General features: G+C 35.9%; 2 protein-coding genes, 1 long non-coding RNA gene, 1 other non-coding gene and 1 pseudogene across 31 annotated transcripts in view; 3 read left to right on the top strand and 2 right to left on the bottom strand.

Annotated features, from left to right (window-relative positions):
- LOC18434420 (phytyl ester synthase 1, chloroplastic) overlaps nucleotides 1-8,732 on the top strand; it is an 18,668-nt gene extending 9,936 nt beyond the window's left edge. For 4 of the 6 annotated variants that reach the window (XR_016058366.1, XM_020667294.2, XM_020667296.2 and 1 more), the window contains exons 10-14: nucleotides 22-391; nucleotides 4,591-4,704; nucleotides 6,406-6,491; nucleotides 8,104-8,213; nucleotides 8,384-8,732. Coding sequence is in view for 4 of the 6 variants with exons in the window: in XM_020667294.2 (XP_020522953.1) it covers nucleotides 22-391; nucleotides 4,591-4,704; nucleotides 6,406-6,491; nucleotides 8,104-8,213; nucleotides 8,384-8,574 (871 nt within the window). In the remaining 2 variants the exon portion in view is untranslated. Of the gene's footprint in view, nucleotides 1-21; nucleotides 392-4,590; nucleotides 4,705-6,405; nucleotides 6,574-8,103; nucleotides 8,214-8,383 lie in introns of all 6 variants that reach the window. The other 2 variants (XR_016058367.1, XM_088870540.1) reach the window with 1 other exon arrangement.
- Nucleotides 8,733-22,811: 14,079 nt separating this feature from the next.
- On the top strand, nucleotides 22,812-40,312 carry LOC18434421 (putative NOT transcription complex subunit VIP2). Of its 22 annotated transcripts, none has more exons than XR_016058364.1 (15): nucleotides 22,812-22,875; nucleotides 23,013-23,168; nucleotides 27,775-27,886; nucleotides 27,972-28,150; nucleotides 28,273-28,321; nucleotides 28,465-28,650; nucleotides 33,768-33,974; nucleotides 34,055-34,156; nucleotides 37,387-37,481; nucleotides 37,555-37,759; nucleotides 37,852-38,277; nucleotides 38,362-38,414; nucleotides 38,519-38,560; nucleotides 39,610-39,754; nucleotides 39,832-40,312. XR_016058364.1 is itself a non-coding variant. In XM_088870539.1 (15 exons), exons 2-15 carry the CDS (start codon nucleotides 23,115-23,117, stop codon nucleotides 39,889-39,891), a joined length of 1,890 nt encoding a protein of 629 aa, XP_088726665.1. In that variant the 5' UTR covers nucleotides 22,812-22,875; nucleotides 23,013-23,114; the 3' UTR covers nucleotides 39,892-40,312. The 22 variants fall into 22 exon arrangements, 6 of the variants coding, with proteins under 6 accessions (XP_088726665.1, XP_006844554.2, XP_088726664.1 ...); XR_016058363.1 differs by having other exon boundaries at nucleotides 28,438-28,635; XR_016058361.1 differs by having other exon boundaries at nucleotides 28,438-28,650.
- Nucleotides 27,803-27,886, bottom strand: LOC148781499 (small nucleolar RNA snoR35). The gene has a single exon (XR_016058682.1). It is a non-coding gene; the product is annotated as a small nucleolar RNA snoR35 (small nucleolar RNA).
- Nucleotides 40,313-42,391: 2,079 nt separating the features above from the next.
- LOC18434422 (lariat debranching enzyme-like) lies at nucleotides 42,392-50,556 on the top strand (annotated as a pseudogene). Its single transcript, XR_016057909.1, has 4 exons — nucleotides 42,392-42,459; nucleotides 47,220-47,329; nucleotides 47,598-47,791; nucleotides 49,944-50,556. The product of XR_016057909.1 is annotated as a lariat debranching enzyme-like (transcript).
- Nucleotides 50,557-50,782: 226 nt separating this feature from the next.
- Nucleotides 50,783-55,317, bottom strand: LOC110007295 (uncharacterized). The gene is made up of 4 exons (XR_002280982.2): nucleotides 54,785-55,317; nucleotides 54,518-54,608; nucleotides 51,344-53,701; nucleotides 50,783-51,225 (listed from the first exon to the last, which is right to left on the bottom strand). It is a non-coding gene; the product is annotated as an uncharacterized LOC110007295 (long non-coding RNA).
- Between the last annotated feature and the right edge of the window lie 16,772 nt (nucleotides 55,318-72,089).

The following is a 72,089-nucleotide window of genomic DNA, read 5'->3' as shown; positions in this document are numbered from 1 at the left end:
CTCTTGTTTTTTTGTATGCAGATGGGTTATTCATGCAACTGATCCTGTGGTATTTTCAACAATGGAAGATGGAAAGATAGTGAGGGGTCTCGCAGGGATACCTCAAGATGGCCCTGTTATACTTGTGGGGTATCACATGTTTATGGGATGGGACCTAGGTCCTTTTGTTGGAGAGCTCTTGATGGAGAGAGGTGTTTTTGTTCGAGGACTAGCACATCCTTTTATGTTTGACAAGCATGCAGAAACCCTTATGCCTGATCCAGCATCATTTGACTTTATGAGGATTATGGGTGCAGTTCCTGTGTCAGCAACCAACTTTTACAAACTTCTGTCTAGTAAGTCTTTTGTTCTATTATATCCTGGAGGCGCACGCGAGGCTCTTCATCGAAAGGTAATTTATTGGTACGCTGATTGTGTATGTGTTCTCTATATGATAGTTAACGTAAGATTTATTCCCAATTGATAGTTTATTCAACTCTATTTAATGACGTAATGCTGAATTTGTCTTCTAAATGATCTATGTTGACATTGTAAGAATGATTATCACTATATGTCCGTTAATGTCAGTACTTAAACTAAGAATTTGCAGCTGACATGCATTATGTGATCTTTATCATTTTTGGCATGTAAATATTTGAATTGAGTACCATAATGGATTCTATTATTATTATTTATCATCAAATTGTTTGATAACCGACACCATATGGACTTTAAATCTATGTTGCAGAACAGTTTGAAAATTTGGAAACTCTTTTGAATGTCTCTATGGTTGACAAAAGTGTCTCAAAACCAGCCGAGTCTGACATTGACTCGGCAACATGCCACCTCCTAGTGAAAAACCTTAGGAACCGACTGAGTCTCACCTTTTCCTGAGTTTTTTTTTTTCATTCACTTATTTATTTTAAAAACTAGTCCGTGTTGGACTTGGGCTCTGCTGAGTCTGACCTGCTGACTGGGACTAGGACCCTGCCCGGCTTAAGGCCTGATCCTAGTTTAGAGACATTTGTTGACACCATTAGAGTCAAAATTTTAAATATAGTTAGAATTTTTCCATAGCAGACAATTATTGTTATATATGTAGAGAGGTGGAGACGGTCTGGTGTTTTCTCTATCACTTTGAGCATGTGAAGAGAGTTGTGACTCATTTTTTGATCTACCACTTTGATCCTGTGAAGAGAGTTATGACTCATTTTCTTGACCTATTTGGCATCTTGTGGATTGCTCTCGAGTGTACACAGAGGCTTGCCGATCATTTCACCAGTCTTTAGGCCCTTTCCCATAGAGGTGCCAGATCTTGTATGTTGTCTATTTGTGATATTCCGGAGGATGAAGGAGTAAGAACAACTTTTATGGATTTTTTGACTTCGTGACGACAATAATGGTGAGAATCTCAAGAGGGTTCTCATGTTTTTGGTGAATTTTAAAGGCGTATGGTATGAGATTTTTATTTTTTTCCTAATATAGATATGATGTGGTATATGTTGAGTAACATGAAGTTTATGGTGAATTTTTCGAATTGTAGGGAAGGATAGTAGAGGATATGAAGGGGTACATGGGGATATGGGTTTGGTGAAAAAAATGAGATGGGTGAGGCTAATTTAGATTTTGCTATGGACTATGATCTAGCAATAACAAATACTTACATGAACATTTAATAACCTATAAAAGGGGATTATATAAAATGCTAGGTAGATTTCTTCCTATTAAGAAGATAGATCAACTATTGTGTAAAGACTGTAAGCTTATCCCAGGAGAGAGTTTGACTATTCAACATAGCCTTGTGGTTATGGATGTCTGCAAAAAGCCATGGAAGAGAAGGGGTAAAATTAATAGGTGTTCAAGAATTAGGTGGAATTTAAAAAATGAGAAAGTAAACTTATTTAAAGATGAATTAGTTAAAGAAGAAAAATAGAACTCTGAATATGAGGTCAATGTTATGTAGAATCAGATGGTTGACTGCATTAAAAAAGTGGCAACATAAGTTTTAAGAGAATCTAGAGGGAAAAGAAATTCCGATAAGGAAACTTAGTGGTGAATGAGGTTCAAAAGGCCATTAGCGAAAAACGATTATATTAGAAAAGTCGGCATTATAATGGGAATGATCAAAACTTTAGAAGAATATATAAAGGTCAAGAAAAAATCTGAACAAATAGTAAGGCTAAACTTAAGACATATGATAATCTGTATAGTAAATTGCGAATAAGAAAATACGTATTCAAATTAGCAAAAATGAGAGAAAAAGTGCAGGGATTTAAACCATATTAAATGCATTAAGAGTGAGGATCAAAGGGTCTTGGTGAAGGGTGCAGAGGTCAACAAAATGTGGAGAGTTTATTTTAAAAATTATTAAGGGTCGAACACAATGAGAACATAGTGGTCGAAAGAACTGTTGACATAAATGAGGGTGGAGGTTATATATACATTCGTAGGATTAGGATATCAGAAGTGAAAGAAGTTTTGAAGATGATGAAGATAGGAAAAGTTTAGGACCAGATGGTATTCCGATAGAGGTTTGGAAGTGCATGGAAGAGCTTGACATTGACTGCCCAACTAAGCTATTCAACAAGGTGTTTACAAAGAAATGCCAGACTAATGGAGGAAAAGTATTATGGTACCGATTTACAAGAATAAAGAGACATACAAAATTGTGCGAACTATTGAGGGATCAAACTTATGAGCCACACTATGAAGTTGTGGGATAGAGTAATTGAGCAATGACTAAAACATGAAACAAGTGCATTAGAAAACCAATTCGGTTTTGTGTCAGGGAGGTCAAACCGAGGCTATTTTCCTATATAGGCAACTAATTGAGAAGTTTAGGGTGAAGGGAAAAGACCTCCACCTGTTGTTTATTGATCTAGAGGAAGCTTATGATAGAGTACCTAGAGATTTAATTTGGTGGGTGTTGAAAGAGAAATGAGTCTTAATACGAGTGAGTTTTCAATAACAATAGGTCTACATCAGGGGTTAGGATTAAGCCCATACGTCTTTATCTTAGTTATAAATGACTTAATAGACACCTACAGGATGAGTTACCATGGTGTATGGCTTCGCGAAAACATACTTTTGATCGATGAGACCCAAAACAATGTCACCATAAAGTTAGAATTCTGGAGGGAATTAGCGGGACTAAGACAGAGTATATAAAATGCAAGTTTAGTAATAATAGGAGTAGAGACGAAGAAGTAGTTAAGATTAACGACCAAGAAATACCAAAAAAAGTGCACTTCCAATATTTTGGGTTGATAATCAAGGAAAATGGAGAGATTGAAGAAAATGTGACACATAGAATTAGAGTTGAGTGGGCGAAGTGGAGGTGTGCAACCGGAGTTTTATGTGACCGACGCATTCCAATGAAGATGAAGGGCAACGTCTATACGACAGTTGTAAGACCATTTACTTTATGAGGTGGAATGTTGGGCGGTCAAGAAACAATATACCTATAGAATGAGTATAGCTGAGATAATGATGTTGAGATGGATGAGTGGAAAGACAAGAAGAGATAAAATTTGAAATGAATACATTCAGGAGAATTTAGGCGTGACACCAATAGGTGATAAGACAAGAGAAAGTAGACTTAGGTGGGTTGGCTATGTGTGTCGCAAACCCTGTACAACACCTGTTAGGAGATGTGAGTTAGTTTAAGTGAAAGGCTCAAAAAGGGAAAGGGGAAAGCCCAAAGGACACGGTTGGAAGCAGTGAGAAAAGATCTGGGGATTTATGGCCTCATTGTGGGTATAGCTCTTAATAGAGCATACAGGCGGATCAGGATTTGTGTTGCCGACCCCAAGTAGTTGGGAAAAGGCTTCAATGATGATGATGATGGTAAATTTTGGAACTAGCATGAGTAGGGGTTGAGATGTCCTCCAAGGATTTAAAGCTTAATTTTGATCATAGTTCTTTTGCGTATCCTCAATCAGCAAGAATGTGTTATGACTTTGAATAGCATATTAGTACTTGTGGGCACATCACTACTGCTCATCTTATTGGGCTGATAATCTGTATGTTTTCCTTCTCTTACCCTTCTTATTGAAAGTTTTGGCCTTGTCAGTTGAGGAGTGTTGAAAGGAGAGGTTGGTCTCTTAAGACTTTAGGCGTTCCCCATTCTTATAATACAGCTTTTTATTGAACATATTGTGCTCATTTCAGAATTAGGGCAAGTTAGTTATTCTCAAAAGGGAAAGCAGGAATTAAGAGAGTTAATAAGTCATTCCATGAATCTTAGCGACTTTGGAAAACTGATACTTCTAGATGCCAAAATTTATCGGATAAAACTAGTTTAAAATTGTTCTTTCTTTTTGTGCAAACTGGTGCAATTTATTGCTTTCATTTGCACTAACTTTTTGTTCTTGTTTGTTTTATTTTTATAATTCATCTATTGGCAAATGACAGTCATGACGGATTAGTGATCTCTAAGCCAGGCCTTTTTGTTATGTGAAACTACCATCTGCACGTCTCCTTTGGTATATTAGGTCTCTTGTATATGATTTTAATTTATACCAATTGATAGTGTGGTGGTTCTATGCACTTTCCGCCTTTAAGGAGCTTTCTTTTGAAGATTTCTAATTTTCAACAAAATTAATGTTTCAGGGTGAAGAATACAAGCTTTTCTGGCCAGAGCATTCTGAGTTTATTAGAATGGCTGCCAGTTTTGGAGCCACAATCATACCTTTTGGTGCTGTTGGAGAAGATGATGTTGCTGAAGTATGGTTTTTTGCTGATATTGTTTATTAGCATCTGTTGTGGGCCTAGCATTCATCTCTATTTTGTCATTCAGGGAAGATTTTGTTTGTTTTGGAAAATGGCGCCTTTTGCTCTCCAGCCTGCCATTAAAAACATAAAACTCTATAGTTCATGGATGGAGACATTGACTTTCTTTTCCTATAACAAGAAATACATTGTTTATGAAGTCAGGAATCAACCTTAGCTCATAGAGAGCTGACGTAACAGATATGACTGCCCACAAACTTATACTGATCATCTCCAGTTCACTATGCTTTTAGTCAACTTTCCAAAAAGTTAAACTGTAGTTTAGAGTGTTCCTTTTAATGGTTCTCTTTGTGCGAATAAAATATTGCTGGTGAAGTACAGACACACGTACAGATGTGGTCTTAACAAATTTCCTGTGGAATCCCTACAGTAGATTAGACCAGGAATTTTCAGTATGATATCTAGAAGGACACGGTTTCTATGAGTCCATGTAGAAATGAGTCACCTCTTAAAAATGTATTTTTGAGATGGATTTTTGGACCTAATTTTTAAGGAGATGTAATCTCTAACATGGAGATCATGAATATAAAAAAGTAAATAAATTTTGAAAATTAAGAATAATAGTTCTATTAAGAAAACATTGGGACTGTTAGTTTCAATTCTTTTTAGATGGACCACCTATTTGCATCCATCGATGGATGCTTTAGACCTTGGGGACCGCAAATGTAGAAGTGCGGTCCCTGCCGCATGTAACAATTTTCCTATCTAAAATATTGGTCCTTTAAAAACATTGAAGGCTTAAAGTACTCTTAACTTGTCCAGTAAGTTATTCAATAAATGAACGAGCTTTGTTGTTGATAGAATGTGGATCTATTTGCTTAGGTATGCTAAACATTGTGAATGGAGAAACGGCTCAATCTAGGTTCCCAAGTCTCCAAGTGGGCCCTCAAGGCCACTCACCCCGCGACCTTCAAGGTGCTGAATCATAGGAGCCTATGGCATAAGCATCGAGGAGAGGACACTTATCGATTGTTTAGTTACTCGGTAATAGATGAGTACCCAGTTTTACTGAAAACAAACTCACCTATAAACATTCCGTACAACCTCTACAGCTTCACCACGACTTCTTGTGTCACTTCTCAAAATTGCCCAACTCCCCTTCCAAATATCTGCACACATCCAAGGATCAGTAATGGGGAAGATGTTGTAGCTACACCATCATGCAACTTGTTAAAGGATGGCTTCTAGTTTCAAAATTTTCCCTTCCTTTTCTGGTTGTAGACGGTTCATGTCAGGGGGTTGGGCTGAGAGGAAAATCTCTCTTCATCCTCTCTTGGCCCAGGGGGTTGGGCTGAGAGGAAAATCTCTCTTCATCCTCTCTTGGCCAATCTATATCTTTGTCATGCCACCAAACTTGTTCTCTCTCATACTCGAAAATATGTTAGACTTCTCTTACTTTCAGAAAAGGAAGGAATGGAAAGAGAACCCCACACTATATCTGTTATACTACATCTCTTATCCATTATGCCCATGTAGAAACATTGTATTTTTTTTTCTTGATGTAGCTATTGTGACTTGATGTGCATTAGTAACTTACTTTCCACTATTTAGTTAGTTATGTGCATTTGCTCACTGACATTCTACGATTTAACATTTGTTTTATGAATTACTCATTTGTGCTTATATTTTTGGCAGTTGCTCCTTGATTATGATGACCTGATTAAGATTCCGTATATAAGAGATCAAATTGAGGACCTAAATCGTGATGGCATACGGTTGAGGTGCTTGTCTTCTAGTATGATATATGGTCTTATATATAGCAATTTGCTCCTGCGTAAAACGTCGATTTTCGATATTATAAATGTTAGTGAGTTCATTTGGTAATTTTCAATTTGTGAAAAATTATTCTAGTATCATCACAAAGCACATACAACTTTATTGGACTGCTTTTACAAGTTCAAAAATTTTCACCATCTCTGGCTCAAGATTGTAGCTATTGTAGATTACACTGAGAAATCAAGATTAAGGAAAATGTCAGGCAAAAATATTACAAAAATGGCTATACTGTTGAGAGAATTATGCAAACAATCACATTAAAGTTTATAACTACTGCTGTGCTTCTATAAATACCTAATTCATATGGTTTGCACTACTCAACATTCCCATCAAATTAGAACCTCCAATGCTATGTACAACTAATTGTTTCCTAAGTATTCTTTCTATCTTATATTGATGATTTTGTAATAACTTGTTTTGCTAATAATTAATTGACTGCCAAATGAAATTGTTAAGTCTTTGACACGGTGGTAATGTATCTCGATGTGTGTGGTTTATGTCATTGAAAATAGAATTGGTAGTCATTGAATCAGCCCATTGAGTATTTACCCAGTTTCTAAGAAAAATAAAATGTCCAAAAAGGAATAAGAATCACCATTAAAAACAGAACAATGTTCTCAAAAACTTTTATTTTCTTTTGGAGCCTGCTGAAACATTTTTATGCTTATTATTTAATATATATAGTGGTATTGGAGCTTTAAAGTCTCCTAGAATTTGTTAAATTATGATTCAGATAGACAATTTCAATGTTCCATGATTCCATCAAACAAACAAAAATTAAACTATAAACCTTATATTGTTATCTGGATTCTGGAATTATGATTCTAGAATGCAATCAACAGTTCATGAACTTTCAGAAAAGGGGTGAGTCTAGTGACCAACACAATATCATTATTACATGTTAACAATTGAAAATTACATTATACAAACATTACAATATTTAATTATTTCTCAATCGTGGAGCTTTGTACTATGTAGTCAATGATCCTGGCCCTTCAGGTGCTGTTCCTGGCACTCCTCATTGTAATCATATTACCTGAACATTTGTCTCTGGCTGCCAAAATAACCAAGGTTACCTTATTAACTATCACTGCTCTTCATCATTGTTTCCCCAATCAATACTGTCACTGTCATATCCCTCACCACTATTATTGACTGATAATCGTGGAGGCCTAATTATATGTTCATTTCCGTAAGCCTTTATACTTGCATTGTCATCCTTGACATAATGTACTTCTAAGTGAGTGGATTGTAGTCTGTAATTCATTATTTATTTTCAGTCATCCATTTTTTGGGTAAAGAATAATCAAAACTTAACAACAATAAAAATTGTTATCAAAACAATTACAGATGTGATGACTTTGATATTCAACGGGCTTCACCACTTTTAGATAGTTTGATCCAAATTTGTCTTTGATTTTGCCTATTGTCCTTTTCTTTAGCCTGCATTAAAGTAAAACTTCTCATGGGCAATTTGATATTGTGAAAAGATTTAAAATGAGTTGGTTTATTCGCATATTCGAGTTAGTATATTAAATTGATACTCTTTGATCATAGGACTGGTGTTCCTGGGGAGGTGGGAAACCAAGACCTTTATCTTCCTGGAATGTTTCCAAAAATTCCAGGTCGCTTTTATTGCTTATTCGGAGGCCCAATTCAAACAAAAGGTATGGCCCAATCTATCTTTGGGATGCCACCGTGTCTCTCTATCTCTCTTCCTTCCCATATCAGTGCGTAGCTCTATCAAGGTACCAACAAAATAAGAGGTCCTACAGTTGTATAATTGATTCTTCTGTGCAACATTCCTCTCACTGAATTAATTATTTGCATTCTTTAGGCATGAAGAATGAGCTAAAAGATAAAGCGAAAGCACATGCGATGTATCTGCAGGTGAAATCCAAAGTCGAGAAACTAATTGCGTACCTAAAAGAGAAGAGAGAGTTGGATCCTTATAGAGGTCTATTACCAAGGCTCCTTTATCAGGCTACCCATGGATTCACATCTAAAGTTCCAACCTTTGAGCTTTGAAACTTGTAACAATAGTATATCTTGCTTTTGTTTATTCAACTTTTTTGTGATTGAAATAAAGGGTCATTATTGTGGTGCCCCTGGAGATGATATTAGCACTCTTATGAATAAATCACTAAGGCCCCATTCGGATGGGCTGTGTTTATGCTTGGGTACAATTTCCTAAGTAGAAAGGAGTGCTTTGGGTCTCAGTTTGGTCCACTCCAGCTTACTCTTGCTTAGCTTCCATTTCATAACCCCATTTATTGGGCCCATTTGGATACACTACACTCTCCCATTGAACAAATGGTCATGCTTACCTTTATGGACCATCTCAAAAATTGTAGCCTTTCTTACCTTTATGAACAATTTTCAAAAGAGCTTGTATACTATGCTACTGCAGGAGCACAACATCTACTCTCTCGCTCAAAATACCTGTTTAGGACTCTTTTAGTCTAAAATTTTGGGAACGACATATGAATTACTATTTGATTATTTTCAAAAGAAAATATTGGAATTTTGAGCTGTATAACCCTTAGATCTAAACCTTCAAAAATTAGACGGTCTCTATTCAATCTGGAGGCATTAGTTTGTTCTAGTATATTTTTGTTGAGACTATTATGTGGTTTATAGATATTACATCCCCAAAATTTGAGTTCTAAAAAGTATCTCTAACATATGTTTTCTCCAAGGGAGTAAATACATAATATATTCCTGTGGAAGTAGAAAGTCTTTTTACTTTTCAATAGTTGTAGTCATGCAGTGCTGAGCAGTGGTAGTCATATGTAATGTTTAGAAGATCATTGAGCCGGCCCCTGATTGGTTCTAGAGGGTCTAGATGTAGCAGAGGATCCTTACATGGACCCAGCTGTTGTTTATGTGTAAGACTTGGCTTATCCATGTGTCTTTGCCAAGTGAGCCAGGACTCATGGCACCCAACTATCCACTTTTTACCTATTATCTATATTAAAAAGAAAGAGGAAAAAAAAAACAGTTTGCTGGTAGCTTTTGGTAGTGCTTGGTTCCCACCTATTTTCTCTCTTTGTGTGTGTTCAATTTGTTGTACCTCCATAGCTTAGTTGCTTCGCTCAACCATTCAACAGTGTGTTGAGAACAGAGAAAATGTCAGACGAATGAAAAAAAAGTGTTGTGGTATCTATTCACAAGAACAATGAGATATCCATAATTTTATGAACTATCCAGGAATTAAACTTGTGAGCCACAAAATGAAGTTATAAGAGAGTGATTGAGCAATGGCAAAGGCATGAAAGGAGTATACCAAAAAATCAGTTCGATTTTATGCAAGGGAGGTCAACAACTGATTGAAAAGTTTATGGAGACGATAAAAGACACCCACGATGTCTTGATTAAGTTAGAGGAAGTACATGATAGGGTACCAAGAGACTTAATTTGGTGAGTGTTAGAAAATAAATGAGTCTCCATAGACTATATTGACATGGTTAGAGATATGTACGAATGAGTGTTAACTAGTTTGAGGAAAACTAGTGGAGAGACCGGTAAATTTTCTGTGTCAATAGGCTTACATCAAGGATCTGCTCTAAGCCTATATCTCTTTGTTTTGGTTATGGCTGAGTTAATTAAGCACATACAGGATGATGTATAGTTGTGCATGTTTTTGCTAATGATATAGTTTTGATTGATAAAACTAGAGGCATCGTTAACACAAAGTTAAAATATTTTGGAGGGATGCTCTAGAATCTAATGTTTTAAAATTAGCTGGGCTAAGACAGAATATATGGAATGCAAGTTTAGTAATAATATGAGTAAAAATGATGAAGTAGTTAAGATGGATGGCTAAGAAATATCTGAAAGTGATTATTTTGATATCTTGGGTCAACAATACAATCAAATAGAGAGATTAAAGAAGGTGTCATGCATAGAATTAGAGTTGGATGGATGAAGTGGAGATATGCATCCAGAGTTTTATGTGATCATTACAATACGAATGAAACTAAATGAAAAGTTTTATAGCATAGTTACAGAGCCAGCTATACTTTATAGAATAAAATGTTGGGTGTTCAAGAAACAATAGACCAATAGGATGAGTGCAGCTGAGATGATGTTGAGGTGGATGTATGGCAAGACAAGAAATGATAGATTTCATAATGAAAAAACATGTAATGGAATATAGGTGTGGCTTGAATAGACGATAAGATGAGAGAAAATAGATTTAAGTGGGCTGGTTATGTGTAATGTAGGCCTAATACAACACCGATTAGGAGGTATTATTTGGTTCAAGTGGAAAGCTTAAAATGGCAAAGGGAAAGCTCAAAAGGACATGGATGGAAGTAGTAAAAAAAACATGCTGACTTACGGTCTTATTGAGGAGTATGACCTTTGATAAAACAAAATAATAGAACATGATTCGTATAGCTAATCCCAAAAAATTGGGATAATTCTCAGTTGATGATAATGTATTTGTTTTGATCTTGTTGGGGGGTCATTCCCTAGGATTCACTCCGATTTGAGCTTTTGAATGTTTGCATGGATCAACTATGGACACTCAATTCAATTGCAGACTAACGGCTAGTGAATGTAAATACTAAATATTATCACAAAGTTGGTATGCATTGTGACCTATTTAAAAAAAATGAGAAAACTGTGTATGGAATACTTTATTAACTAGTGCACGTCTGATTTATCGCTACCACAAGGTGCCTTTTCTTTTCCAATTTGGAAAAGAAGCTGTTGTTTTCTAATGTTTTATTGTAAATTGATTATTGTGTACATTCTCTTTGACAAACTATAAAAAGTAGAGAATGGGGTAACAATTTCAAAAACCGGGCAGGGGTTTGTCATCTCCACTGAATTACCAAAAAAAGATAGCCTTTAAAAAGTAAGCACCCAAAAATAAAATTAATCTTTACTTTCGGAATTTCCACCCTAAAAATTTTACGACATAACGACCACAAATTTCCTTAAGATGCGGTTTGTAAAGGTTTCCAAGCATTATTCCTAAATAAAAAAATTGACCTTGAGTCTCTCGGCCCTATCAAACGTACGAAATACTGAGACGTGCATTCTAGAATTTCCACACGATTCTCAATAGGACTTCCAATTTCTAAAATGATTCCCTTAAGTCTCATATGAGAAAGTAAATTTAGGTGGGCGGATCTTGTGCAGCCGTAGACCTAGTACAATACTTGTTAGGAAGTGTGTGTTGGTTTAAATAGAAGGCTAAAAAAAAGAAGAGATAGGCTCAAAAGTACATGCTTAGAAGTAATAAAAAAAGATATGAGGACTTATGGTCTCAATGATGGTATGGCCTTTAACAGAGTATAATGACATATTAGGATTTATTTAATCGACTCCAAATAATTAAAAAAAGATTCTGATGATGATGATTCAAAACTTATTTGAAAGAACACAACTTAATAAACATGCATGTGATTTAGTAAAAAAAAGTCTCTTGATCCAAAGGTGAATAGCAATGATCCTCTTGACTTTAAAATATGTTCATCTCGTAACTAACAAAAATGAGGTCTTTTGGATTCAATGTTTCAATAATGAATTGATATTTTCGAGAGAACTTATCACAATTTGTGCGACAATATTCTGGCTTAGAACTTTGAACCAGTGTTTTAAAGTCGAACCGGACTCGCCCGGTTCGACTCGGAAATCGTAAAAGTGGATCGTATCGGCTAAAAAATCAGAAATCGTCCGGTTTTAGAGAGAACCGGACGATTCTATACAGTGACTCGCCGATTCACTGTACGGAATCGGCAAGTCCCGTACGGAATTTTTTTTTTTTTTTTTTTAGTAATCTATGATAGATTTTTTGTAATACTTGATCGATTTTTTTGTAATCCATGATTGAATTGTTTTTGTTTTTTTGTAATCCATTATTGAATTTTTTGTTTTTTTGTAACCCATGATAGAATTTTTTGTAATCCATGATCGAATTTTTTGTAATCCATGATCGAAATGTTTGTTTTTTTTTCTTGTAATCCATGATCGAATTTTTTGTTATTTTTGTTTTTTTTTGTAACTCATGATAGAATTTTTTGTAATCCATGATCGAATGTTTTGTAATACATGATCGAAATGTTTGTTCTTTTTTTTTGTAATCCATGATTGAATTTTTTGTTTTTTGCTTTTTTTGTAACCCATGATAGAGTTTTTTGTAATCCATGATTGAATTTTTTGTAATCCATGATCGAATTGTTTTTTTCTCTTTTTGTAATCCACGATTGAATTTTTTGTTTTTTTTTGTAATCCATGATCAAATTTTATGTAATCCATGATCGAATTTTATGTAATCCATGATCGAATTTTTTGTAATCCATGATTGAATTTTTTGAAAATTTGTGATTTTTTTTTTTTAATCAATGATCGAATTTTTTTTTGTAATCCATGATAGAATTTTTGGAAAATTTGTGATTTTTTTTTTTAATCCATGATCGAATTTTTTTTTGTAATCCATGATAGAATTTTTTGAAAATTTGTGATTTTTTTTTTTAATCCATGATCGATTTTTTTGAAAATTTGTTAATTTTTTTTTAATCCATATTATTTAAAGAGAAAATGAGAGAGATGATGATTCTGAGGCCACCCTATCCCAGCCATATTATTCACATATCGAGTCCCAATAGCAACAGTGTAGGGATGAGCACGACAGTGCAGGTGAGCATGAAGGATGGACAATCTTCGGGGATTTTAGATTGGAAACACAAAAAAACACTAACATTCAGGGATTTGAGAATAGTCAGACGCCTGCTAATATCGATGATTCGTTTTTAGATCGAATCAATGAATTGTTAAACGAATTCAATCAATGGCACCAGCGTGACCAAGAAGAACAATAACGTCGTCTATCATTTTATTTTTAGATCATATGTTACTAATTTTATGCTTTATTGTAGTCCATGTATGTTGATATACTTATTCCATGATAATTATATGTTTATCCTTTTGTGTGATGTAAATTAAATGCTGAATGGCGGTTCATGCAGGGAAAGAACATATCAATATTCGCATATTCATTCAAAAACATGAAAATTCTTAATGGAATACCCATATTTCTTATTGAATTCCTAAAAAACAATATTTATAATGAATTTTAATAATTTTTTCGGATTTTTTTTAAGCTTTATTCTAACCGATTCACTCGATTCCCGATCCGGATCGCCGATTCGCCTATCCGGATAGGTTTTTTGGAAGCTCGATCCGGGTCACCGATCCGTTTTTTAAACCATTGCTTTGAACCATAAAAATTTCGATAGCTAGACTCTTAAAGTGTTTCTAGGGTTTGAATGGCCCAGTGTTGATCGAAGTTCAAAGGTTTCCTTCTAGCCTAAGGGTTTTAAGTTAAAGTTATAGGGACATCTTCTAAAACGAGTTATATAAGCTTCAAATTGTGAAAAGATAGTATAAAATTTATACTACCTTTTCACACAAATGACTCCTAGATCTATTAAAACTAGAAGTCCCATAGTTTATTTCTAGAACATCTATGTTTGATCGAGAATTCAAAATTCTAGGGCTATAAGAACTCCTTGAATCCATCAAAATTTGTCCCTCGGAAGAAGAACCGGAGGGGGAGCCTTTAGAGAAAAAATTCTATCAGGATTGGACCCGGCTCTTCTAGGGCCCAAAAGGGATGGCAACACACTTGCCATTGTGGCCAGCGACGTACCTTGCTTCACTAAGCCAAGCCCACCTTTGGATGATTTTGGAGATCCAGAGCTCCACAGTTCTGGTGATCCAATTCGCTTTTGATGAACTGGGGGTTGGTTTCTACGTCATTACACATGCATTTTTTGATTAGCTCCTTGTTTCATGCCATAAGGATTCCCATACCCTTTTCCCATCGTTAATCCATTTCATGGATTGAAGATCCAGTCAAATGTCTTCCTATTTTGTGGCATGTTTCATAGACGAAAATCCGGTTCGGCCAACTGATACAATCTATTAGTGCAAGCCCTTGGTCTAAAATCGAGTCTGCCCAAACTAAGCCTCATATATGATGATTGAAAGTTCATTCTCATGCATCAGATGTTGCACTACATATTCCTTCGCTTGCAACTATTTACTTTGTAGTACTGAATGAAACTTAAAAAATAACCATATTAATGTTGATTGAGATGATTAGATTGAGATGATTAGATCATTTTACTAATGGTGCATGCTCATTTGACCATTTAATTATATTGCATTTTTTTAAGGGAGAAATTTATATAGAGCCGAGGGTCTAAACAATCAAATTTGAGCCTACCTAAAAAAAATAACTAGAAGAGGTTGTTTTGATGCCCAAATATCAAATTAATCATCTAGACATCAAGATGCATGGACACGACCAAAAAAATGGATTTCAAGTTTTGGAAATAGTGTATTTTGTAACGCATTTTTGGACCGTCATTTTGCAAGATTTTCAAGTTTTCATAGATATGTCGATCTACACTATTTTTGAATCGTTAAACTTTATAAATAAAGATGAAAATATATTTTAAGGCTATCATAAAGATTTCCAACATTGACACCACATTTCTCGACACTATTTGAAGGTAGACTCTAATTTGATTGTTTAGAGCCTAGGCTCTTTACAAACTGCACCCTTTTTTTAAGCTGGTGTTCTCTCTTTTTCATGTGATTACAATACCCATTTCTTTGTCTAAGTAGTGGTATGGGTGGAAACAGGAAGGGTTTGATCCGGGTCTGGCTGGACCCGAACCGCGACCCCAAATCAAAAAAATATTATGGGACTCGAACCCGATTGGACTTCAACCTGAAGTCATGGGACCCAAACCAGGAACCAGAGCTGAAAATATAATGTGGAACTCGAACCCAAACCCTATTGGACCTAACCCAAAAATTAAAATATTTATATATTTAAATATATTTCATACATTGAGACTCAATAATATAATGTAGGACCCAAACCCAAACTTGGATCCCTGCTCAAACCAATTTTTGGACCCATGTAGAGATGCGGTTCAGGTTTACCCGTTGCGTCTGGGTCCATTGCCACCCCTAAGTGGTTGGAACATAATGTTGTAATAGTTATAGGAAACATTACGTATGAAGGATTGCTTTCGTCTTTTGTCCCCATGTGGAGTTGAGAGACAAATTTAGCAATCACGGCAGTGAAACCCTAACCCAAATGTGTAGTGAGTTGTGTTACAAGTGAAGAAGTATTTTGACTTTAATTTTTCAGTTTCATTCAAAAAAGTTTGGATGATTTGATCTATATAGTATAAAATACTAAAGCAAATGGCTGGAATAGCATAGTTGGCTAGAGTATGTGACGATGTAATAGTTGAATATGTAATAGTATGATAATTCAACATTTTTTGTCTCATATCAAATATGTAATATATAAAGAAAATGGTTTATATAAGGTTGAAACCTTAAAATGTAGGATTAAAGATGCACCTAATAAATCTATAACAAAAGATTGTTCGGATGTTGGAAAACCCTCTAATTGATCATCTCAATATTTAAAAATGTAGGAATATGAAAAGGAAAAAAATGATCTTTGAGTCCACGAAATAGTGTGTTTTGCAACACATTATATGGACCATCCATTTTCAAGATTTTCATGTGTTTGTAAATCTACTTGATTTAAACTATTTTTAAAGTTTAAAATTTTCTAATTAGATATGAAAATAGATTCTCAAGCCATCATAATAATTTTTATATCAAATTACATTACGATAAAATTTAGGGGTACGCCTTAATTGGATTGTTTAAAGTTGGAACCTTATGCAAATAATATCCATATATAAATAGCCGGAGTGACTTAGGTCGCTAGGGCGTTGTTTGCCACTTAAATTCGAAGTTGGAACTTCGTGTAGTTCTCTAATGGTGCAACTTCAACATTTTATGTTGTTATTATTATTTTCCATTTGGGATCTACAAGTTGTCAATGCACCCGACTGATCTTGTTTTCGGAAGGTATCAATAGGTGGTGTCAACATGGTTGAAAATCACAACGTGGTAATTGGGTATGGGGTGCTGCTACCACCAAGACTCAGCCCCTTTTTTAAATTAAATTTTATTTTGATTGTTGTGCCCAAACAATTACACACCCTAAGTGACAAATTTCGTCTAAATCTAATGGTCAAGACTGACTTTGACCTTTTTATGATGCAAAATAACTCTCAATTTCGGCCGTGATTAGAATGATGCAAAGATAATTAGCATCAAACAGCAAAAGCATAATAGAGTGCTTAGCATTATAAAAAAAAAACCTGTGACATCCTATATTCCATTTAAACCAGGGTAGTGACTGCATGAACAAATGATTATGGGAGGAGTTAACCCTTGAGTACCATGAAAGAACTACCAACACAACGGATAAAGAAGGAACGGATGTATGAAAGGCCAACTGAATATGATGTTATTACAGATCTGAAATTCATATCGGCTCCAATGGGAGATGAAACTCGGATTCAAGAAACACCTTACGTCACCAAAATGGGAAAGACTCGCTAGTGGCCAAATAGAATAATAGAGGCCGTAAATAAATGAAGAAACCATAAAGGGCAATCATTTCATGCAACCGTTGTATAGTAATATGATGCAATAACTTTAAAAAAACAGTTTTATTGCTATTTGTTTGATCCAAATTTTGAAATATACACTCTTTTCATTCTAGTAAACAATAACAAAAAAAAGAAAATTTGAAAACACAAACCTAGAAAATATTTTTTTAGCTCAATTAACATAGGCTGTTCATTTTGGTGAGATGCTTAGATCTAGGCCTTAAAAGGATTCTTTCATTTCCAATTTTTTTTGGATGGCTTTATTATCATTAGATGAACAATGTTAAAAAAAAAAAAAAAATGATTTTGAGTTTATAAAGACTAAGTTCTTGAAATTCACAAAATGAATGGTCTAGATTCGTTTTTGGAGAGGACTCATTTTGACCATATCTAATATTCAAATTGAAATTTTTTTTTTTTAGAGGATTGATTATTGAGATGAAAAAAGTGTGTGTGCAAAACTTGGAGTCCAACAAATACCATAAATATGGTTTTCTAGAAGTGTTGTTGCATTATACTATGATACAACCATTACGTTGGATCATTGCTCAACCAGAAAATAAATAACTTAAAAGTGAAGTTCATGGGTGAGGGTTTGTCCCATAATAAAAAAAAATGAATATAGAGCCAAGAGAGGGTTAAAACCAAAACCTGAGAGGTGACACAGTCACAATGGTGGAATTGTAAGAAACCATCTCCTGCTCGGCAAAAGGACAAATGGCGTAGCCCAAAGTATCTCTTGTGCTACATTCCTACCCTCAGCCACTTTGCTCGTGCATAAGAAGAAGGTCGAGAAATGGAGAGCCAGGTTGAGAATCCGATCAGAACAAGCAGGATGTGGTGTCTAGCCAATACATGGACGAAATGCAACACTCGATCAAGACCTAACCTACTCCAAATATCCGGCGCCCAGGCGGGCACCTAAGCGGGTGCCTAGGCGGGTGCTTAGGTGGGCACACAAGCCGGTGCCTAGCAGGCACCCAGGTGGAGTGGATGTATTGGGGCAGGTGCCTAGGCAGGTAATTTTATAAATTTTTGGTAAATCAGATTATAAATGAGATGCTGGTTTACCTACCGTAGATGTAGGCACCATTGCCGAACCACGTATATGTCTTGTTGATCATTCTCTCCGGTCACTATTTGTTTTATTGCAAATTCGACAGTACCAAATTCAGTAAGTAGGATCTCGAAGCAGGCCTTCATCTAGAGGTAGAAGCTTTTTTCTTCTTGATGTCCATAACGATGTGCAGTAGGGATCAAGCTTGTAGCAAAGAGATTGATAATAAGGCATAATAGTCCCTTAGAGAGTGGCATCGTGAAGGCTGTTGTGCTTGTTTATGTCGATGTCCATCCACTCGGCCCTGGGTTGTTGGCAAGTGTTTGTTGAAGGCAAAGACGAGCATCTCCGACTCCTCCATTCGATTGAGAACAAAATAAAAAATTGTCGCATGCTATGCCATACATGCTCAAAGCCATGTCTATGTAGCATCCTTAGTGTAGGAAAAATTGAACCGAAATCATTACCGACATGCAACTAGAAGCGGTTCAAACGGCCCAACCGGTAAACATTCAACTGTCCTAATCAAGTAAGTCCCAAGTGGTAAAAAAAGTGTTAAAAAATAAAAAAACACAAAAAAAGAATCTAATAAAATATAAAAAATATGTTTACAGTATGATTAAACAAAACACATCCAAATGAAATTGAAAATTAATGAAAAAAAATAGATTTTAAAGAGTCGATTTTTTTCTAGAGAAATTTTTTATTTTTATTTTTAAATATGAGGAACTGTAAAAATAAATATTAATGGCAAAAACAATTCCAATCTTTACTAAAATGATGAAAAACATTAAAAAATGCATTATAAACAAAATCCCTTACTTTTTGGGATTGTTTATAATTTTTTTTGAAATTTTTTTAAAGTATCTAGCTAACTCTCCAAAACGAGCTAAAATGGGAACCGGCCAGTTCCAATCTAATCGGGAGATTAGGATGTGAACCACCCAATTTTTCCTACAGCGTTCCTCACGTCTCGCTTGAGTAGCACTTTCCAGGAATCATTGATGATTCATAATGGTTATCCTGCCCGAGCTTGTTGACTATGCAGCATGGTGAGAAAGTAGTCCTCAATTAAAAAACGTCTCTCTCTCTCTAAATGGATTCATATGTCTCTCTCTCTCTCTAAATGGATTCATATGTCTCTCTATAATACACAACTGACCATAGCTATAATATCTTCTCTAATTTTTTAAATCCGTTACTATGAATTTCATTCATCCATGAACGATTCTCTAATTTTTTAAATCCGTTACTATGAATTTCATTCATCCATGAACGATTACAAAGAGGTTCAAGTAGAAAGGATGTAACCACCAATGAATATTGGTGCACACCACCCTTTGTTAAAACATCAATTTCTATATTATCTTCCTTAAAACAATGACATAACTCAAAAGAACTATTACTTAAAATGAAAAAGATTTCGTCGAAAATACTACATAATCTCCAAGGTGGCTTCATTTTTTCCTTTTTCCAAGTAATGACATTTTTTGAATCACCTTCAATCATGTTTTAGCCCTCGTGATTCTTTATTATCTTTAAACCCTCCAAAAGAGCTCTTGCCTCAGCTTCGTTCACTGTTGTATGTCCACATGTTCCCGAGTAGGTGAATTTGTAATTATCCATATGATCTCTAATGGTACTGCCATCACCTGCTGGGCATGCGTTTCCAATCGAGCTTCAATCAAAGTTGAGTTTTAAGCAATTTTCATGAGAAGGCATCCAAATAGCATTTCAAATTTGTCTATCATTATTAAGCTTAGCAACTTCAGATGGGTTTTCAAAGATATGTGATTTTCGGATAAACTTACAATTCTTATTTGTTGAAAACCATTTAATTGTTGTTGCTAAGGTGTTGGACTCACGGTGGTCACAATTCCTTACAACCATTTGATGTGACAAGAATTTGATGTGAAATTTGAAATTTAACAGGCATTTCTTATCACAATTTGATGGAATTTGATGTGAAATTCCATTTGATATGAAATTCTTTAAATAGGTCCGAGTCCAAACTTTTTTCATGAGCCAAAAAGTTCGATGTGAGCCCGAGTGAGCCTGGCTGGCTAGGCCCAAACTTTAGATGGCATCGCATCCCATTTGATGTGAAATTCTTGTCACAATTCCTTACAACAATTCCTTACAACCATTTGATGGACTTACGCACTAAGGTGTTGGACTCAAGGTGGTCACAATTCCTTACAATCATTTGATGTAAAATTTGATAGTTTGGATGTGTCACAAAATTTGAAAAAATTTCTTTTGAAGTTTGAGTTTGATCTATGGAATAATTGCAGCCACACAACTTTACATCCAATGGTCAAGATTATTATGACCACCTTATATAAACGGTAAATGGTGTCATTCTATACTTTTCCTAATTTTATTTATTGTTTAATAAATTCGTAATTCCAATTTTAAGGGATTTGGAAAAAAATTGGTTTTTTTTTTTTTACATGTATGTATGAAAATAAATCCGAACTCAAAAGACTTCCAGATTTTTTAACTAGGACTTTGATTTGTTTTAACGACAATTGGGCTTCCTTAAGAGGGGAAAACATGGGCGTTTTTTATTAAAAACATAAGAGGTCACATACCCACCTCTCTTTTAGGGCTATTAACGGGCCTGGACAGCCATGGACTGAGCCCAGTCCCATACAGTTATAAGGTAGGCCCGAGTCCAAAAAATTTTGGGCTTAGCGAGCCAGGCTCAGCCCGATCTGGCCTGAGACGGATGCAGACAAAAAATTAGGCCCGTCTCAATATAAATATGAAAAGATTTAATAAATATAATATATACTTTAAAATTTTTTGTGCCGAGCTCAGGCTGAGCTAATGATGGCTCCAACCCAGCCTGAAAATATTTCAGGCCTACCAAGCGTACCCTGGACCTGGCATGCAGACCTTGCATGCAGTCATAACCCAGACCAAAATTGGGCTAGGTCTGAAAACCCAGGGCCTGCACAAGCCCAATATTAGCCCAACTCGTAATTTGTCCTCTGCCTAAGTTCACCTTAGGCTCCCATGCGGTCCAATTTTTGAACAATTAGATATAAGTCATACAAAACTGTGTTGTCAAACTAATTATAAAAGTCATATAACTAGTGCTTTAAAACTTGAATTGGGAACTTGGATCAATTACCCACTGGACCAATCCGGATTTCCAAACCAGGCTCGTTCCCACTTATTCTTTGGTGCAGGAATCAATCGAAAGGCTACAAAAATATTTAAATACTATTTTTAAATTTAGAAAATTTGGTGTAGGAATCAATCGAAAGACTCCAAAAATATTTAAATATTATTTTTACATTTATAAAATTTTACAAATAACAATAATAAAATCAATAGGTAGGAGGCGATTCGGCTAATTTGGATCACTTGGTTCCTGACACTAACATACTTCTGGGTGCGTCTGTCAAAATCAGATTGATTTTCCAAAAAAAAGAAGGAGAAAAAGACTGATTATCCCATTAAGAAAGTAGTCACTCCCCGTTAATTCCCAAATCGGATCAGCATTTCTTAATTATTTGGATATAACATGTGTTTTACGAGTTAGGGGACGCTCATCTTTAAGGTGCACCTCCACAACTAAAGATTCCTATCTATTGGATAGGGATTTTTTTAAAAAAAAAATGTATTAAAATTTTATGTTGATGATCACCGAAGTGTATGGATCTATACAAATTTGGATCCAAGAGCCATACAAAAAATGAGTGTAGGGAGCTTGCACGAGAATAGTATGAGTCGGGGGACTCATAAAAACTGAAACTTGTAACTAAATGAAGGAAAAATTACATCCATACTATTTTTTCTAAACGGTACTACAGTTTGGTCCAAAATATATGAAATTACACAGAGGTCCCATCGACTAGTTTTTTTTTTTTTGCTAGGATTTATCGAGAGTCTGATGTTCGTAACATCAGACTGCTCTTTAGGGTTTTTTTTAAAAAAATCCGGTAGATGGGGCTTAAAATCTCAATTTTTTTCCATCCTCTCTATCGCTCTCACTGTAACTCCTCTCTCTCTCTCTCAACCCATCGCCATGCCTTAGCTCACTATAAATCTCCCCTCGAGCAGTAGCCCATTTATCTTTTTGTTCAACATCAAACCACCTTACGTTATCATGTTGTACATGTAAGGTGGTCCGACTTTTGCAACAGTAGGCAAGGCCGGTAATAATTTGAAAACGGTTTCGACGCAACAATTATTATCATATATCAATTTATTGGATTTTTTATCCCAAATGCATTCACTCTTGGCCGTGTGATGTGTATGTAAGATGGTTCAATTTTTGCTATATTCAACCGTCTTTCCGATGTTTCAAACATAAAACCGCTTTGAAATAAAAAATGAGATGCTATCAAGTAATTTGATGATTGTTTGATGACTAAACAATCGGGGGTAAATTTTGAGGGCCGTCCTTCTAACTAATAATGACCTAGAGCCTTTTTGTTATAACGGTCTAATAAAACCAGTGCTAACGTAAATTTCTCCTAAATCAAACTCCACACCTTTTCTCAGGAAAACAATAAGTGATTTTTTGATGGATCCCATAATCTCAAAAGCAAAATGGCCCTTTGAGAGAGCGAGTAAATAAACAGCGTGATCCCGTCGGAACATACAGTACACGCTCGCTCACTTGAGACAAAAAATTGCCGAAGGTCTTCCAGTAAAGAGCCTTCGTTCTGTCTCTCTCGCTTGAGATCCACTGCTCTTTCGCTCTCTTCTTCTTGGTTTTAAAGTTCAGAATTCAGAACGACGAAGGTATGTATGTTTCTCTCTATGGATGCATGCATGTTTGTTTTAAACCCTAATTTCCCTTCCTGAAAGAATTGCAGTTGTGCTTTTGCATTTCTTCTTTATTATTTGTTCTCTCCAATAATGCTTGGTTTTATATACAGATTATTGATAGATGAATGAACGATTTCCTATCGCTGGATAACATGCAACAACGCATTGTCCTCCGGATTTTCACCTCCTAAGGACCAGAAGGATCTGCTTTTATGGACTCAAATCAACAGAGAGGCTTCATGATTCGCCAATTCAATGCAGAGCGGGTTAGTTTCTGTTTATTGTTTATATTTTGTCGTTCTGATTCGTTTTCTTTGCTTCAATAAATTTAATGATTTCGTTGGAAACACTCTGGGGATAACTGAGCAACTTACTTTCTGCAAACCTCATTTTACGTGCTACGATTTCGGAATTTATCGATTAATTTCGCTGTTTTGAGATATATGCTCTGCACTCAAGTCTTTTAGTGATTTTGTATGCATTTATTTTTAGGGTTGGGGAGGAGTTTGAGAAAACCTCATTGAAAGCTAATGTATGCCAATCTAAGAATAATACACTGTTCCAGTACAGTTAGTGTTATGGGAGTCGGCTTCTGGCAAGTAACTCGACCAGGAATGGGCCGAGTTACCCCTTACCCTGAGTTGTATGTACCACTCAGGGTACTTAAAAATTTCAAAAAAAAAAAAAAAACCCAAACATTGTTAAAAATATGGGATTGTCCTCTAAAGTTTTGTATATAATTTGGATGTTTTTGGCAAAGATTCGTGAGTCTTTTTCTTTTTTGGCATAATCCGTATTTTTATATAATTTGGATGTTTTTGGCAAAGATTCATGAGTCTTTTTCTTTTTTGGCATAATCCTTATTTTTAGATTTTTCTTTTCTTTTAGATTTTTTTAAATGTCTCCAATTATAAATCAATTCATTTAAATCCATTTCTCTATACTTTTTTAAGATTATTTGGAGTTTCTAAGGTTGTTTTTGGTTTTATTTAAACTTTAGAAGCCTCATTTTATTTTTTTCAAAATTTTGCCATTTTTCTAATTTATCACTCGGACTCAGCCAAGTAACGCTTCAGACAAGGGCCAAGTGCCTTGGCCGAGGCGAGTTCCTAATCATTGGTTCCTAAATAAAATTTTAATTGCTATGGATTTATAAAATGTAATGCAGGCTGTACACCCTATTTTCATAATATATTCTTTAAAAAAATAATATTCTGGTTGTGCACATTAACCATTGAAAAATCATACATTCCGTGTGTGACAATGCCTTTTAGGGTGTATAGTGCGGCTAATGTAACTCTCTGTCTTCCTCTGGTGAGTCTTTGTTGTTGAAAGATGTCCGTTGTGTACCTAGTACCTGTAGGAACCTGATTTTTTGTTACCGTTTGTTGTTACGCTTCCATTCTGGGAAGCTGTTTTTTGTTAGAGAATGACAAGTTTGTTGGGTCTGTAACTGGGGTGGTTAAGTTGTATAACTTGAATGGAAGATTTGTTAGTTATGATGTGTGTCTGGTAGAGTTGTCGGTTCTATGGAAGTCAAAACACTTCAAGTAGAGGTACAGTGATGCAGATTGGGGAGGAGGTAACTATAAAAGCTTATTTTCCTCCTGATGGCTTTTCACCTTTGCCGATGGGGCTATCACTTGGTGTAGTAAGAGCCAAGGCGTGATAACACAATCCACTATGGAGGGTGAGTATGTCGCCATGCACACGGCATTAGTTCGGTTACTGAAACTACTAGAGAGATCCCATATGAAGTTTATGGACACTCGGGGGTCACACTATTTTGTGATAAAGACACTTTGACATATATTATCACTCTATCAGAGAGCGTGTGAAGTAAGGAGTGCTGGCAATTGAGTATCTATCCACAAAATTAATGGTGGCCTACATTTTGATCAACACTGTCACCTTGGATCATTTGGAGAAACAAAGAGATGATGGGCATTGTACCCATGATGTAATGTTTATTTATTTTCTCTTAGGTTGTATAGTTATGTACATTTAAAATCATTAAAATATAGTGGAGTGATTATGAGGGAAAACTGGAAACCAACCCACTCGCACAGTGTGGACCATATACACCGTTTGTCATAGTTCAAAGGGATAACATTCTGATTGATGTTCATGTAGTGTGATGGTTCAAATGGATAGCTGGATCCTGGGCATTGCCTCAGCACGTGCTTATTATGCATGACACGTGGAAACACATGGAGCAGGTCCCACTTTTATCACTAATCCATGTCTTGGAATTTGGAAACTGCATTAGTGAGTACGAGGACGCACCCACTGGAGTACCTGTAATAAGTTATAATATCCATATCAGAACCTTGCTGATGAATCCAGTGGTTCAAAGAGATAACAAGCCTTTACAAGACGGATGGTCCATTGGCATGCTGCCTATGTCCAATGTTTGGAGCGTCCACGCATTTGGTCCAAGTAGGGGATTCATGGTGTGTTCCAAAGAATAGTCAGGGCTCTGCAAGACTGGACATATCTGAATCAGGGCTCATGCATGTTTTGATCTTAACTTTAAGGCACAGGATGAGAAAGACCTTGGGAAACCCTCGACAAAGCCCATGGTGAAAGTTCGACTGACTGAAAGTTGAGATCCATAAAAAGCAGACTGCTTTTCTGTGTGTAGGATACAATTTCCATGTGACTTGCTTTCACAAGCAATCGTGAAGTATTCAGATCGACAGCTGCCTTAGAAGCCATAACCGATAGAGAGGGACCATGTGTCTTTTGCCTCCAGGAGTGACAGAGGAGGACAGAGGACCTCCTAGAAGTTATATAGTAATGTGGTGAACTTACTTTATGATTTTAAAGACTCAGCCTAAGAAGGGTTGTATCACGCGACCTGCTCCGAAAACTCTTATGTCCACCAATATGGTTACCAATGGATAGACAGGGAGTAGTGAAATAAAGTCTATATAGGCTTTGCCGTGAACTGCCCCCCATGTGGGCTTGACACCCTGAAAGGATCCCAGGACTGCTGAGCGACAGAGTTTCAGTTTCTTTCTTTAGCCTTGAGATTATCTTCGGCGCTGCAGCCTTGCGCATTGCTAAAAACAGGGAACTTGAGCAAGCTGGTTCTTTATTATGTACATCGAATTGCCATGAAATTTTGAACACTGCAAGGAACTTGAGTCTAGTTGATGTGCACAAAATTTCAGCTTGAAATCATATGTAAATAGTAAGATATTAATGTATATGTGATTGATGCGGTGTATATGCTGTGTAACACTACCTTTCAGATGGCTCCCGTTCTCTTCAACTGTATCTAATGACTAAAATATATGCGTGCATAGTTATCATGGATATTCATTTATGCATATGAATGTACATTTACATTTCACCTCGCTTGAAGTATATTGAAATAAATATGTTTTGGCATGGTGATTGTTATCCCTTTATCTGCAGCTCTTCCATATACATAAGTACTTCAGAAAAATTATATCATGGGCACAACATTGAATTCAAGTAGTCATTATAGCTCAGTCTCCAGTCTCCACACAGTTTTTAAATGCTAATCAATAACACAACCAAATATGGCTTTGGGGATCATTGGAGAGATGCAATTTAGTATACTGAAGGGCTATGCAGGCATTGAAAGGGCAACAATCTAAGAGACACTTTGCACAAAGTTTGGCAGTTGTATCAGGTGAATTCTAATCGTGTGCCTTAACAATGTTTCAAAAAGCGCTAGGCGGCATCTAGGTGGTCGGGGGGGTCCGGGCCACTCAGTGCCTAGGCGGGCGCTCAGAACCTGGGCGGCCCAATAGAATATATTTCTTTTTGCGTTTTCTCTCTCTAAAATAGCCTATAATGGGTTTTAAGTTTCAAATGAGCCTAAAACCCACAATTTTGCCACTTTAGTATTAAAAAATGACCTAAAATACCTTCAAGGAGTTGTATTTCTGCCCCTGGGCGGCCGCCTAGGCGGGTTCAGGCGGACGGCCAAGGATATCCGCCTAGGCGCTGAGCGGTCCACTTTTTGAAACTATGGCCTTAAGTAGCGCTGGGCGGTCCACTTTTTGAAACTATGGCCTTAAGTAGTGTGGTGGATATGCTACTGTAGGAGCCATTATTCCTGTTTGGTTCTTTTGTTATTTTTTCTGTTTTCATATGAGTATTATATAACATAAAAACCAACATGAAGTTTCTAAAATGATATTCCTGATCATCTGTTTTCGAAAACGGCAAAGTGCGTTTGGATGTTTTGTTAATCAAATGCAAACGGCAGTAGTACATTACTCTGTTTTCTTAGGCCTTCTTGAGTAGTTGTTTTCAGAAGTAAAAGTGAAGAACTAGTCAGGTGGGCAAAGAAAACACAATCATATGCTTCTTCTGGCATAGCTTATCAGTTAGGTCTTACATGCCTGATACTCTATCCTGACACTTCCATCAATGCATTCGATTTGTCATGGTATTTTCCTTTCGTATTCCTAGTCTTCATTTTTAAATGGTTTGCTGAATTTTCTTGGAAGGGAAATTGTTCTTGTGGTGGCTTCAAATCCTTATGCAAATGGATAATCGTTTTTTCTTTGCAATGATTAAATATGTGGAGGATTCTACTTTGTTGGAATTCACCTATCGAGGATTTAATGTCAATTTAGAATTTTGCAATTTAGTCCATTTCTGTTATTTCTGTTTCTTCCATCAAGCTGCCACTATTTTTTTTTGAGGGAAGATAACTTATATCGAGCTACCACCGTTCTTTTTTAGTTTCTCAACAACTATTCCAATCTTACTAAACCTGTTTATTTAAATTGGCTTACTGTGGAGCTTTGTAAATATTCATGATTATGGAAGTGCTGTATGGCTTATCTGTTTTCTTTTGTTTTATCTATTGTGAATTGGTGGCTACAGTCCACCATCAGTGGCTCAACTTCAAATCTTCCAGACTCTTCAAGTACAGGCCGTTCTTTCACATCTTCATTTGCTGCTCAGTCTGGATCAGCTCCCGTTTTGCATCATTCTGGTGAGGAAAATCCTAGAGTTTTAGAACTTGCATGTTGCTTATGTGTGAATGGGACTATCGTGTGAGAAGAAATGCTTGTTAATAGGAACCATACAAGGATTACAGAACATTCATGGGAGCTTCAACCTTCCAAACAACCCAGGCTTACTCACTTCCCGCAACTCAGCAGTAGGTGGGGTTTCCACAAGTGGTGTTCAGCAGCCTTCAGGAGGCCTTTCTAGTGGACGATTTGTTTCAAACGGCCCTCCTGTGCCACTGTCTCAGGTATTCCCAGATAGTTTCTTAATGGTTCACTGTGACCATTATTAACTTAATGTTTAGCTTAAAAGTACGCGAAAGTCTCCTCCATTGTAAGCTCTCTTACCTCGTATAAGTCTTATATGCAGCTCTCACATGGAGGTTTGCATGGACATTCCGGAGTTACAAGTAGAGGAGGTATTTGCATTCTAATATTTTTATTTTATTTTGTGATATTTGCACAAATGGTGCTGGAGTTGCTGTTTCTTGGGTTTCACAATATATACTGCTGTTTCTAACTGAATTAGGGCTAGGAATGTCCACAATCTTGGGTATTGCAGGTCCCAGAATATCAAACTTGGGAGGTAATATTGTTGGTGGAGTTAACATTGGAAGGGGCATAAGTTCTGGTAGTGGGTTGGCTTGGCCCAGTCTAGCATCTCAGGTGAGTTTAGCTACTAACAATGGATCAGGAAGTCTAAGTGCACAAGGAGCGAGTAGACTGATAACAGGTGTTCTCCAACAAGGTTCTAGCTTCTTTCTTTAAACTTTCATTGTTGTTGCAAGAATATTCTTGAATACATGAATATTGTTCTGCTGTTTTGTTTCATTGTTTGAGTAGTAAGTCATCCTTGTATGAAGCTAGCTGTGAAAGATGCTTGATCAGGTAAATTTAAGTTTCTTATTTTTAATGGACGAGGGGTGAAACATGCAAACTTTGCGCTGCGCGTGATACAATTCTAAACCACATTCCTAGGTCCAGGGAAGTGTTGGGTTTGTGATTTGGTGAGTTGGAAATTCAATCTTTCGTCATATTTGTTTGATAGTCAATACGTTTATATTGATCTAAAATAACAAAGAAAGCACAAGCCATAGAATTCAAGAAAACCTATCAAAGTTGCATAAAGCAGTGTTTTATATTATGGGTGGTGCATTGGCCAAGTTACGCCAATCATATTAATTAACGATTGTATTGGGATTAGCTATAGCCATGGTTTAAAAACTTGGGGCTTCTACTTATGTTGGTCTATATATGTAAATATTGAGGTGCGCCAAAGCACAAAGTACCAATATATAAGTAAGAATAATGTGCTGGCTCTGCTATATTGGGGCCAAACTTCTATATGACTAGCTTTTACCTCAAGAAAAGCAGTAAGTCAAACAATGACAATATGCATCTTTTGGATTTTTTGGTTTTGATCTTTCTGTAGATAAGATCCCTGTCACCTGATCAAACAATTAGGAAGACTTGGTTATGATAATGCAGGATAGGTCCATCAGTTTGGGGTACCCAGGATCTTTCGCCCTGGTGCTTAGCTAAAGGCTCTCCCCAAAGGCCAGTTCCAATTATTACCTGTTTATACTAGATATGGATCCCAAGGGCAGAGGCTCCACACCCTTCTGGTTTGAAAATATGTGGTCAATTCATAGTTTCGGGAACCGTATGGGTAAGGCCAGAGCCCCACCATAGGAGCTTGATCCCGTGGTTCTTTTAAGGGATCTTAGAGGGAGTTAGGTTCAGAGAAATGGGGATCTCGCTTCCTACAAAATTAGATACTATTAATTAGTGTTTTAAAATGCAGGAGGCGGCCGATGCGTTGGGGGGGCCAATGTGGCGATACGGCTCAATGCGGTCCTGATGCAGGCAATAAACATTAAAAAATCAAAAAAATCCAAAAAAATAGGTTAATGCATAGGAAAAAATATGGAGGTGATTTGTGTGATAAATTGATAATAGATTTTTAATTTATTTATTAACTCTAAAGCTATAAGTTGTCAAAGATTCTATATCCACTATCTCTAATAGATCATAGAAGACATTAGAAAGTAGAAAGTAGAAACTTGAAACTAACTTCATAAAACATTCAACCATAATCACAAATTTGCAACTACAAACTTTAAAGTTACAAAATACAAACTAAAAGTTTATGAAGATTAAAGAGTTCAAAAGTCAAGACAAATCATCATAATTTCTCAAGTCTTGAGATTCTAAATTTCAAATCTTAATCAAACAAGTTATCTAGAGAGTCTCCATGTGCATCATTATCATCACTAAAATCCAAGAATTTCGAAAAATAAAATTTCTGCCACATTTTTTTTTTGATTGATTTAATCTCCTAGAGGCCACGAATGTGGCTGATTTAGGTGGTTTGGGGAGTTTAATATTCCCCAAAACCCTTCCCCCCTTTTTCGGGGCGTAAAACGACCAAACTACCCCTTTGCGAGGGGGTATTTTTCATTTCGCACACGGGCTGCTTATGCGCCCTATGCTGGCTATGCGCTATGCGGCCGCATATGAGGTGGGATGCGGCGCATCCCACCAAAGTGCATATGCGGTGCCAGGTGATGTGGTTGCCAGCACATCCCTCATGATGCGGCCGCATATGCTGCTGTGCGGCCACATTTTAAAACACGTCTATTAATTGAACTACTGCTCCTCTCCTTGGTATATTAGATTTAATTCTTTAGGGTATGTTAAACTGTGGTGCATATCACATTGTGGTATACTAGAATTATGGTATTAAAAAACCTTTATGATAAGTAAACTTGAGTACTATAACTATGGTATTGGTAAGAAGCTAAGTTGTATTGTAATGGATTGAGCAAGCAAAGGCTCGATCCTGATTTTATCATATAATATTAATTGGTCTCATTTTATGTATAGTGGAGCTTAGTTCCCTCCAAGTCAAAACCTCGATCACAGAGACATTGGGATCTCACTCCTAGATATCCTAGGATCTAGCTCCTTAACTTGCTGAATGTACGAACGTTGATTCTAACCCCAAACAGCGTCCACCGTATGGCGGTTCGGCATTGCTTGAACCACTCCCACTCCTGATCCGATCTCGTCTCCAACAACTATGGGTCGCTAAAGAGAAGGTGGAGTAATAGTGTGCCCGAGTGATAGATGGGCTTTACGGGGAGCAAATTCAATAGGTGAAAGAGAAGATTAAGAAATTGAATAAATTCACCTTTGGTCATCAAGGAGAAAGGAAAGCAAAAGTGTTTCAATTAGATTCCCTCAAAAAAAAAAGTGCTTCAATTAGATGATATTTTAGCAGTACTGATCTTAGGATAGAATATATGATTATTCTATCATGAGGTAAGATGACATGAGTTGGCAACTTAAATTAGGATGAAGTGGATCAAGGGGAAAATTGTAATTGCCTCTTTTGCTGAATGGCCATTGTGACAAGGGGCTAGGGATGAATGACACTAGAAATGTAGTTTCTGCTGTGGGAGAGATATGGCTTTGATACTTGTTACTTCTCTATGCCAGCCTTCCATGAATATCCATTGATCATAAAAGGTACCACCTCCTTTCATTATTGGGAGATCAAGAATGGGGATATCTTGGTAACATAAACATAGATTGATAAAGAGTCTTAGTGTGACCCATTTATCGTTTGTTATGGTTGCAACCAATGTTTTACAACTCGTCTCGGTTCTGGGCCTCGGCCCCTGGCATGGCTGAGAGCTACTTGGACGAGTTTGAGTGGACTCACCCGAGATCGCACTAAGCCACCCAAAGAGCCAAAAAACTCAAGAAAGTTGGGAAAAATCCCAAAAAATCGGTATGAATGGGACCCCAAAAAAAATGATAAACTACAGATAAGGTACATAAAAAGTAGATTTTTTCTTAAAAAGGATAAAAAAAATAGAAAATGGTTAAAGATAATTTTCTGAGAAAAATAGAAATATAGAAGAAAAAGAAAAATCCATAAAACCATGAATAATATATACAAAACTAATTATAAGTCCATCATGATTGATTTAGTCATGCTTTAAATCATTTACCCCTGCTGATGTAGCGAAAGAACATGGTTTAGATCATTTATTACTCTATAATTAATAATAAATCAATTACATATACTCCTGAGGTTGGGGGTACCGGGCTTTACACCCTATTGAGCCCGAGAAACTTGGGCAAGTCTGAGTTGGAGTCTCCAAGTTGTAAACACTGGTTGCAACCTTCATTCCCTTTTATTTCAAAGGTGCTACAATCCAAGATATGGAGGATTTTCGATGCAACCTGCTGGAAATTACCGTGATTTCTGTTGTAAACGCTGATAAATTACATATGAAGTTATTTCAGCTGTATAAAATTGCTAATGTTTATATGGGCATGTGACGTAAAAGACTGGAGAACAATGGAATTACAACCGTACCATCCAGTTGTTCAAGCTGCTGGAAATAAGATCGAGATATCTCATACCCTGTTAGCAGACTCATTCTCTCCACTGATATGTTTGCGCCATGGATTTTAATTTGCTCAACTGTGCTGATGTGGATAGTCACGTACAGCTACTAGTTGCGAAGAGAGAATGTTTTGGTTGTTTGGTCCTTCAAATTTTTGAAGTTCAGTACTCTTCTTTGCCTGTAATTGTCTTTAGAACAATTGTTTCATGCGGGCTGGATCGCATTTCTACAATATGCGGTCCACAGGTATAAAGCATTCATCTTAAAGATGGATGCAAATAGATGGTCCATCCAAAAACAATTGTAACTAACGGTCCAAATGTTTTCTTAATATAATTATTATTTATAGTTTTTAAAATTTATTTATTTTTTTCATATTCATGATCTCCATGTTAAAGATTATGTATTCTCTAAAAATTAGGATCAAATTATATTTAAAAAATATATTTATTGCCAAGCCCGCATTTCTACAATATGCGGGCTGGCCGCATGCTAATCGCGTCGTTGTCTTTATGAGTATTGTAGAGGTGTGATTTTTTACTCTAGGTTGTACAATTGAGATATCCATTTAATGATAGAGAGTGATTGTTTAGAAGTGCCTTTTATGTCCAATCCATGTATGGTAATGGATAGGGCATGACTTACCACTCTGGTCAGGACATGTTCTGGTGGGATCTACTCTCTATCCATAACCATACATCCTTTGGTTGGACAGTAGTGATGAATATGACCATTCCTTCTCTATGATCATATCCATCTTAGTATGCTTCCCCATGTTGAAATGCGTATACATTCTACTTTCTCAAACATAATCGTGTTTGTAATTGAGGCCATACAATTTTGTTGTGGCCATTTTCTACTAACCTGATGTTATCTCATGTCACAAACTTGTGAGCTTCATCAGAAAATGAATTTCACATACCTTTCCCTAGGAAATGACCCTGAAAATAATCCTTTTTATTGTGGCCATTCAGGAAGGCATTGCGGTCATACTTGTTTGGGAGTCTGCATGGCACTTCTTACTGCAAAGGGTTTCTTTTTTTCTGTTTACTGCCTTTGAAGTCCATAAAATATTATACGTGTGTGACGATTTAGCTTGTGTTTGAGCTTTTGACTATATTATTATGTCATTCCGTGTTCACCTATGTGGTGCCTAGCAATGTTTTCTTATAAAGTTTGAGTCATTGAAATCTGTTACTGAAATCATTCTGAGCAAGGAGAAAATCATGGTACTTTCAGCATATTGTCTCTTATTTTCTGGTAATAGTTATTGTCCATTCCTTTCCTTTTTTAGCTGTTTTTGGATGAATTTACTCATGGTTCATATGCAAGTGGAACTTTTTTTTAGTGCACGTCACTTTTTGAACTGTATGTGTCTTTGTGTTCATGTTGCTTATTATATCCATATGGTCTATATAATGACTATTTGTCTGGATTTTGCCAGCTCCACAAGTGATGTCTATGCTAGGAAATTCTTATCCAACTTTTGGAGACTCAATGGCTCAGAGCCAAATCCAAGCAGGGAATAATTTTTTAAGCTCTGTGGGAGTGCTAGATGATGTGAATCCCAATGATAGTTACCCCTTTGACATGAATGATTTCCCATGGTTGATTGGCCGTCCAAGTTCTGGAGGGCCTCAAGGACAACTAGGTAAAAGAGATTTCCCATGGTCATGTCTCGTTTCAGCTGGCTATATGAATATGCTAAATATTAAATTAAAATTTTCCCAGCTTCTCTACGAAAACAAGGTGGTGGTGTTAGTTCTATTGTCCAACAAAACCAAGAGTTCAGCATTCAAAATGAAGACTTTCCAGCTTTGCCTGGGTTTAAAGGTGATCTATTCTGCACTGAACTAAGCGCTTTCTCTATGATTCTATAGGACTTATTCTTTTAGTGGCTCCAGGGCTTGCTGCTTATATAAAAATGCCTGCCTGGCCTGCACTAATATCATGTTTCCTTACAAGTGTCCTTTGTCTCAATTGTAATCCAATGATGTAAAAGTGGACCGGTGACTAGGTTGGGCATCACAAAAACTGATTTGGATTGGTGAATCTGCGGTCTGGATCACCATTTTTATGTGCGAAAAAAATAGTGAACCGGTGAAAAAACGTGTGCAAAAACAGTGAACCTGCCAAGAACCGGTCCGGATCAGTGACTCGGCAATTTTATTATAGAAAACGGCATTTTTTACTGTAGAAAAATGCCTTTTTGATCGTAGCAAATCGGCGGTTCTCTTCTAGACCCGGACGATTTCGTATATATTGATAGAATCGGCACGGGGTGATTGATTCCTAGGTTGGGCCGGGCGATTCCGTGTCAACCCGGCGTTTTTGAAGTCATTGGTGTAATCAAATTCTTTTTCTTGAGAAGCTGTAGCTATGCTGTTAGGTATGAGAGTATGCAATTTTGAAGTTGCACCATTAACAAATTATGGCTCCATTACTTTTTGGAAAAAGTTTATATATAGCCGAGGCTTTAAACAATCAAATTAGAACCCACCTCAAAATTTTCACTTGAAGAGGTCGTTTTGATGCCCAAATATCCTCAAATTGATCATCTCAACATCAAGATGCATGGACATGAGAAAAAAATGGATTTCAAATTTTGGAAATAGTGCATCTTGTAATGCATTTTGGGACCGTCAATTTTCAAGTTTTCATAGATCTGCTCGATCCATACTGTTTTTTAAGCTTTAAATTTTATAATTAAAGATGGAAATATATTTTAAGGCTCTCACAAAGATTTCCAGTATTGAAACCACATTTCTCGACACTATTTGAAGATGCGCTTTATTTTGATTGTTTAGGGCCTCGGCTCTATACAAACCACACCCTTACTTTTTTGTTTTCTCTTTTAATGAGAAGGATGGTTAACCTTATAAGTTGCATGTATGAGTGCTCCCAATATGCAAGTCACTGAAGCAATTGATGCATATTAAAGCTGTTCTTACACTTTTTTGTTTTCTCTTTTTGGGTTGCCAAGTTTGCTGTTGGAGTTTATCATGCATGTGATGCTTCTGCCACAAATGTGATCCGACCTTACACTTAAGTAAAAATGGAATGCGTAGGAAATCAAATTACGTTGTGGAGAAATCAATGATAGAGACTTTAGACTAAAGCCACTCCATATGAAAGCCAGTTATGCAGTTTTTGAGCATGATAAGAAGAAGCAGAGGAGGGATGGTGAATGGTTCAACACTAGATCTGTTTCTGCCATGTGACATACAATGTTTTGGTTGGAAGTGTCTTCACTAAGCAGTGAAATGGGGTTGTTGGTCTTGACTGTGGGGATGGGGAGGGAGGGATGTTCTGATAGTATCCATAGTGTCTGGTGGTTTTCTGTCGTCAAACTCCTAGTGTTCATGATTTTTGATGGTTGGTTTTATTTTTGGGTAAATTTCTGATGGGTGGTTTTGATTGATAAGGTCTGTACTGGAGACTACTTGCAGATTTCAACATTTATTTGTTGCAAGGGAAATCTGTAGATCATCTTTTCTTACTCCGGGGCTTCTTAGACTTATTTGGCTTACTTTTGTGGCTTTTTCCGGATAGCTTGATTGTACCAATCTCAGTTGTTAGCCTTGTCAGGGTGCTAGCTTCCATGACCCGATGCATTGTGATACCCTATTCTTTGTAGGATGTGTCCTTGAGCTATCTTCTGGAGGATAGGGGAGGGGAGGAATTACTACATTTTGCAGGTTGGTCTTTGAAGATTGGTACGTGGGGAAATAGAGGCCTGCGATGCTTTTATTTACTGGGTGTGTCCCTCACAAGGTTCCCAAGAATCAGAACAATAACCGTGTTTTTGACTAGATAAAATTAGTTATTAGAGCTAGTCTCACGGTCTTTAAGCTTGATACCATGTCTAGCTGGGACCTGGAAACTTAAATTGCACAGATCTCCCTTGGTGACATTGGTTGATTGGTGTCGGGGAGAGTTGGAGCAGTTTTTTCCATTCAGAAGATATTTGAACCTTTTAGGTTTGGGTGGACCTTTGGAGGTAGTATTCAATGTCTTTTCTTACCTGTGTCCAGAGATTTCTTCCAGATAATTTCTGGCCCGTAACTCGGTGCTGGTCCAGCCTACGCAGGTTCTCAGGAGGGGTGAGCTGGAAACGGTCCTAACCTTTGGCTTTTTATGCACAAATTGGCCGCTCTTAGGACTCGATCCTGTGCACTTGCGCTGGCTACCCGAGCTTTTTACCATCACACCAATTGATGGCCAGATAATATTTGGCCCATTATATGCTAAGGGAGGTCCTCTCAACTTTATGAGGTGTGTCTAATCTGACATGGCCTTGCTGACCTGCTAATGTCATGGAAGAGGTGATGGAATAGGCTAATAGTTTCCCATCTTTTCAGTCCAATTTGGTTGTTGACATTATCGATGGAGCCCACATGTTGATTGAAGAGAGTTTTCCCATGCCCTGTTGATCTGTGCCTTTCCCAATTCTTCTTTGTCACCTTTTCCTTCATATTTTTGCCTTTCGAATCTTATTTTTGTGTTGTCTCTCTTATGTGCATGTCAATTATCCATAAAGATACACTCTTCAGATACAAATGAATAAAACACACCTTGCAGGATCCATTCATGTAAAAGAGCAAATCATAAGTCAAATACACTTGGGAGGTCTAGCTCCAAAACATATAATTAGATTCACACGAATAGGAGGGGGATGGTAAAAGGGGGGATTGGGGGGGGGGGGGAGAGGGGAAGGGGAGGGGGGGGGGGAAGGGGAGGGTTTAATTGTGTCCTTTTTCCGGTTAGTGCAGTGGTCAGCAGTATGTATGCGCCCTCTCTTAGTTAATTTTTTTCATGCAGCTTGTAATGCTGATGCTGATTGGTTCTTTCACATGTTACTGTGTGCCCTCTATATAGTTTTTTTTATGTATGAATTCTGGGTTTTAAAAAAGGTACCACACTTGGTAACAAAATTATAGTCTTCTCTTTAATTCTTTTTCTGTGTTTTGCCTTAAATTGGCGGTGACATTTACTTTGTTTGCATGTGTGTATATTCTTTTCATCCTGAATAATCACTAGTACTGTATTTGAAACTTTTATAGGTGGCAATGCTGATTTCACGATGGATTTGCATCAGAAAGAACATCATCATGACAACGCCATTCCAATGATTCAAGGGCAACATTCTCCTTTACATGTAATGTGGCCTTTAAAGTTGTGGTGATGTCATTCTTGCACAATTCCGTCAACGCATTTTAACCTGCTTGCAGTGTTTCACAGTTGGGGAGGTCAGCAGGATTCGGCTTAACTGGAAGTTATGCATCCCATCGTCAGCAACAACAACAGCACCTTGCTTCATCAGTTGGTAAAACTGGAGCCACATTGGCTCCAGCAAATTCTCCAGACTTTCTCCAGATACATGGCTCTGAATTATTCCCATCTTCCCATGGGAAATCTGTTTCTTATCGCTCACAGGTGCTTCAGTTCACAAAAGAAAATTTACAGGTGCTTCAGATTGTGAAGTTTCAGTTTTTCATTCAAGTGATCCGAAATTCTTACTGTCTTAGGTTCAAACGGGTGGCACTCCAATTATGGGATTAAGAACAGTAAACACTTCGATTGCAGCTTCTGATTTGGCATCAGATGACCTGCTTATTCAGCAATATCCACAAGATCAATACCAATCCGAATTTCGTATACAACAGATTTCAGCTCTTGCTCAGCCCAGAGATCAGAATATGAAGTCCTTGCATGGGGTGCAAGCCTCCCTTGATAGATTTGCGCTGGCAGGTTTATTGAGTATTATAAAGTCCTTGGATATGGACCTGCAATCTTTAGCTTTGGGAACTGATCTTACCACATTAGGGTTAAACTTGGACTCCAGGGAGGACCTTCATCGAACTTTTGGCTCCCCATGGTCTGATCAACCTACTAAAGGTGACCCTGAGTATCGTTTGCCTCAGTGTTACATTCAGCCTGGACCCAGGCTACAAGTGAGTCATCCAATATTCAAAAACCTTGCATCTTTTACTAGGGAAATATGCACCTGTTTTTGACTCTATATACTTCGAATGTAGCATGGTTATTTCTCAAAATACAGGTTGGGGACACTGTTTTATGCGTTCTACAGGTAGTGTTTCTTATCTAGTTTAGCTTCTTTTATGTGTTTCATGGCTATATTTTAGTATCTCAAGATCCAAAGCCAACTCTTGCATGGTTTTGCCTTTCATGCAGTATGCCCAATGATGAAGCACAGTTGTATGCCGCCAATGAACTGTATGCTTCCCCCCTCTCTCCCTCTCCCTCCCTCTCTTACACATACACATCAGAGGGGCTCATAAGTGAGCAAATGCACATACAGTCACATACACACACACTCGCACACACTTGTGCAGACACGTGCAGCTACAGCTCTCCTGCTGATATTTAATTACAAGTACGATGGCATGTACATACATGATGGTTGTCTCAATATCCAGTTTACTGTTTCTGTTGCCCAACAATGAATCTTTTTACTTACGAGAAATCTATCTCCTAAATAATGTCCTAAAAAGCAAAGAACACTGATGTGCCTCCTATCCTCCCAAGGAAGGGCTATACCCATTTATATGAATGTCTCCTAATGCAATAGACATACCCAGCCACTCTCATGTATGGAGTCATGCACAGAATTCGAGTACTTGGGTGAGCCAGCTTGGACTCTCTCAAGTAACTTGGGCTTAGGATGGAGAGCCTGAGTATCTCCAAGTTGGGTGTCCAACTCGGGGATCTTAAACAAATAAATAAATAAATAATTTTTTTTTAAATAAGAAATTTATCAGCAATATGATTTTTTATGTTTTCTATCATTTCGGCAAAGATTGGAAAGTGTTTTGGCCATGAATTCTTATTTTTATATTTTCTTTTCTTTTTAGGTTATTTCTAAAATAACCCTGGTCACAAATTGATTCTTTTTAAATTTATTTTTGTGATACTTTTTTTACCTCATTTTAGATGAGTTTGTTTAATTTTATTTTAAAGATATTTTCCTATTTTTTTTGGATTTTCTATGTTTATTTTTATTTTTAATTTTTAAACATTTGTGACCTTGGCCAGAACTCAGCCCCACTCAGGCCGAGTACTCGGCTTAGATCTGGGGAGCACCCAGCCTGAGTCATTCTTTCCAACACTCGTCATGCACATGTTCTTACAAACACAAAAATAGATGCAAACAAGTGCACACGGCCATGAGTGGCAATGTGTAAGACCCACACTCTAGGTTTTGCTTTGAGTTTTGGCTATTGATGATGTTGGCCTGCAATTTGTTGGGTAATGTTTGAATGCAGGTATGCACGAGGGTGGTTCTATCACAGGGAGCTCCAATTGTGGTTCACAAGGGCTGGAAATGGGGAGTCCATTGTTGAAGCGGGCACCTATGAGATGGGATCTTATCATTATTTTGATTCCAACACATGGGATACTGTTAGAAAGGTACGAGAACTGTGATAAGATGTCAATGTTCATTCGTGCTGGCTTCTGGTCTGATTTGGGGTTGCTGAAAATTGCAGGACAATTATGTCATTTGTCGCGATATGCTCGAGAAGATACCGTCTCTACCTCAACATTAGCCCTTAACACATGGCATGTTAGTGTTTTGTTGGATTGTGGTGAGGGTTGTGACTTCAGCTTCTCTTCTGAGTGATGGCTTCCCTTTTTGAGTGATTGGCAATACTCTCAATTAATAGAATATATATGGGGAGTAAGTTCATGCTTCCTGGCTGAAACGCATTTTGTGTCATTGGAGGAAGGTCCTACGACAAAACCCCGAAGGAAGACAAGATGATGAAGAAGCTGCTTATTGTCGCGGGTCATTAATGCACACAATTGCTCCCTAAAACATGTGAACAACTGCTGAAAGTCGAGTGATTGCATTTTTCTGCCTCAGATGTCTGTTTCTTTTCCTCCTTGCATATTTTGAGGCATTGGCCCTAAGATATAATCAGTGGATGCTAAAGTTACTAGTAATGATCTGTTGTTCCTTCTGCCTCATCTTGTTTCTTCCTAACCTCATTTGTTGGAGTTAGACAAGGCCTAGCCTGCCGAGGAAGCTGACAGCCAGACGCCACAATGTGAGAGAGAGAGAGAGAGAGAGAGAGAGAGAGAGAGAGAGAATGTGAGGAACATGGTAAGCGCGTGCTGGCAATGGTGCTGAGTACTAGCACAAAAAATGTCGGGTGTGTATACCTAACACAATTTCGAACCAGATAAAAATATAAAAAAATTATTTTCAATAATTTAAAATGACCAAACTATTCCCATCATTTTTTAAGGGTATTTCGATCATTTTATATTTTGAAAAATATTTTTTTATATTTTTTATTTGTTTGTCCTAGTTTTTAGTATACATGTTTAAAATTTCATTATGATCCGATTTATAGAAAAATAATTAAAATTAAAACAGTGATATGCATTATGAACCGCATGATGATGTTTTAATAGCTCCTATTCCACTTTATATATATATATATATATATATATATATATATATATATATATATATATATATATGGGAAAAGATGAGATTAACTCACTAGCTCATATGAACATATGAGCTCAACGGTTCAGATTGAAATGGGTAGATATGATGATCACAGATGTATGGTAGTGTTTGAATTTTTTTTTGTTTTTTACATATCTAAATCACTTGAAATTTTAAGTGTGCATTCTTCTCATCAAGGCGTACTTAATAAAAATATAAAAAAATTATTCACGAAAAAATGATCAAAATACCCCTCGAAACTTTTTGGGGGTATTTTGGTTAATTTATTTCATGTAAAATATTTTTTTTGATATTTTTAGAAGATTCATCTATTTTTGATGAACACAAATCTAAAATTTCAAGTGATTTGGATATGTAGAAAAAATATTAAAATTTAAACATTACCTGACATCCGTGATCGTCAGATTGGTCCAGAATCAATTTGGAACGTTGGGCTCATTTGTTTATATGAGCTAGTGGGTTAATCTCATCTTTTCTATATATATATATATATATATATATATATATATATATATATATATATATGTGGAAAAGGCTTCTGTGAGCCAATGGGCTCACAAGAAAAAATGAGCCCAATGGCTTAGATTGAATCTGGGCTGATCTAACGATCACAAATGCCCAATAATGTTTGAATTTTATTTATTTTTCTATAAATTCAAATTACTTAAAATTTTAGACTTGTGTTGATAAAAAATAAGTGAATATTCAAAAAATATTTTAAAAAATATTTTACATAAAAAAAATGACCAAAATTTTTGGGGATATTTTAGTCATTTTTAATTTTTTGGATTATTTTTTTTATATTTTTATTAGGTGCGGCTTGATAAGAATAATATTCACCTAAAATTTTAAGTTATTTGTATTTGTAAAAAAATAAAAAAATTCAAATACTTTCGGCAGCCAGATCAACCCAGATTCAATATAAGCCATTGGGCTAATACTATTCTGTGAGCTAGTGGGCTCATCCTAGTATCTTCCTATATATATATACAGGAAAACTCTTCCCAACGCCTATAGGGGAAAATAAACAGTGATTTCGTCTACTCTCATCACCATCAAAACTTCATCGTACGGTCACGATTGTCTGATAGTATTCTATTTTTCAGTTGTTTTTTACGGATCAGATTGACTTGAAATTTAAAATGTATGCACATCTTAGTGAGGTGCACCTAATAAAAATATAAAAATAATAATTTGTAAAAAAATTTGACTAAAATACCCCTCGAAACTTTTTGGGGTATTTTGGTCAATTTTTCATGTAAAATATTTTTTTGATATTTTTCATATATTCACCTATTTTTAATGAACAAAAAATCCAAATTTCAGGTCATTCTGATTTGTTAAAAAAAATGAAACACTATCAGACAATTGTGACCGTACAATGAACTTTGGACGGTGATGAAGGTAGGTAGAATTAAAATTCATTTTTGCCTATATACATTTTGTAGTGTCTTCCATATTTATATATAAAGAGAGAGAGATAGAGTTGTGTGCCCTAGTTGCATCACCTTACGAGAAATGTCGCCTTCCTCTAAAGATAGAGGTAGCGGCTTCCTGGAAAGGGAAGAATGACCACTAGAGAGCATAGAGTTTCCGGAGAGAAACATATTGTGTGGTGCCTCTTGTGGAATGAGAGGTTGGTATTTAATTGAAAACTAGTTATGTAGAGATTTTGGTTGGCATTCTCATTATTCTCAAGGTTTTTTGGACAATGATTAACTGTGGAATAAAGGTAGGCGATCGACATTGGGATGTCCATTTGAAAATCCGGTTTAAAATAGTTCCTCTATTTTGGCTTTGTTGAGGGTTAGAGATGTAATTATGTCTCTCAAATCTATGATGTAATTCTTCTTACTAAAATAGATTTTAGGAAAAATTACATACATGTCCGTTATACTTTACGTTATTACGGATGTACCAAATAGTTTCAGTTATTATATGTATGTTCATTTTTATCTTTTATAAAACATTTTTTTTAAAAATATGACTTTATCCTTTTTCGGATATTGAATATCCGAAAATAGGCCGAAAGTTTAACATTCACATTCCCATTTTCGGGTGTTGAACATCCGAATTGAAGGGTTTTTCAGATGTTCAACATCCGAAAATAGCCCGAAAGTTAAACGTTCACATTCTCATTTTCGGTTGTTGAACAGTCACATTGCGCAGCCACATTTTCAGATGTTGAACATCCGAAAATGGTTTCAATATTGGACATCCAAAAATGTCATATTTTCGGATGTTCATCATCCGAAAATGATTGTGAAATTCCAAAGACCTTCTGGAATTTCAAAGTCATATTTTCGGATGTTGAACATCCGAAAATGTGATATTCTCGGATGTCCAACATCCGAAACCATTTTCGGATGTTCAACATCTGAAAATGTCATATTTTCGGATTTTCAATGCTCGAAAATGGGAATATGAACGTTAAACTTTCGGCCTATTTTCGGATGTTGAACATCCGAAAAAGGTGAACTCATTTTTTTTTTTAAATTGTGTTATAAAAAGTAAAAAATGGACATACATGTGATAACGGAAGCTATTTGATACGTTCGTAATAATGCAAAGTATAACGGATATATATGTAATTTTTCCTATATTTTAATTTGTCATGATGTAATTCCTCTATGTAAGCAACATAAATTTTTGTATTCTTCTTATATGTCTAGTTTTATATTTTACTTCTCATACTCAAATTATATATTTTGTTTAATGTGTGTTGCATAATCCAGACATAAAAAGTCCCCATTTCTATGTATCTATGTATAAGAGGGTTCTTGACAATAGGACTAGGGTAGTGGTGGTAGTACTACCATATCTCAATTGAATGTCACAGCTTCCATTCTCATTAACACATTAAAAAAAATTGACTATTTCAAAAATAGGTAGTGGCATACAATCCCCAGTGATCTACCAAGAAGCGCAAGGGCCAACAATATATAGTTGTTCTCTTGTTTTGTTTGCATAGTATTATATGCCATTACGACATATCCATTGTTGCTCAAAAAGGTTTGTCAAGTTTGGAAGTCGACACAGATAAAGCAATGTCCCTTAGATACGCCATTCCTTACTTGTACGCTCCATGATTTATAGTTTTATTATCGATATGCCCTCTCATGGTGTCAATTTTTTGTTTCTCATGGAAATTATAAAGGAGTTTATTAGAAAATTTCTGAATTATTGTGTTTATTTTGTAGTTTTTCATATTACAAATAAAACTATAAGATTATTTTGGCAAATGCAAGCCATAGCGGCATCTTTTTACTTTCACACGCGCTGTTTGGACATGGGCGGTAATAGTGGGAATCAAGTTCGGATATTGGTGGTTAGGGAGCTTGATGTTTCAACATAACATCCTACGCTCCATTTCCACCGTTATCGATTCAAAATATAATAATAATAATAATAATAATAAAAAAAATGGGTAGTGTTAGCATATGGCCCACCTGCAAGACATCATCATTCGGCTGCACACAAAAATGCAAATCAATTTTTTTAAAATAACATACCATTTGAAACTGCAAAAATGCAAGTTAATTAATATTGCAAAATAGTGGAGCTCTTAAAATGGTGGATATCTGATGGATCTAGCCTTTGCTGAAAGCCTAAAATCTGGATTGAGTTTTGAGATGGCAGTTAAGATGAATATTTAGAGGAAAGCTTTACATTTGACCTATGCTCTCAACGATCTAACCTAAGTAGATGGTTGGGATGGCTTGGGACACAATGTCACAAGTTCGCTCTTAAACACCAGATCTTGTTCCGACAGCTCAAAGTGTTTTATTATTAATCGTTATTTTATTTATATATATATATAAAGATGGGATTAGTCCACTATCTCATATGAACATATGAGCTTAACGTCCCAGATTGAATCTAGGCTGATTTGACGATCACGGATATCCGGTAGTATTTGAATTTTAATTTTTTATCTACAAATCCAAATTACTTAAAAGTTTAGGCGCGTGTTCATAAAAGATAGGTGAATCTTCAAAAAATATAAAAAAAATATTTTACATGAAATAAATTGACCAAAATACCCCCAAAAAGATTCAGAGGATATTTTGATCATCTTATTTTTCACGGATAATTTGTTTTTATATTTTTATTAGGTGAGCCTTGATGATAAAAACACACATCTAAAATTTCAATTGATTTGAATTTGCATAAAATAAAATAAAATTCAAGCACTACCAAACATCCGTGATCGTCAGATCGCCCAGATTGATTGAATATGGGCCGTTGGGCTCATATGTTCGTATGAGCTAGTGGGCTAATCCCATCTTTTCCATATATATATATATGTATATATATATGTATATATATATATATATATGGGTGCGACTTGTATAGAGCCTAAGCTCTAAATAATCAAATTAGAGCCTACCTTCAAATAGTATCGAAAAATGTAGTTTCAATATTGGAAATATTTGTGATAGCCTTAAAATATATTTTTATATTTATTTATACAGTTTAAAGCTTTAAAAATAGTGTAGAACGATAGATCTATGAAAACTTGAAAACTTTGAAAATTGACGGTCCAAAAATGTGTCACAAAATACACAATTTTCAAAACTTGAATCTATTTTTTTCTCGTGGCCATGCTTCTTGATGTCGAGATGATCAATTTAAAGATATTTGAACATCAAAACAACTTCATCTAGTGAAATTTTTGAGATAGGCTCAAATTTGATTGTTTAGAGCCTTGGCTCTATATAAAATTTTTCATATATATATATATATATATATATATATATATATATATATATATATATATATAGGAAAAAGCTGAGGTTAGCCCACTAGCTCATATGAACCCAACGGTTCAGATTCAATCTAGGCTGATCTGACGATCACGGATGTCTGGTAGTGCTTGAGTTTTATTTTATTTTCTACAAATCCAAATCACTTAACATTTTAGACGTATGTCCATAAAAAATAGATGAATCTTCTAAAAATATCAAAAAAATATTTTACATAAAATAAATTGACCAAAATACTCCCAAAAGTTTCGGGGGTATTTTGATCATTTTGTTTTTTACGAATATTTTTATTAGTTGCGCCTTGATGAGAAGAACATACACCTAAAATTTTAAGTGATTTGGATTTTTATATATATAAAAAAATTTAGGCATTACCCGACATCCGTGATCGTCACATCGGCCCAGATTCAATCTGGGCCGTTGGGCTTATATGTTCATATGAGCTAGTGGGCTAACCCCAGCTTTTTCTATATATATATATATATATATATATATAGTGAAATGACATTGTGATACCCTCCCACATCTATGTGTGTAGGACCACAAAGGATCACCATTAAATTTGGCACAGATCTCTAAGAAAGTCAAGTCCCACACCCATGTGATAACTTTTTTAAGATTTGTGTCAAATTTAATGGCGATACTTTAGGGTCCTACACACATGGATAAGGGAGGGTCTCATAGGATCATTACTCATATATATATATATATAATATGGGATTAGCCCACTAACTCACATGAACATATAAGCCCAACGGCCCAGATTGAATTTGAGCCGATCTGATGATCACGGATGTTCCGGTAGTGTTTGAATTTTATTTTTTTTCTACAGATCCAAATTACTTGAAATGTTAAGTGTGTGTTCATCAAAAATAAAATTTAACTACTACCGAATATCCATGATCGTCAGATCGGCCCAGATTCAATCTGGGTTGTTGGGCTCATATGTTCATACGAACTAGTGGGCTAATCCCATCTTTTATATATATATATATATATATATATATATATATATATATATATATATATATATATATATATATATATATATATATATATATAAAGTCTTCTCAACGCCCATCGGCGATAAGGAACATTATTTTCGTCTTCTTATATCCACCGTCCTTTCAAATTAAAGGAAATCGTAGGGCTCTGATTCGCTTTAAAATCCTTCGCGCCATTGGCTGAAAAGCTTCAGACCCTAATAAATTTCAACCATACCCCTTCCTCCTTCGTGTTCTGCGAACCAGAGAGCTTCAGAGAAGCTCCCTCTCTTTCGCTCGCCATCGTCTCTCCGGGCAACTACAAATGCTCTGTGTCCTCTCTCTCTAAATTTCAGCCGCTCTGCCTCCTCATTCGCTCTAGGAATTTCAGCCATACCCCCTCCTTCATTGCTCTGCGAATCAGAGAGCTTCACTGAGAAGCTCCCTCTTTCTTGGTTGCCATCGTTTCTCCGGGCGATTACAAATGCTCTGCGTCTTTTCTCTCTAAATTTTAGCCGCTCTACCTCCTCATTCACTCTAATAAGCTCGTTGTGGCTGTTGGCATCTCAAGGAGGCAACACGCTGAGAAAAACCCAACCCAAGGCGATTCAGGATTAGGGCACTTTGGTATCTTAGGTATTATGGAGATGGACGACACCTAACATATATTTCTTGGGCTTTGCTGGAGTGGTCAAATTTTGAGACATTCGTATTGGGGGACTCTCTGGGATATATAAGGCACGCGATTACTATTCAGGCAAGTAAAATTGTTGCCTTGCTATTTTGGTCTTTTTTGACCGATCATTTTGCAATACTCTGCACCATCTATTATTTTTCTTGTAGTAGTAAGGTTAGCTCCTCTTCTGCTCAATGTTTGTTCCATCATGTTCGCTAAGAGTAGTTTTGATTATGAGCAGTATGGTGCTTTAATTGGCTTTTTATTTCTTTAAAATTCCATTAGGGATGTATAGTTGTTTTAACATATATTTCCCTTGAAGTAACTTGGTATATTGTCAAATGAGCAGGACATTATGAGAGGACTCCTTATAATAGCAATGACATTCGGTCTGTATATCATGTGCGTCAGTATGATGTCTATAAGCTCATGCAAATTGAGGAGAAAATTGATATAAATATTTCACATGATTGGCCTCTTGGCATCACTGAGCACAAGAACTGTAAGGAGCTTATTCGACAGAAGCTTTTTTTTGATAGAGAGGTAATCTGTACTTACACTTGAGGTATATTCGGTGCCTTGGACATGATTATAAATCTCAAGTTTTGAATTTACTGTGTTTTATTTATTTATTGTTTGAATATTACATATTCAAAATTAGTTGATAACAATATCAACACATTCGTTTTGGTATTGATTTATTTAATATTCATTTACCTGTTCCCCTAAGGTTGCTTTATTCTTTCGTTTCATATTTCACATAGAAAAGCGAAAGATTGTGGAGGTGTAAATATTCAACCTAGAATTTTAAATTACTTTCCTGAGTTTATGCCTTTAGATTGCATCTCCATTGCAATCTCAAAAAAACTGTTTTCCACTAAATGGCAATCTGTTGCCTGGCTTGATAGATGGGAGAGCTTGAAAATTTCTTGTATCAAGGAGTTGTGTGTCGAAGCTATAGGCATCACTGATGAGAAAGAGAAGCAAGAACACAATACAATTGTTGAACTCTAGGAAAGGAGAATTATGGGTGGAGATGAAGATGGAGAGGAGAAGATGAATTAAAGAAGAGAAAGCATGAGCTCCTCTGTGGCTAGATTCTTCATTCATTACATGGCAGAAATAGGGTACCATGGGTATATATATCCTTCGTTAGAAACATGAGGAAATTGTGAATCTTTAAAGATATTCTGAAGACCATTCAAGTCCAATTCATTGCACAAGCAAAAATACGTCAAGTACCCCTCAAACTCTGATTCTAGACCAGTGTATGTGCAAACTTAGTTCAATATTTTCATGGCATATTCTCTCAAACACAAACTCATGACTGCATGAAACAATGCTAGAATCTTGAGCCTAATTGTTACTCAGAAAAATTGAAGTGTTGAGCCTGACTTCCCTACACTTCTGTAGGACTAGCATTCTTACAAAAGTTAGATTAAACGGCAACCATAAAATAATGATATAGAATAATGACATGTCCCTATGGATGCACTTGTCCCTTATTCTGGAGTGAACAGCTGCTGCAGATCTTTAAAGATTTGCTTCCTATATCAACTGTGTTGGATGTGGATGACTTTGAGTAGTTTCTCGGCTTTCATATTTAAGTGCTGGATCAGGAATGTGCTTTTCAATGGCTATCTTGGTTCCTCTTCTCTTCATCTGCTGAGCATCTTTTGACCCAAGGAACTCAATTGTATTGCATGACAAGTGTGTCCAATTAATCCTTTTCCAACTTGAATGACACTTGTGGGAATGTTCTTGAGGTAATAACCACTCTCTCAAGATGTAGGGGCTTTTAATTTTTTGACTCTATGGAAAAATAGTAGAAAATAGGATTTCTACATCTAAAATTCAGCAATTTTTGGTGGATCTCAAAGCCAGTTTTCTGAGGTCTAGAAGGGGCAAAATTTCTTGGAAATCTGCTTAGTAGCCATGAAACTAAGATTGAAAAATTTATTGCCAACGGACCTTGGCAGTATCAATACAAAATGTATCAAACAATGGGGTTCTTCGGCAACCAGTATATGCCCTGAATGTAATAATATGTTCTTTCTTGGGATCATCTTCCTCTTCTGATTTCTGCACTTATTTATTTATTTTCACTCTTGACGTTCATTCCTCCAGCAGTTAAGGTATGTTGAACCATTGAGGAAGATCTGCTGGCATAAAATGTTCATGTTTGGCTTGTGTTCTAACTATTTCCTGAAAGCAATTTCTCTAATGTAGCTCACTCATTTGTATGGTAGATTATTGTGACAATGAACTTTTGATAATGAACTATAAAGGCAAGTACAAAGCTCATCAACAGTATTTCCACCTATTATTACATTAGAAGTTTTCAATACTTCATGTGGAATCTGAGATAATATATTTTATTATATTTTTTCTTTTTACAATATAATTCTCTGTTTTCAACTCTTTTGGTATGGATATCTAATATGTTTATTTTCTTTCTTATCAAAATATGACAGAATTCTTTCTTCTGTACTAGTGCTGATGGATTTTCTGATGAAATACCATCTAACTCTTCATACTTTCCATTCTCTTAGCTAACACAATGTGAGAATTATTGCATCTTGGGGAATCCCTACATAAGAATATCAATATCTCCCTTGCAATTAAGTCACTAGGAAGTAAGATTTCTTAGATTTTGTTTTGTGGATTTAGACATGTTCTTTGTTAATAATTTCAGATTCGGGAGAAAAGTCTGGGAAGGAAGCCTGTAGCAGAGTTGCTCGAGAAACTGAAACCGGCATATTGGTTCTCTGAGAATTTGCATTGCAAATTTCCAGCTATTGCCCAACATGGGGAGGATGGTCCAATCACAAAATTCCTTGCGTTGGATAAGTGTCTCCCAGGATGCAAATTTTTGCAGATTGCCTTAAAGTACTATAATGCCTTTAAGTAGTCAAAGAGTATGAAAAATATTCTTTGGAAACTATAAGCCACATTTTGATCTTCTATCTATTGTCGACAATTACATGAAGAAGGTGCTTTGTCACATGGAGAAGTTCATCACACCTTCAATCTCATTTTCAGATATCAATACGACTTTTGAATACATACTCAAAGGAACCGCCTTCACTACATCATTCGAATGGAAGAGTGAAACTTGAAGAAGCAAAAAGAAATAAATTACTTGTAGGTGGTTGAGTTAGCTCATTTGGGTTGCCTTTTTTTAAGCTTCATTTGTATATAGTTGTTTCCTATGTCATGAGGTGTTTAACCTCCTTGTATCTTTTCAGTGGTTTGTAAATGATTGTAATTGGTCGTTTTTTAATTAATGGTAATATTTTGTGAATCAATTCTCTAGTTTATGGTATTATTTAGTTTGTCTTTTTTTTTTTTTAAGACACAAAATAACAAAAAGAGAGAGAGAGAGAGAGAGATAATTCAAATCCGAGGCCTATGAGATAGAGAGTAGGTTATCCATAAAAGGTGAGAATGTATCAATCGCTCAACATAAAAAATAAAATAAAATAAGAACTATGGGTATATAAGTGCATTTCATTATCCAAGTAACCCACATTGCACACGTTAATGACATACATAGAAAAGAAAGAAATGTCACAAGTAAGTTATCAAAAAGTCACCAAATGGGTTCTTTAGATGTCCCATAAAGAGGTTCTTTACATGCCCGCAAAATTACATGAATATTGAATATTCACATAACACCAAAGTCAACTACAGAAAGGGGTATTTGCAAGTCTCCAAAATTCAAAAAATTGGTCAAGTTATTTACATGCCTCATAAATAGGTCTTTTACATGCCTGTAAATTCATTGAATATTCACATAACCCCCAAAGTCAACTACAAAAACAGGTTTTTACGTCTTTAAATATATGTGCAAATGAACCCCTGCAAGTCGCCATATCCTCAATGCGAATGCAATCTGGCAATTTGTCATGTCCTCCATGCAATTGCAGCCCCTTTGTTTGTCATGGCCTCAACTCTGTTTGAGGTCCTCAATAGTTCTATAAGAGAAAGATGTATTGTATGTCCAATACGTAAAACAGAAGATAAATGAAAACTAAAGTTAAATAGAACAATTATGCTTATTATGTTTAATACATAAAGCAAAGAAGCACTTACATCCCACATGCCCTCACCGGATAGTTATGTCTGTCATCTCCACTCTTATTGCAAACTTTATACTTCCTTCCAGTGGGTGGCCTTTCCTCCGACTGTTTCTTTTGTGTAGAAGCTTTTGGCCCTTTTTCCCATGAAGGTTTAATCGTTTTAGTCCTTGGTCGTTCAATTGCTCATGCATATGGTGGATTAAGTACAAGGGGGGAGACATCAACTGATCTAATACTGCCACATACTTCATCTTCTGCAGCACTACAATGAGTGGGGGCTGATGGTGCATGAGTATTCGACAACGACTCTCTTGTGACATTGACCTCCTCAGCTAACTTGGAGAAACCCAACTTCACTTTTTCATATAAATCATCATTTTCTAATACTGGCTCTACAATTGTTTTCACAAGGTCATAAAGCTCATAGCGTCAAATGAAACTTGGAAATTTAGATATAGTCGAACTACTAGCACCACATTTGTTTTTGACATCCTTCTTCACATCCATTGTCTACCGACTCAAAATGTAATTAGATGGGATCTTCAATACATTTCTCATGTTGAACACTTTGAGCATATGTGAACAAGGGATTCCAACACGTTCAAATAATTGACATATGCATGTACACTTCTTCCCTGATTCAATGAATGTAACCATCCGAGGGATTGGCAAACCGCAAATGTCTTCCACCTTATATTTGAAAAATTCATCATTGCCTTCTATGAATTTGCTAAGGCAATTTGATGACCTTACTGCCTCTTCTTGGAACTTTCTAAATAATTTCTGAGTGTATGTTTTTGTTGTATGCTCTTTGATAAGGAAGGTCGTCTTTAGAACAGGTGTGGATGTAAGATATTTACTATATTTCTCTTTTTCTTTGATGAACTTCTTGTTTTGCAACTTTTCAATAGCATTCATGATTTTTTGCAAACCTGTACCATAAGTGACATACATCTTTAAATGACGATTGAACCCTTCACTTCGTTGTGTGGTTTTCATGCTGGCTGTGAACCTATCAGCTATGTATGCATCAACCTATTGAGTGCGATAACCATATAACCACTTGAGCCAACTTTCTTCTTGAAGATCATATTTCTGAATCATAGCCAACCAATCAGCCTCAAACTGCTCAACTGTAGAGGCTGCAATACACTTCTTGAATACCTCTAAGAATAATAGGTACGCACACTCAACATGGCTTAGATGTGTTTTAAACTTTCCCGTGATGTGCCACTTGCAATAGTGATGATTAGTATTCGGGAAAACTGTCTTAACTGCAGCTATTATAGCTAAAGCCTGATCAGTGATAATTGTATTTGGTTGGCGGCCTCCAATTGCATTTAGCCAGTTCTCAAATAACCAAATGCAGATTTCTATAGTCGCATTGAAGATGAGAGCACATCCAAGGAAAATTGTGTTAGCGTGATGATTAACTTCAAGGATTGGGCCAAAGGGCATATTGTAGTCATTTGTTTGGTATGTGGTGTCAAAGGTTACCACGTTATTAAAAAATTGGTATGACAATATACACTTTGAATCAACCCATAAAACACCAAATAACCTCCCCATCTCATCAAGTCGAACTCTATAAAAGAAGTTAGGTTCCAATTCTTTCTTCGTATGCAACCTGTTCATAACAACATTACCCTATTTTCCTTGTTTTCTCTTTCGAGTTATGTGATTATCAAGGTCTTTCTCAATGAAGAGGAGATTTTCTGCCCCACCGGCCTCTTCAATAAGGTAAGCCATTGTAACCCTAGACTTAGCCATAGACGACTCCAATGTGTTAATCACCTTATTTAATGTGTTTGGTATCTTTTGATGAGAGCGAATGAATCTAGTCTTGTTGGGCATTGTAAGAATATGATTATGTTCTTTTATAAACTTCGTAATAACCCATCTCTGCGTCTTATTCTTCTTAATGCGAATCTTTGCCTGACATCCACATTTTGTGTGGGGCTGAGCATTTTCACTCCCATCATACATCTCATTATAAAAACCTTGCCTACAATATTCTATAAATTGACCAACTTTTTCACCATGTTTCCATATGTCCTTCCCTTTCTTATACCAAACACTACAAATTTTACGTACTTATTATAATAATCATAAGCTTCGTCTTCGTCAGTAAATGCCATTCCCATTGCCGGTTCGATACTTGCACTTCTTGCTAGGGCTGCCTCTGCATCTATAATATAGGATCTCCTTCTCCATCTATTGCAACTATATCCTCATCAAATGGAAAATCATGGCAAGCTTCATCTACCATACCTTGAGCACCACACTCATGCCCATTTTTTGAACTAGTAATGTCGACAGGAGAGGAAGGAGATATTGATGTTGAGGCGTTCATGAAACATGTATAGTATGCCTGTTTGGTTTATATGGTCAACAATAAGAAGCATGTGGGAGAATATATAAATATGATAGAAAAATCATACTTCAAAAAAAAAAAAAAAAAAAAAAAAAAAATCCTTCATGGATTCTCTAAATTAAAAATATCAAATACAAATACTTCAAAAAATAAAAAGAATAAAGGAGAACCATTGTTCATTCTCAAAACCATAGTTGTCCATTTTGTTATGCGATTTTGTCAAAAAAATTTATTTAAAATTTATTCGCTGATTTACAAAAAAAAGCCATATATGAACTCAAATTTCAGTAGGGATTTCTTTTGTTTTACTCAGAAAATAAAATTTCGAACTCAAAGTTATGATTTTTACGGTGAATTATAGACTATAAATCAAACATTAACAACATAGAAATTCAAATATTCGGGAGAAAATAAGTAATAGAAAATAAGTGATATGGGAATCCTTTTTTTGGTTAATATAATCTTTGTCCATTTTGGTATGTGATTTTGTCATAGTTTTTTATTTACAAATTTATTTATTGATTTATAAATAAAAAACCATATATGCTGAGGGAAAAATGAACTGAAATTTCAGCATGAAACTTTATGGCTTTACTCAAAAAATAAAATTTTCAAATCAAAGTTAGGATTTTCTGGTGATTTACATACTTTAAATTGAAGAAATTGTTCGTGCGTGAGGGATTTTAAACCATTTTTCTAGGGTCATTAACTCTACTGTTTACATAAAATGCCTGCACACAATATACGCATATAATCCCTAATTCTGCCTGATAAATGTTTTGGAAAATGCAGATTACTCGAGGCCTAACATACCGATTCAGTGCCAATATCAGCGTGCTTGGATGCAGTGCCCCATCCTTTTGGGGCCCGTACTACAATCAAACAGTTGTCATGCTTTCCTGTGCTAAATCCAAAAAAAAAACCAATATCTGAACTCAAATTTCAGCAAGAGGGAAAAATGAATTGAAATTTCAGCATAAATTTTTATGGTTTTACTCAGAAAACTAAATTTCCAAATCAAAGTTAGGATTTTTCTAGTGATTTAAAGAATATAAATCGAAAAAATTATTTGTTACTCACCAATTTCAGTGCCTTAATCCTGAGTCATCTTGGGTTGGGTTTTTCTCAGCGTGCTGCCTACTTGAGATGCTAGTAGCCACAACGAGCTTCCTAGAGCGAATGAGAAGGTAGAGCGGCTGAAATTTAGAGAGAGATGATGCAGAGCATTTGTAATTGCCTGGAAAAAAGGTGGCTAGCAAGAGAGAGGGAGCTTCTCAGTGAAGCTCTTTGGTTCGCAGAGCATACAGGAGGAGGGGGTATGGCTGAAATTTCTTATGCGAATGAGGAGGGAGAGCTGTTGACATTTAGAGAGAGAGGACACAGAGCATTTGTAGTTCCATGGAAAGACCATGTAGAGCGAAAGAGAGGGAGCTTCTCAGTAAAGCTCTCTGGTTCGCAGAGCACGCAGCAGGAAGGGGTATGGTTGAAATTTATCGGGGTTTGAAGCTTTTCAGTCAATAGCGTGAGGGATTTTAAAGCGAAGCAGAGCCCTATGGTTTTATTTAATTTGAAAGGACGATGGATATAAGGTGGCGAAAATACTGTTCTTGATCGCCTTTAGCGTTCGTAAGACTTTTCTATATATATATATATATATATATATATATATATATATATATATATATATATATATATATATATAAAAGTAATGATTCTATGAGATCCTCCCACACCTATGTGTGTAGGACCTCAAATGATCACCATTAAATTTGATATAAATCTCTAGAAAAGTTATCACATGGGTGTGAGACTTGAATTTTCTAAAGATCTGTGCCAAATTTAATGGTGATCCTTTAAAATCCTACACATATGAATGTGGAAAGATCTCATATGATTATATATATATATATATATATATATATGGTTTATCCACATGGAAAAATATAAGATAATGTCCGAGAGATATACAATCAATCTAAATTCAGAGATTTAATTACCTATTGCACTAGAGGGAGAATATAGGAAGAGTCAAAATGAATTCAAAGAATTAATTACCTATTGCACTAGAGGGAGAATAGGAAGAGAGATGCAACTAGGGACGAGGGAAGCTCCATTGTTCTTTCCAACTGCCCTATTTCAATGTCTCTTCTCGCCACCTACCTAGGTTCTCTCTCATAATAGGGTCTTTTTTTTTTTTTTTGGTTCACTCAATCGGGGAGAAAGCCCCCTATCCATTTTTTATTAATAAAAATAAGCAAATACCGTTCATATTTTTACAGCCTTACAGTTGGGCATCTGTGTCACATCATGAAATAAAAAAAGGGAGATAAAATCCGGCGGTAAAGGGATGTGGCCTTTTTTGCAAGGGTGTCTGTATGTTAACTTTACGATTGATATGAGATGAACCACATACGATTTCAGAGGCTGTGTCCCCAGTTTATTGCTAACGTGTGAAGTGCCCATGTAACTTTACATCGGCCTTGAATGACATTGACTAGCAGAGAGGAGTCACTTTCAATCTGTAATGAAAAACAATCACACTTAAATGGTCAGATCAATGCCCTCTTTAAGAGCATAAAATTCTGCATAGTTGTGGGATGCAATACCAAAAGGGGCGGCGAAAGTGGCAACAACGGCTCCATTACCACGTCTGATAACACCACCACCTCCTGTGGGCCTTAGGTTATGTAAAGAAGCTTTATCAATATTCAGCTTGAAATGGTGAGAATGAGGGAAATACATGTGACTAGAATAAGGGATTCAGATTGTTGTTGATGCCACATGTTTTGCAAATTTCGAATAATTGCTTTTTCGAAATATGGAATGCCCATGCTTTGGCATCTGCTAACTCGCCAATATGGGAGGTGATCCTCCTTAGCAATTGTTCTCTTCTTGATACTTTCATTTGGAAAATTTGGTGAATGTGCTTCTCCCATAAAAACCAGACTGTAGCGAAAAAAAGGAAACTCCAAATATTGAGAAGGCCCTCTGATTTGAATTTGAAGGAAATCCATTTTGGAAGCATGATTGCAATGGACATAACAGGATCCTTTTATCATTAATGACATGTATCTACTATACATAAGCTATAAATTTCCCTTATCTAGCTGTCTGAACTGAATGAACGACTGAGATGGATCCAATCACAATGTCACGCCTCTATACTATTTTATTTTTAATTTTTTAATAAAATATTTTAATACCAAATTTTGGGTGTCCACTCCTCTCTTGAACTTGCACCTATGAAAAATATAAAAAAAATTCCCAATAAAGTAAAATGACCAAAATATACTTGAAAGTTTTAGAGGTATTTTAGGTTTATATATATATATATATATATATATATATATATATATATATATATATATATATATATATATATATATATATATATATATATATATATATATATATATATATATATATATATTTTAGGTGCATCCCATGGAGATAATGGCACATACCAACTTTCATATTCATACGATTTGTAAAACTTTAAAAACAAAGTACTCTAAGGTATCAAATCTATATCAAATTGTTAGGGGCTCACTTGATCTAAATTCTGTATATGGATGAAGGGGGGAAGTATATAATTTCTATACAATAGGAGAAGTATAAAAAACTTTCCCTTTGGTTAAATGGCAGTGAATACTATCTTTAGCTGTGGTTTAATACAAGTAAAAGAGATATCATGAATTGTGATATAATGTACACGACCTAGATCTTAGTGTTTCTAAATAAGGGGAGTGATTTCATAGAATAGGTGTATAGTAATGTAACGAAACAATCTTGAAAACCTATGATAGGGCTCTTTAATTGACCCTATTTTTAAATATACACTTTTTTCATTCCAATGAACAATCACAAAAAAGTAAAATATAAAAACACACCCTGCAAAATATTTTTTAGCCCAATACTATAGGTTGTTTATTTTGATAAGATACTTAGTTCTAAACTTTAGAAGGATTTTTTTTCCTTTTCAAAATTTTTAGATGGATTTATCATAATAGATGAATAATAGTTTTTAAAAAAACTTGAGCTTTTAAAGGCCCATATCTTGAAATTCACTAAATGAATGGTCAAGACTCATTGTTGGTGAGTGCTCAATTTAACCATATCTAAGGTGAAAATCGAGTTTTTATTTTTATTTTGGGAAGAGAGTACTTATGTAAAATTTGAGATTCACATGATTTTTTAGAGGTATGATTTAATGATATGGTCACATGAGATCATTCCTGTCTAGATAAAATAGCCGGTGAGAATGGCTGAAAAACCCAATATCAATAGCAGTACTAGGGAGGGCCGATCCGATATACAAATGTGATATATTGGATGGGAAATCATAGAAGTAAATTGGTTATTATATTTTTAAGGGAAAATTATATATATGCCCTTGGACCATACTTTCTAGCCATAGTCTAATAGTCCCCCAGAGTTGTTTTTAAAACACGCAACTACCTGAATTACTATTTAATTTTGTAGGCACCCTCAAGATACCTTTGTTTTGGACAAAAATACCTCATGATAAAACCATGATTATCTCTCTGAAAAATTGCAACAGTAATTTTTTTTTTGTTAAATTTTGATATAGTTTCTCTTTCTACAAATGTTGACATGTTTCTCTATCTAAAATCTCGAAATCTGAGATCAAGGTTTAAACCCATGGATCAGTGATCCAAATTATTCATCGGAAAAATCGGTCTGGATAGGCGAATCGCAGTTTGGATTGGCCGAATGACCTTGCCAATAAAAAACTAAAAGAATTTTGAAGACAAAAAAAATTGAAAAATTTTTAAAATAAAAGTGGGACTGGTTCTCAAACAAAACCAGCTGGTTCCGTCAAAGAACTAGCTAGAATCGGCTAATCCCTATCATTTTGGAGGGAATAGACCGGCGTTCTTGATCTAAACCAGCCCGTTCCAGTCCGATTAACCCTTTATTTTTCAACTTAGTCTAAAATAATTTCTCTCCAAAAAGAGACAATTTGACTCTCTAAAATTTCAACTTCGAAGATTTTAGATAGAGAAATGTGGGTTATATAGAGGGGTTTTTATCATCCAAAACAAACATGCTTTCTTCCTTGTGGGGGTGATCACTAAAAAAAATAAGATTTAAGTTAATTATGCGACATTATTGAAAGGAACCAAACCTAGAAATTTTAGTCCAGGGGTACACATATTTCTCAGAATCTATGACGCTATATACTAAGAGAGAGAGAAGCATATTCCCTGGTCATCAGTCAGTAATAGGACTAGTGTTGTGTACTTGGGAACTTATTACGTGCCCATGAGCCTGCCTGCTTGCCTGCCTGCCTGCCTGTTAAAGACAGAGGGAGAGAGAGAGGCTACTAATCTGTCAGGTGCTTTAGCGGACGTGTTTGCGTCGCCACGAGATAGGCACTCAGAGAGAGAGAGAGGGGACTGAAGAGAAAGAAAGTGTGAGACGGTGGACTGAGAATTTAGAGAGAGAGAGAGAGAGAGGAGCCGGCCGAGTCAAATTTTAGAAAGAGAGTGAAGATGCAGAGAGTTAGAGAGAGAAAGAACATGAAGGTTGAGGAAGGTGTATCTGCGATCTTGTCGGCTGGGCTGGGCTGGGCTGGGCTGGGCTGGGCTGGGCTGGGCTCGGCTGTGCTGTGCTGTGCTCCCCAAGACAGTGAAGATCTCTCTCTCTCTCTCTCTCTCTAAGTTGATGGAGACTTTATGACCGACCTTAAACCCCGAAAAGGTCAGGGAATATGAACCCCTTTTGGAACCCATACATGATTGGTCACCGGTCAGCCTCGTCCCACATATGATTGGCTACCGGTCACCCTCACCAAACACAAGCCGCCCTAACATAAACATTACTCTCTTTCTCTCTCTACATCTAAATACACATGTAGAGAGAGAGACTGCACTTGATTACAGGTCCCTTCCGGTAGCCAATAGCGCGCCTCTCTCGCTTCCCAATACGCAGCCACTTACTGACACTCCTTTCTTCGCCGGTTACTAACGGTGCTTTTTCTATGTACCCAAAGTTAGATTCATGCCCCAACTACGTCCCAAAATTACTAACACGCCCCTCTGAGATTCATCACCCACGCACTAGGGACGACAACCGGTCTCGATCTGGGTCAGGGTCGACCCTGGACTTATTGTCTCATGGACCTGGGTTCGAACCCGAACCTGGATCCAAACCGGGCTAGGTCAAATTCATTTGGATCTTGACCCATCGTGCCCGATACATAGACTCGATCTGAGACCGACCCAACCTGATTGCCACCCCTAACCTTTAACGGTTTGAGGATATCAACGATTACTATACATAATTTGTGGGTGGTGTATAATGCACGATCGGGTCTAATACTGTCTGTTCTCAAGGTAAATGGTTGATATTTTTATGGTCGTTACATTTGTTGAAATGCAAAAATCTTTTTAATGAAATTTGGGCTGAAGCCATTTATATTATTGTTTATATTTTGAACCGGTCTCTTACTAAATCGAATAAAAAAAGATTCAACACCAGCATATATTCTACAATAAATATATTCTACAATAAAATGGAGTAGCAGAGAGAAGAAACAGAGCAATAATCGAAATGGTTCGGAGTATGTCAAAAAGGTAAGAATCTTACTAACAATATTTTATATTGACCGTCTATCTTCAGAATGGACAGTGCATGCCTCAGTATGTGTAGCCTATATTATATCTTATTCAAGGTGTAGTGTTTTAGTTTACAATTGTTGGAAGTTAGAAATTAGTTATAGACGTGGTTCTGATGTATGCCAGTGCATTCTTTCACTGATGATGTAAGTGTGGAGTAGGTCTTGAAAAGAGCTAAATTTTAGAGTTTTTGAATGAGGCAGCACATACCATGCACATATCGTGCACGCTGGGGTATATAGAGGTACCGAATGTATCGTCCGTTTCGAAGGTGGATGGTAAAGATGAACCGGAACAGTCTGCGATCAGTTCTGGTGAGTCATTCATCTCATGTTGATGCACTGCCTGTGTATATTGCATTGTAGTGTATGTTATAGTTTCCTTTGAGTAACTGAAAGATGCTAGAAGGTCTTTGGTAGTTCAAATTATTTATAAAAGACCAACCAGGGTAATAATATCGTTGTACAGTCCTGTAAAAGATCATGTTTTAGTAACGGTCAAAGAAAAATAAAAGATCATGTTTTAATGAACCTAACATTTAAGGAAATTATACAAAGCAAATAAATCTCTTGAAAGACGAGAAGGATATTTCTCTTAAGCAAATTTCAGATAAATATCTTTTTTTAAGTTAATGGGTCTCCTCTTTTTAAAAGAAAAGGAAAAAGTTTATATAAGGGTGAGGTCCTAAACAATCAAATTAAGGTGCACCTCCAAAATTCATTAGAAGAGGCTGTTTCGGTGCCTAAAAGCCCTCTAATCGATCATCTCGATCTCAAGATGTATGGACATGATAAAAACATGGATTTCAAGTTTTAAAAATAGTGCATCTTGTAATGCATTTTGTAGACCGTAATTTTTCAAGGTTATCAAGCGTTTATAGATCTTATCGGATGTATACTGTTTTTAAAGTTTTGAATTTTATAATAAGATATGAAAATAAATTTTCAAAAGATCATAAAAATTTCCAATATTGAAATAACATCTTAGTGCGCCTTAATATTTAGGGCCCCCACTCAAAAACAAATATCTTAACAATAACAAAAAATAGTTCTCTTAAACAGGAGAGTAGCACCCTATAAGCTTAGCAATTAGCATGATGGGACTTAAGGCTTATATATTATACTAGTATAAAATTACCAAAATTGTACAGAGAGAACAAATCTATTAAAAGAGAAGGGGGCCATATCTCATAAGTGTTTTCAAGGATCCAATCGCAAACAAGCCCTCAACACTCCTATCTCGTTTTTATTCTTGGAGCAAGTATACTTTGGTCATTTTTAATCAGAAATTTTTGGGATCCACTTTGAATTATTTGATGATTGTTTTTTAAAAAAATGAAATTTGGATTTTGAGTTCTTCAACACCTAATCTCACCCTCAAAAAATTGAAATGGCTCTCTTGGGATTTTTATCTTCTTTGGTACATAAAGAGTGAGTAAGTTTTGTGTTTTGATTCGTAATTTTTTGTTTTTTTTTTGGTGGTAAAAATTAATCCTAAATTGGGGTTTTATTTGAGGGAGTAAATGGATGTTACGCTTTTACAGTTAGTTTTTCAAAAACTCAGATAAGTGGGGGTAGATCATCCATCCCAAATATTGAGGTTAGATTGCCAACAAGTTCAGTCCAAATCGGTGATACATAAAACATTAGGAAATAAAAAAAATTTAGAAAGAGGTTTATAGGTAGTAGTAGGTGAATTTAGGGAGACCTAATTAAATGTTAGATAAGTTTATAAAATGCCTCCTAGGGGCGTTAGAAGGGACATGGCTATTTTCAATACCTTCCCAAAACCAATTTAGTTTATGCCGATTCGTAGACCAGATCAGCAATTCCCGATCCGATACTCCAAAATTTGAAAGAAGGAAGATCATTGAAAGAGATTCAACAAATATTGTAGCAATGGGTAAATGAGAAGCTAGATTATATTGTAGACTATCCATAATTTTTTATGAAATTAGAGATATTCTTGAGACGCTATAGGTTGAAAATACAACATTATTACTGCGAAGCAAATTCTGAAGAGATTCATTAGCCAAGACAAGGGTGGTGCTCATCAATCTTCCTTGGTGATTACCACATTTTTGTGATGTATTTTTCTCTCCTTTGTGATTCCACCCCTTATATTGTTAATAATAGTTATGTGCTAATGTCTTTTTTTTTATAAAAAAATAAAAAAAGAAAACAAAAGAAAAAAAAAACTCATTGTTTCCCCTAGGGCTCATGCGTGTTTATCTAAAACTTCCGGGCCAAATGGGTAAAAGAAAAAATATTCAATTTTAGTCCTTTACTACCAATGTAAGCTACCTCCCTCGCTAAATACATACTATAAATAATCATAAGCTGCACTGTCTTCTCTCTCTCTACCCCAAAATCAAAGAGGAAGCAAAAAGTTGAAAAAGCAAAATAAACCATGGATTTGCACCCCCACCATTCACCCTCAAAGGCACAGTCTCTCTTCTCCCAATCCCAAAACCCAGATACCGCAGAAAAAGAAGCTCAAAATCTATATTTCCGAAGCCAAAACCATGTTCCTACTGGTCAAGGACAAGGGAAGAACAGGCGCTTCTTCTCTTGCCTCTATTGCTCTAGAAAGTTTTGCACATCTCAGGCTCTGGGGGGCCATCAAAATGCTCATAAGAAAGAGAGAGCAGCAGCTCGAAGAGGGATTACAACCGTTGGATTTGAAGGGAGATCTCATGTGTCGCAAGGGTATCCGTTGATATGGCCTTGCACATGGCATGTGCACCCTCAGGGGCATGAGGGTTTGAGCTCTTCCACAGTGGAACTCGCTGCTGTTTTAGATGCTCCTCCTCCTCCCCATCTTCCTACAAACAAGAGTGTGGATCTCGATCTCACTCTGCGTTTGTAGTCTTCTCTCTCTCTCTCTCTGAGTTTTCGACCCTGGACTGCACTCTGAGTTTGTAACCCTCGACTGCACTCTCTCTCTCTCTCTCTGTCTCTCACACACACACACACACACACACTCAGTACACCATTTTGTTTGGGTAAGTGATCTACACTTTTTTCGTTTTATTCTTCGTAGTAGGTCTACTTTTGGTTTGCTTATCTCCTGTCTGGGCAGAGTTTGAGTAGAGGTTTCCTTATGCATCGTGTTTTCCGCCTCTACTTTCTTTCTTCTCTCACATTTCACTCCTTTTTTTTTCCTTTGTTTAGTTTCATTTGGAGCTCAGCACACATATCTTCTTCTTCTTCTTCTTTCTTCTTTTTTTTTTTTTTTTTTTTTTTTTTCTAGATATGCGTTGATTTTATTGTAAAGTTGAGAATGGAGATTGATTTTGTTCCAGTTTTTCTTTTTTCTTTCCTTAAATGTAAATTTGGAAGGAAGCAAAGTTGAACAGAGAGATTTTCGCATTTGTGAGTTAAATTGTTAGAGAGAGAGAGAGAGAGAGAGAGAGAGAGAGAGAGAGAGCAGATTTTGCTTGGTTTGGTATTGTTGTGCACTCAGTTTCCTAAAAATATACTTTATGATAGCATTGAGTGATCTCAACTATTCCCAAACTTATATAATAGTTGAAGTGATTCATTGAAAAATTCTTGTTCATGGTGGCTTTAATAAAAGATGGGGCTTTGGTTCTTTAGTGGGACTTATCCCATTCCAAATTTCATTTGGATTGATTTTGCAGCTAAAATTTATCAGTTCTATAATCTGAAAAAATAAATATTGAATCTTTAAAAGTAGATTTTCGAAATTGCGTTTTTGTTCAAGTTTTTGGACTATACATTGACTATTTAACATTTTACCCGGATATGTGTGGATTTAAATTCGAAAAGCCCATGAAATATACATGATTTTGAGCCGAATAGTAGAAAAGGGTCAAATATTGAAGGAGAAATTTATATAGAGCCCAAGCTTTAAACAATCAAATTAGAGCTCACTCCAAAAATTTTACTAGAAAGATTGTTTTGATGCCCAAATATCCTAAAATTGGTCATCTCGACAACGAGATGCATGGACATGAGAGAAAAATGGATTTCAAGTTTTGAAAATAATGCATCTTGCAACGCATCTTTTGGAAGATTTTCAAGTTTTCATAGATCTACTCAATCTACACTATTTTTAAACTTTTAAATTTTATAATTAAATATGAAAATATATTTTAAGGCTATCACAAAGATATCTAGTATTGATACCACATTTCTCGACACTATTTGAAGGTGGGCTTTACTTTGATTATTTAGAGCCTCGGCTCTACAAAACCGTGCCCACTATTAAATAGTTGAAAATTATATTTTGTTTAATTTCCATTTTAATTTACAGATTTTGAGAGTCTCACTAATCTTAGATCCGAAATCCATCGCTAAGATTTTCTTTTGGAAGGGAACGCATATAAATATGGATAAACTTTTTCCTTATGAATTAGAAGATAGAAAATAAGTTCTCACTACTTAGAATATCGAACTAAGGTGAGTAGTTTCATAGTTATATAAAGTCAAAAGACAGATTCTTTGAGTTTCTAAATATGTTTCGTATTGTGTGCGAGAGAGAGAGAGAGAGAGAGAGAGAGAGAGAGAGAGGTTATTCATTGATTCATGAAAAGAAAATTTAAATGCGCTTTAGTAAAATCTCATTGTTTTCTGGCATGTCGAGAGGAAGAATTGGTTTTTAACTTTTTGAAACTGCAGTTTGTTTTTCTTCTTTTTTTTCTCTTGAATTAAATCATAACTTTGCTGATGAGAGAGAGAGAGAGAGAGAATTGTGTTTTAACTTTTTGAAACTACACTTTGTTTTTCTTGTTTTTTCTCCTGAATTAAATCATGGTTTTGCTGATAGCTTATTCTGCAACATTAGTAAATATGTTGCACTGAAATGTTCAAAACGAGATTGAAAGTCTTGTGTTTTGTTACGATGAGAGAGAGAGAGAGGTGTGGTGTGATGGAGATACGGCTTGAAGCCTGACGGATCAAAAACTGACACGCCAAAATCATCCTTGAATCAGAAACAGTATTTTTTTTTTCCAGAGCTCTAATTGGACCACGTTTCCTTCCCATGATAATAAATCTCCCTCTACAATCTTTCTCTCTCTATACATCTCCCTTTCCCTCTCTCTCTCTAAAAATATTTGCCAACACTCGAGGAAACCAGAAGATCAAGATAAATAAAAGGAAAAGGAAAATCTCTCCTGTGATTGGCCATCCTTAAAACTGTTGAGCCAAAAAGACCACGGTATCGGCACCGGTGGAGCATTATGTCAATGATTACCCTAGCAGTACTTCTCAGCTGAGAAACCGCTACCAGACATTGCCACTGTTCTCCAAATAGTATAACCTGAGTGTTTATATTTTATAGACGATCTGGTAACATGTAAGAATTATTTAGATAAAGGCTCTAATAGAACCGTTGATATTTTTTAGAAAGATGCATGGGGTATTCAAAAAATATTTGATTATTTTTTCTTTCCCGAAGAGATAAACACAAACAATCAAGGTATTTCACATATATCTCATTTCATATATTCATCCAAAGGTCAAGTTACATCCACTGATTGCTCAGAAGTTACATATGCTGGTGACACATATCTTATTATATGATGCTCATATCATCTATGCAACTACCCACAACTCACAAACTTGATTAGATAACTACTTACAAACCCTACTGATTAGATAACTCTAACTACCCATTACCCATAAAGAGAAAGTTAACTACCCATAACTGATAACTACCCTCTTATCTATAAAAAACAAAAAAAAAAAAGAGATAAGAAAAATACGAACCCTACAATTTCTATTATTTTGCATCATTTTCAACATTGAGTACTTTTTATATTTACATTTTGCTCTGGCTTATTCACTTAGGAGACCACATGTAGTTGGAATAAGGCTCGGACGATGATGATAATAATGACGCTTATTCACTAAATGATTTCATTGTCAAGATTGTGGATTTACAGTCTATATTGTAATCGTGCATTTCATGTAAAATTGGGATGTTTGTTAAATATTTGATTGAGTGAATTATGTATGGACACACGAAATGGGAAAATTATGGATAACCCCCAAAAATGAACTTTGTAGTCATTCTACTTTCAATACTTTTAACCTCGTTATTATTTTTTATTGCTTTTACCCCAATCAAAAAGTAAATGTTTTAAATACTAAGCTACCTTTCCTTTCTTTACTTCCTACCCATTAAATCTATGTCTCTCCGCCCTCTCTCTCTTTACCTGCCCTTTATCTCTCGCTACCTGCATCTATCTTTCTTTCTTTCTCTCTCGTGCTCTGACTTCCGAAAATCTAGAAACCTTGTGAATGGTTTGACACAACAGTCGTCTGGACTGCTCATGAGGCTTCTAGATTTCCAAAAGCCAGAGGCCTGTACGACAAACTTTTGTGCTGAATTGTATTTTTTCAACATGAGAGAGAGAGAGGGCTGGCTGGTGGAGAGACAAAGAGAGGGCACCTAGAGATAGAAAGATTAAATAGGTAGAGAGTAAGGGAGGGGAATGGTAGTTTAGTCTTTAAAACATTTATTTTTTGACTGGAGTCAAAGCAAGAAAAAATAGTAATTGAGTTTATACGTGTGATACTAAAAGTATTGGAGGGTAGATTGTCTACAAAGTTCATTTTGGGGTATCCATAATTATCCCAAAAAAATAATACTAAAATATAAAATAAGTCCATTTTGAGTTAAAATTACGCTGAAGGTCGGACAACCTGAGGTTTTTTATTTTTTTCAATATTGTCCCTCGGTCCGAGGTTGGTAAGGATACCATCCTCGGATTGCATTTTATTTTATTATTTTTTTTGATTTTTTTCGACAATAGGGTATGCCTTAATGTTTGGGGTAGGCCTAGTCAGCACGATATTAGCATCATCGGATTGCCTTCTGTTGTGCTCTTTAAAGCGGATCGAGGTTGCCATCCTCAGACCGTAAAGACTGACTTTATTAAGAATTTAGAGTTGGTCCGAGTTCGACATCCTCAAACTACATTAACTCATTTGTTTCCTAAGGAAAAAGGAGGTCTAAGGATTCTAATTTCGGACTGCATCTGGATTGGGCAATGCCCCTCACACTAGGGCACTACCCTACTAATGAAAAAAAGTAAACAATTAAATGCGGTCCAAGGATAGTAAGGGGCAATTTTGAAAAATAAAAAATATAGGTTGACCGATTTCCTGTTTAATTTTCATCAAAAATTGGCCTAGTTTGTATTTTCCTATTTGTTTTTACATCCGAACATAAATTACTCTATTTGATTTTTTATTTCATGGTTAGTTTTATTTTTTAAAATCTGTCCATTCCCTTTAGGATCCTTTTTTTAATACAAGTTTAGCTGCTTTGCCTTCGATTTAACATATCAAATATTCTCAAAATCCAGTTTTGTAGGTTCTTCAAAAATCTTCTTTTTGTCCATCTCATACTTGTATATGTTTTCTGTCAAATATTCTCAAAATCCCGTTTTGTAGGTTCTTCAGAAATCTTCTTTTGTCCATCTCACACTTGTATATGTTTTCTATTTCTTTTGAGTAACTCAGACCAACCCGCGTGCATGTGTACAAACATACATGTATATGTGTATGTGTATATGGATTTAGATTTTATAGGAGCACTTGGAACTGTGGAGTTCAGATTCCTGGGATTTAGATTTTATAGGAGCACTTGGAACTGTGGAGTTCAGATTCCTGTTTATTTGGCGTTTCTAGAAAACCTGTTTTGGACTGAGATAATTTGGGCTATTTTAGTTAGATAGATGGAAAATTTATGGAATCATGTCCAAGATATTCAAGATTTGATTTAGTGGATACCCAAGTTCCATAAACCCCTATAAAACCGGCGGCATCCACTTTTTAACCTTAAATATAAGGTAAGTGCATATTGTAGCATCAAATTTATTGTAAAACTTCCCTATTATTAAATAAGGAAGGGCTGCATACACACGCCCTCACTATTTAACATTTGAGTGAATTACATAAACACACAAAAAATATATTAAAATACGAACTGAGTCAATTTTGGATTAAAATTATGCAGAAGGTCAGTTAACTTGAGGTTTTTATTCTTTTTCAAAATTTCCCCTCGGTATGAGGATATTATCCTCATACTAATTTTTTTTTTTTTTTGTTTTCTATAGTAGGGATGTGCCATAATATTTAGGGTAGTGCCCAGTCAGTATGAAGTTAGCATCATCGGACCCCCTTCTGTAGTGCTCCTCAACTCAGCCTGAGGTTGGCAAAAACTGATTTTTTTAAAAAAATCAATTACTATGAATTTCATTCACCCATGAACGATTACAAGGAGATTCAAGAAGAAAAAGATGTAACCACCAAGGAATGTTGGTGCGCAAAGCATTAGATGCTATATTAGCCTCCCTAAAACAATAAGATAACTCAAAAGAACCTCTGCTCAAAATGAATTGGCAAAAATTGACTTTGTTAAACATTCAAAGGCAGTTTGAGCTTCCCATTTGCGAACTGCCTTCTCTATTGCTCTTCAGGGCAGTCCAGGTTGACAGCCTCGGACTGTATTAGCTCATTTGTTTGCTTAAAAATAAAGCGGTCCGAAGATGTCAACCTCGGACTTCTTTCTAGATTGGGCAGTCCCCCTCACACTAGGCACTGCCCTATTAGTAAAAAAGCTAAAACAAATAAAAAATAAAAGGCAGCCCAAGGATGACATCTAATTTTCGTAAAATGTTTTTTTACCAATTTTATATTTTTTGTTTCCGTACGTAAATTACTCTTGACATTTCATCCATTTCCTTCTCCCGACGTTCGAAAAGCCCATCACGGTAAGATCCCAATGCAAGTGTCTTAACGATGCAAGTGGGACCATGGATCCATGTAAAGCAATGCGCATCGTAAAATTTGAATCGCCATGTGCATAAGGAAATGTAAAATCAGCACATGTTCCCAAATGTTCAAGGAGCATTTTAGGAAGAAGTTGTTTATGAGATAGGTATCGCCCATGAAGTGACTATTTGCTCCAAATGTTGTTCCATTAACAACGTGGGTAAGACTAATCATACACAAATTGAACAAACAAAGTTCATGGCTTAGGAAAATTTGTTTGTTTTTAGGTAAAAAGTCCTCAAGTATCTGTCTGTTAATTACATCAACCAAAGTGGAATATCTTTGACTGATGATTTACATCGTTCTGAAAAAGAAGAAAAGAAAAGCACAATTGCATCAATAAAATCATGAAATATACTAGTATGTACATTATAGGCTGTATGTCACATGTTGTCGTTGATAATGATGATGTTGTTGCTATGTTCTTCCTCTTGAGTTAAGCTCAGTAGGTATATATAGAAGTATCTTTGAGCGTTTTTGGATAATTCACTAGTGAAACAGGCCCTACTTATTTTTTCAAATAGTTTAGGCGTTAGTTTTTTGAAGGTATTAGTGGGGTGCAGTTAGTGGAAAAAAAACTACAACATGGTGACTTGGGTGTGGGGTGCTACCGCCACGACCCCAACCCTTTCCAGAAGTGTATTGAGCTTCGTTATAAGAACATGAACATGAGAAAGTGGATTAAAGTTACAAAACAAAGATGGAAAGTGATTTCAAGGAAACGTGCAATTGGTCAGAGGTCACATAAGTAATCCTTGATGTGTCACACTTACGATAAAATGGATCCGACCCAAGTCAGTCCAGGTCATGGTCAACCTAACATGGTATATATTAGTATAAGGAAAATGGTTTGATAAGGCTGCAACTCTATACAAATAAGTAAAGCTTAACCCCATAACTTATAAAAAATTACAATTCAAGCATTGAAAAATTATAACATCAACCATCTCGGCTTGAACATTATGCCTGTGAGAAAAAAATAGGATTTAAAGCTTTAAAAATATTGTATATTGTAACAATTATCTTGACCATCCATTTCACCCTAAAAATAATTGTTTATAGATCTGCAAGATTTGTATCATTTTTTGAGTTTCAAATTTTATTATCGATTTTGGAAATTGATTTTAGAGCCATCATGAAGATTTACGATTCCTAAAGTGCTTTCGGGACGAGGATTTAAGGTGAGGCTTTATTGTGTTTTTATAAAGCCTAGGCCTTGTAGAATCTTCATCATTAGCATAAATACATAGTAATAATATTAAGTATATACTATAAAATATGTACCATATTTCTTAATATTTTTTATTTATAAAACCAGACCAACTTATAACTAGTCGGGTCCTAGTCCGACCCAAACCCAGATCCGACCTTATCCATTCCCACCCCTAATCATGCTATAACAAGATAAATGTGAGGTGATAAATAGGACATTGATTTTGTAGTTGTAGGGTAGAAGTGCAACAAATCTCCCTTGCAATGGATATTATGCTCAGTTTCCACGTTTTATTAGAAATTAGGTTATTAATCATTTTTAAGATCCCTCATCTGGAAGAGGTAACGGATTGTGTTGTACTCCCTAGAAGAGGTAACGGATTGTGTTGTACTCCCAAGACGATTGGAAGTAATGATAGTGCCACCATCACCGTTTATTTGGAATGTCTATCGCCTTCGAACTCCCTATGTAGTGGTGCTTGACATCAACTACCAAACCAATCAAGCCTATGCGCCGATTCCTACAGCTTTGGGTTTTCTTACGTGGAGATTCTAGCAATTAAGTGTGATTAGTCTCAATTACAAACAGTTTGGAAGTTATGATTCGAACAAATTTGTTGATACTTCACTGCCTAGAGACACACGGCACATTTCTAAACACAAAATTTTCAAGAAAATCCAAAAAATTGAGGATTTTTCATCTCAAAGTTTGTCGAGGACTCTGGAATCCTTTAAGAGGCAGTTTCTAAACACGGCACATTTCTAAACACAAAATTTTCAAGAAAATCCAAAAAATTGAGGATTTTTCATCTCAAAGTTTGTCGAGGCCTCTGGAATCCTTTAAGAGGCAGTTTCACTCCAAACTTGACCCTATCAGAACCCATTCCCAAAGAAATAATCCCTAGGAGATACTTAGGACCTAAGCTTATATAAACCCCCCCTCCCCCCCAACCCTCCGTACAAATATCATACTAAAATCCTCGGAAAATCATAGAAAACCCCACAAAAACTAAAAATCGTAGAAATTCACTTAGAAATTAGGCACCCAGAATCCCTAGAAAATATTAGAAAAATAGCTCATGATCCCCAAAAATTCCGTACAACAAAAAATCCTAGAAATCTACCTTAAGTTAGGAGACCCTAAATCCAGAAAAATCCTAGAAAACCCTAGGCTAAAACCCTAATCTAAATCCTTACAAATTCTCCTTCCAAAATTCTTTACAAAAATCCTAATTCAAAAGCCCTAGGAACAAGATCTTCTAGGCCTTAAACCCTCTCGAGCCCATTCTTCGAACCGAAAGATAAATCATCAAAGCATAAATCAACCGACAGTCCTGATCCCCCGGGGTTTTACAGGTGAGACGGCCTTTCCTTTTCCTTTAGTTTAATCCATAGTTTTAATCTTTTATTCTTTTTCTTGTATTTTTTCTATGGTTTTTGAGTGATGTCAAGCAGACACCGCTACTTGTTCTAAGAAAGGAGTGATCTTTCCAGATCAGATCTATATATTTGAACTGTGACTCGGTTGGCCCCATCTATATCTTATCTTTACTGGAATTTAATTGTTTAATTTGAAAGCACGAACCATAGAGGATTTCTTCTAAAATTCTCTCAGATTGGTTGTAAACAAAGGGAGGAGAAAATTTGCATTAGGAATGGCTATAGCCTCCGCGCAAAGGAAAACCTCCACGTATGACAACGGCTCGAATGAGCCGAGCAAAA

The sequence above is a fragment of the Amborella trichopoda genome, chromosome 6 (genome assembly GCF_054954075.1).
Source record: "Amborella trichopoda isolate Santa Cruz 75 chromosome 6, AtrichopodaSantaCruz75HAP2 v2.0, whole genome shotgun sequence".
NCBI lineage: Eukaryota > Viridiplantae > Streptophyta > Magnoliopsida > Amborellales > Amborellaceae > Amborella > Amborella trichopoda.
Note: the sequence above shows the minus strand (reverse complement) of the source record. Positions and strands in the feature narration are given on the sequence as shown.

Coding starts and splice junctions, on each gene's coding strand:
- LOC18434421 (XM_011625122.3), top strand. CDS start 23,115: ATGGACTCAAATCAACAGAGAGGCTTCATGATTCGCCAATTCAATGCA. Junction 23,169..27,774: donor GCCAATTCAATGCAGAGCGG/GTTAGTTTCTGT, acceptor TGGTGGCTACAG/TCCACCATCAGTGGCTCAAC. Junction 28,322..28,431: donor CGGAGTTACAAGTAGAGGAG/GTATTTGCATTC, acceptor TAACTGAATTAG/GGCTAGGAATGTCCACAATC.